We start from the raw sequence: 60,948 nt of genomic DNA on the forward strand, positions 1-60,948 counted from the left end.
ACCCTTTGCAGCGAAGTCCAGGTCGGTTACCACTTCTGGCCCAACTCGTCTGCTCTTTCTCCTTACTAGATGAAATCCAAGCCATCTATAGCCATTCTCAAAGGATAGTCGAGCCCACACTCAAAGCAAGAAATGTGCCTTACTACAATCAAGGGGAAAACTGAAGTTCAAATAAACCACAAAGTCAGCCACTCAATGACCATCTTCATAGGAAGAGACCAACTGAAGCAAGTCCAAGCCTTTACCACATGGGAGGAGTAATTACAGAGAATTCAACCAGTACCGAAGACATCAAACGGAGGATTGGACTGCCAATGGGAAGTTAAAAGAAATCAGCACTGTAAAAGATCATAGTGGTGGTGGGACGGGTGTGTTAGTTTTTCGTTGTTGAAAATGGGGAAAAAAAGATTGTCCAGTTATAAACAAGGACCATTAACCATGTGAATGTTTTTGTGGACTTGCCTTAAATATTTTCAATGGATGGTCTTAAACTTTTAACAGCTAGAATGTTTCTAATGGTGTATTCATGAAGGATGAGCAAGTGGTTCTTGTGAAGATTGAAGAAGATTGGAGATAATGCCTATTTATTTGAAGGACAGTAAAGATTTGAAAGACATTTAAAAAAGGACAGTTATAGGTGAACCAGGTGACCTTTGAACCAAAACAAATGACACATTAATGCGAATTGGTGGTTCTTATGGAACAAGTTTCTTAATCATAACAGCCCGCCATACCAGCTGATTTAAAGGAAAAGAACTATTTTTAAGGAATTTATAAAATGGCAGGTAGGCCCTATAGACGAGATTTTTTAAAAGATCGTACATGTACATTATGAGTTAAGTTTTAAAGGCCATCAGTGCTCCTTAAAATTGCCTCAAACTAAGAAATAACCGAGACATTATGTAAACCTGCTGAGTTAATAGCAGTATTCACTTATCACCATGGGGCATTGCTGTCTATTGTCCATAGTGTCGTAGCCACTCTTGTGATTGTTAACATGAGAACGACTTTACATACAGGGTGGGCCATTAAAAAGTTCACACTTTTTTGATGGCTTATTTCTCAAAAGTGCAAACACATATTGAAATTAATTGAACATATTTGTAAACCTCTATGTCTGGACTGTCATTGCTGAAAATGGCATTAACATCCATGGTCTAATTACAAAATGGCGGCCATTTGAAGCAAGGGGGTCAAAAACCACTTTGCACACACGTAAGTCAAATGGAGCGGATGATCACGCGATATATGGTGGTCGCTGGTTCACACCACAATGGATTAGGAACAAAGGAAGAAAAATAACAGTACGCATGAAAGTTTTGTCAATATTTCTCTTGTAAATTAACCATATTTAAATAAATATTTCTTTTTTAAACAGAATATGTAGCCTTCCAGTTGAACAGAATATGTAACAGTAGCTTTAAATAATCTGCGCAGTTAACGTTTGTTTGCAGTCGCATACTAGATAATGTGCATAATTTTATACCCGAGTCTTCATGATGGTTATTGCACTATAACATAAAACTTATATAGAGATATAACAAGATAAATTTATAAATAGGTGTCAGGAATGTCTCTCCTTCTCTTCGGAAATTATTTCTTCATATAGACACATGTAAACCGTAGCAGTGCTTCAATGGAAACGAGTTATTTGTCTCAAATTGTCATGAAATTAAAAATATTGCACTAGAAAAGTAAGAATACAAGTAAAATCATATTTGACTCTGATAAAAATAGTTCTGTTCTTCATTACTGCTTATCATGGTTCCATAAAGTCACGTATTTATGCATGCCACAGTGAAAATGCTTCTGTCTTTAAAGTGTTCTTATCGTCCTTCAACGTGGCCTCCTTGCTCGCGAATACAAATCATCGTACGATCGTACATATGGTGAACTGCTCTTGAAGTAACCCTGGTGCGTCGGATCCTTGTGAACGCATCTGTAATACGTCTCCTCAGCTCCCGCAAATTCCTTGGCGGACCTTCGGCATACACAGACGCCTTGACATCACCCCAAAGCCAGAAGTCCAAAGGTGTCAGATCAGGACTCCTCGGAGGCCACTCCACATGATGTCCAAGGCCGACAACACGATGCGGAAACAACTCCTGCAATCTGTCTCTAACAGCGATAAGACGGTGGGCTGGCGCTCCGTCTTGAAAGAACCACGCCCTGCGGATGGCCCCGTTCGCTTGCTGTCCAAATATCATTGATTATGTCGAGGTAAACGTTTCCATTTATGTTCTGGTCAACGAATATCGGTCCTATCAACCGGTTGTTTCCTGTGACGGCTGCGAGAACACTAACTTTGCGTTTGTCATGTGGAACGTTAAAAGCAAAGTCTCTCGGAGGATTGCCTTTCGGTGCATACATCCGTAGGTTTTGAGAAGAGACAGACCCGTCCATTTGAAAGTTTGCCTTGTCAACAACAACAGCGGTATCAAGAAAGCGACGTGCTCTGTTAACTAACCAGTTACAAAACTGAAGTCGCCGATTTGGATCTCCTGGTTGCAGTCCATGACGCTTAAGGATCTTGTAAGGGTGCCATTCGATATCATGAGTGATGATTCGTCTGAACGTTGTCCTTGGAATATGGGGACAATTGTTCCGTCGAGTACTCAATCTTGGGTTAGCTTGCAAATCCCTTCTAACATCGGCAATGTGATTGGCTGATCTTCCTGTTCGTGGTCTCCCACTGTTAGATTTGTTCCGATTGAGAACAGTTCCATGCAAGTGAAACTTTTGTTTAATATTATAGATGTGTCGGCGACTAGGAAGTCTGGTATTCGGAAACTGGTTCGGCAATGCATTCAGGACAGAGCGCATCCGGTTCTTGAAATTTCCTCCTCGATGAAAATTCGTTCCTCCTTTGTACATGTTGTAAACTGCCGCATTTTGAACAGCAAGAATCACCTCAAAGTACTTACACGGGTATCTCTAACATGAATGACAAGAACGCACGCAAGGCATTTTAAATTTGAAGTTCCCTCCAAAACTAGTGTATTTGTTATGTAAATGAGCATGTCCAATCAGCCTTTTGTGTCAATTTCACAGGTGAATGATTTTCAAACAGTAAACAACTCATACACGCATGAGTCCGATGACCCCGGCAATGACACTCAAGTAAATGCATATAGAGTCATCAAACTTTTTTAAAACTTGCTTAAGCCTAACAACTTAATATGCATGATCATTGTCTATAGTCTTACGTGTGTGCAAAGTGGTTTTTGACTTCTCTGCTTTAAATGGTCGCCATTTTGTAATTAGACCATGGATGTTAATGCCCTTTTCAGCAATGACAGTCCAGACATAGAGGTTTACAAATATGTTCAACTTATTTCAATATGTGTTTTCATTTCTGAGAAATAAGCCATCGAAAAAGTGTGAACTTTTTAATGGCCCACCCTGTATAGCTTATTTTTACTTGGTTCATTTACTTTATTCTCTTCCCATCATGCAACACCGTACGCACGGTCTACATTCACTATTCTCAATGAAGCCCATACACGTTCAATTTTATTGGGCAATATCAAAGACCCTAGACGTAACATTCTGATTTAATGGTTCAAGTCCAGATTCTCCCAAAAATTCAGATTCCCCCTAAAAAGCCCCACCCCCTGGCATAAATATTGAACGGTCCCGAAGATCTGCTCCTCCATGTAGTTCTAAGGTTCACTAGTCTGCATGTAGAGGAATGGTGACCATGTGGAAGATAAGACTGTCAATTACCATGATCCACACGATCAAATCTAAAACACTAAAATAAAATCTTTCAAAATGAGTTTTTACCCGAAAATATAATTCTGAAATCTTCAAAATGGAACACATCATAGAGGGATTTTATCGATAAAAAATAATTTTGAAAGATTTTATTTTAGTGTTTTAGATTTGATCATGGTGCACTAAAATGAAAGTAAAATATGTGATTTTAATGTTCTTTCGTCAATTAGCGCAACTCGGCACACAAAAACAACCTCTGAGTTCTCATTAATGGTCACACGTCCGTGATTTTACAGTTGTGGAAGGACAAGATGTTGGTTCAGCTATCAACTAGAACATTTTGAACAAATACCTCATAATTTTTAATGTAGTGACATTTTTCAAATTGTTTACATTTGCATAAGCACTTAATATCGTTCTTTGAAGAACCGAATTTCTAATTCAATGTAGTTACATAAATCGCTTTTATATAAAACAGTATTTTGACACAAAAATTGTTAAAATGCAAATATTTTTTTTCAAAAAAGGTTCCATGTGATCGATTGACAAATGGCAATCCTCATTTAAACTGAGACACACAAAAGCTAGCTGCGCGCCAGAACCCGGCCGGTCAGTGTAAAAGACAGAATGCAGAAACGACAGAAACAACAGAAAAGAGAAAAGACAGAATTCGAAAAACGTTGAAGAATTTAAGTGCGAGTTGATAAGAGTTATATGTATTGATTTTATACAAAAATTTTAAGTGATACATTGTGGAAATACGACAGATTCTAAGGCTTAATTAACCCACGTGTAAAACAGAACAACGTTGGTTTTAATTGCCTCGTGTAATTTAACGACCAAAGGAAGCATTGTTTAAAGTGCGCAGTGCAAACACATTTTAAAACCTATGTGTACACGTTGCAAAATCTTCTATTGAACAACCCATTTTTTTAATTTTTTGTGTGAAATAGAATCTCAATGAAAAGAAAAATCGATTGTTTCATTTATGCAATATTTTATATCATAATTACCTAATGATTAAGATAATTGATGACCACATTAATTCATTATTATGTTTTCAGAATCTTGCTTCTTATACCTCTCCACACAATTTAAAACGTCAAAAAAATAGCATATTGGATCCATTTTGCATCCAATTTTAGCGCCACCTGGAACCCAATCCCCCGTGATATTTAAAATCGCCGATTTTGCCGCCAATTTTAACGTATTGTAAATCGACCGATCGTATGTGATTAAGAGAGAACACAAATGCACTGTATGAGACTATTCATTCATGAACTCGATTTTGTTTATTTTGCTGTCAAACCGGGAGAAGTTGATTTTCTACGGACGCGGAAAGAGACGTTTAATTTCATGATTCTAGGCTTGAAAATCAACGCTGTGGTGTACTAAATGCATGTTTCAACTGCTAAGAAATGAAGAAATTAATGTGGTTTGTTGAAATATCCGTGGAAAGTACAAAAAACTAGTAAAAACCATTGCTAAACCGCTACGTAAAAGCTGCAGAATTCGGCAATCTCACACACTCCGGACATCAAAAATTATCAAATTTTCTGACCAAACCAGTAGTAAATAATTTTAGTGAAATGTATTTTACAATACGTTCTAAAGTTACGATGGATTTTGAGACTTGCGAAGCGCTACGAATCGTCATAAATTTTGATGAAATGTATCCCCATTGATGTAAAATGTTACGGAAACTTATAGATTTCCGGAAGTAGGGCCAAAAAAGTCCGGAAATAGGCCGAAATTTTATTTTTTTTTCAATATTTTTTTTGCTCTAGGCATGTAAGATCAGTCGATTTTGACAAAAAAAATTTGGAAAAAAAAAAAAAAAAAAAAAATCACGAAAAAAAATTTGAATTTTGTATTTTTAATAAAGATTCTGAAAACATAATAATGATAAAATTGGATGGTTTTTTTCACCCAATGCAAAATTTATTGGTCTCGCTATGAGTTTTAAAATATTGGACTCGGCTACGTCTCGTCCAATATTTTAAAACTCATAGCTCGACCAATAAATTTGTGCATTGGGTTCAAACCATCCAATTTTATATCAAAATTGCTCGGTTGTTATAAAGACAATTAACACATCTGGCTGATTTCAAAAGTGTAAGTCGGGACATGTTTAAAAATTGCAAATCCCTGCCAGAAAACAAACAAACAAACAACAACAACAACAAATACAGGCTTTTTTTATTATTATAATATCGTACACTTTGGCTTTAAGGAAAATACACGAGTTAAAGTCTAGCCAGTGATTAATGTAGTTTGAATCCTAATTTCAAGTTCAAGTTTAAAAAAAGGCCATGCCACTTAAAATTGCCTCAAACTAAGAAATAACCGAGGCATTATGTAAACCTGCTGAGTTAATAGCAGTATTCACTTACCGCCATGGGGCATTGCTGTCTATTGTCTGTAGTATCGTAACCAGTCTCGTGATTGTTAACATGAGAACGACTTTACATATAGCTTATTTTTACTTACTTCATATACTTTATTCTCTTCCCATCATGCAACACCGTCTGCACGGTCTGCATCCTCTAGCCGTAATGGACCATTCAATATTTATGCCAGGCAATATTTATGCCAATTGAGGGCACTATTTACAACTATTTAAAATTTAATTTAGCCCAATAATTATTCGTTTCATTTCATGATAAAAAGTAGCTTGAAAATTCCCTTTTGAAAATGCAAGTGTCTACCCCTTGTAAAAATGCAAACAACATTTTTATAATAATAGCGCCATCAGTGTTCAACGTTGCTTTAAAATAAATACAGTTCTACGTGCCATCAATCAACCTTCCTATATCCTTTATAAGCATAGACGGGCGACCATAATTAGGATATATCGCCTAATGCGTATGTTAATGTTTGAAAAGCACACAGGCGTTAGGCCTAAATTTTTTTTTGATTGTCGTAACCCGACCGACCCTAAAAATAGACCCGACCCTAGATTTTTTGCAAAAAAATAGAAAAAAAGTAAATAAAAAAATTGCCGACCGACCTACCCTAATTCTTTTTTTATGTTACGCTAATCAAACATTTTTTTCTAGGCCTTACTAGTACTTAATATACAATACGTGATATATAATTATAAATATATTCCAGATTTAGACTCACATTCACATTCCTTGTATTCAACCTGACATCTTCCCGTAACTCACAGTGCATTGTGGGATAAAATTTTTTTGCTTCTTCTCTGGTCTTTAACAGAACAAAAAGCGCTTATTCCTTTCTTTAAGGTGTAAATTTTCAAGCATTGCGATTTGTCTCATACAGTCTACTAAAGCATACAACACAATTAATAATTACTCTCTCGAGCTTGGGCTCAGTTGCAGTAATTGATGCATGAACCGATACATTAGCTTTTAAATTTGATTGGATTTTGATCTCCAGCAGTCTGATGACCACTAGTGGCCAAACATTATAATGAGTGGCAAAACCGTAGTTAACATTTTACGTCCGTACATTAGCTTCACAACGCGATGTTAGCTTTATATTATAAGGTGTAATGATGTCGTAGCTGCACTTCATGATGTAATGGCACCAGCAGTGGACCTCATAAATATATATAGAAAGTTGAATTTGAAAGTGTGTATTACCGTTACAGACTGTTTAATATCTTTCAATTTCAGTGGACTTGTCAATCGACCATAGAAAATGTGTGGAATGATATCATACACTGCCGTACTTATTATTTTATCAGCAACTTACATCAATTTGTGTGATGCTACAGTATCGAATGAAGGTAAGTGATTTCATGGCCATGGTTTGACAATTTAAGTCTGAGATGTAGTATTAATCAGAGATGATTGGCTGTGAACAAATGGTAGTTGAGGAAAGTATTTTAACCGGTGACTGGTATATGGGTATTGATATGGTTTTTCCTTAAGCTAAAATGTGCAAAACTGAAAAAGCTGGCTGTCACCCGGGCTGACACAAAGATTTATGTATTTGTTCACATTTATCAAGAGCCCGCAAATATGTTACTAATATCATAGATGGCAAAAAATAGACGATCTCTGCTACTGTATGCATTGCATACCTGTTGCAATTATCCAATTTGCTTGCCTGTGAGGTACCCAGAGAAAAAAACCCGGGACATTCTATCTCGTTACTTTTTAAAGTAACGAGATAGAATGTCCCGGTTTTTTTTAAAAACACTAATCGAAAAGTATGGACGCATTAATGTTAATTGGTTGTAATGACATATTCTACTCAGTCTGGAATCAGCTTCGCATTGTTAATTTCGTAGGGAGATACGAGGAGATATGCACATATTATTTTATGACATATAATGATACGTGTGCTTACAAAATCTCATGTTTATTTTACGATTGTACTTCATAGGAAAAGCACTGATAGGGAAAAGGCATTTGATAGTAACGACAGACCTCGGGTGACAAACGATTATGAATTTGTTAAAATCATGTGCTTTTTTTGTATTGTATTATATTTATTGACTCTATGTTTTGTACAGTTTTTGTTTTACTTAATATTGAAGACAATAGGCGCTGTTCAAGTATTTATCAATAAGCATTGTCGATGTCATTGTCATGAAATGAGCGTCATTCATTTCCGTATAGGTCAAAATCCCGAAGTCGAAATAGTCTTTATTATTGTGCACATTGGTGTAACCATTTCTTTTATACGAATACTACTACTCCATTACCTATTTCGGACACAATAGACGAGGTCCAATGCCCCTTAACCTTTCTCCAACGCTCCAATGTATTAGGTGAGCTAGTCTAATATTTAAATATAGAATCCCGCGTTGTATAGCTGCGTTTTCTTGAAAAGTTTATTAATCTCAGTGGGATGTGAATTCCTTTACATTTTCCATAGATTAGACAAAAACCCAGATCTGGTATACTGTAATATTTTCTTCACAATTCAATCACAAAGGCAGTGAGTTTATCACACTGTTTGTTACTATGATCTGTGTACCTTCATTCCTGTTTTTATGTACATTGTTTTCAAAACATTACCTATAAATATGATAAAGTTATAATTGTACAATGCTCGTCCTTTGAGAATCTAAGCGTGTTTCTACACAAATTAATACGGTATGCTCCGCAGGGGTGAGTTTGTACAGAATACTTAGACTCATGATAATATTTCTATAACATTAGCACCAGGGCATTAGTAATGTTTGTTCTCAGAAAACTGGAGCCAGTTAAAAGCAATTGTAAAATAATTATACGCGTAGAGGAGTGGTTGCCCTCCCCAGTACATTCAGAGATCCACAAATCCCAAAGTACACTATTCCCAACACATATCTTTTTTTGTTTTTTTCAGAATATTTACTTATGTTGTAACTAACCCCTACATTTAATTAGTCAGACACATGCCAAGAAAAATAAAAACACATCTTAATTCTATGATCTCCAGCCACTGGTAAGGAATTTAGTGAAATCTAATAGGAGAAGCGATCTAGACGGATAAGATGGACTTACATGTGTAAATCAGACATTCATTATAACTTTATCTAGTAAGATAAATAGAATTTATCTTTATATAATTTTCAAAAGTATGGAGTGCAATGTTTTACATGTTTTTCAGTGCCGATATTTATTAGTTTGTTTACAATAATATGTATAATAAGTGGAGTATATGGAAAACACAACATTTCACTTTCACTAACTAATATACGCCAAATTTAATTAATTAATTATTCATTAATTAGCTAGTTTTTGGCTACTTAGACTTAGCAAAGTAAAATAGAGTATAATTAAAATCGCATGTGCCAATTAAAAAAATCACCGTACCCTATTATGGAATGAAGCCAAAAATAGATGTTGTTTTTTCTTTGCTAGAAATGCAATGAGCTTTGCAAGCAAACCGGTTATTTATTGCAGCTATTGTGTTGTATCAGGTGTATTGTCAACACAATTTACGTATTTGTAGTTTGTTTTAAGTGTGTGTGAAAGGTATATACTATCAATACTACTTAGTCGGTAGCAATTGCGATCAAATGTAGCTTTGTACACGAGTCAAGTTCAGTGACCTATAGAAATTGATGATAATAGTTTTAATAGAAATGCAGTTTTTGTTAATATATATGGGAAAAGGTTCAGTTTGTACTGTAACCATGGTAACTCGTAGAGAAGTAGTTCATATGTCAGAATAAATACAGCAGGGAATTTAAAGGGATTTTCAGTGATACTAACAAGGTAAATAAATATTAAAACGGTGCATCTTTACTTACTATTTATGCTGGCTACAGTATCCTCATGCCTAATGTTTGGCGCTGAAATGTTGACCTATGACCCAGTTGGAGTGACGTCACAAGTGATACTGTACGCGAAGCCAGCATAAATACTAAAAGCAGATGAACAGTAACAATATTTTCACTTTGATGAATGTGCAAAATCGCTGAATAGGCCTTTATATAACAATGGGAAACGAAACAGCGATTTTATCTCTAAAATAATCTGGTCCCGGAAATCTGATATACCCCGGGGTAAAAGAATTGAACCGACCAAACTGAATTGGTCTTGCTGCTTTTACTAGGCCGAAACTAAGTTTCGCCACTGGTTTGAAAAATAAAAAAGCATTCGCTGGTCCGAAAGTTAAAGTTAGGGTTAGCTTTAGGCTTAAAGTTAGGGTACTAGCGAATAAGACTAGCGAATCGTAGTTATACCGTAGGACTAGCGGACCTTAATAAGGACTAGCGGTTGTCGACTAGCGAGATAGAGGGTGGAAATCCAGTAATATGAAAAAACTTTTCCGTTCACGATTTCTTAGACTTATGGTCACATTTTCCATAAACAATTAAAATTGTACCCCCTGCTCATAACTATTTCTCAGACCTATCGGTCTAATTTCTCGACGCTTGGCTAGTGGTCAGGCTCCATACGCCGGCAAGCTAGCCCTACCAATGTGGATCCATTTTCAAAGTGATATACGACGTGATATTGTAAGCACTGGTAAACAGGACTAATTGGGCTTAAGCAACGGCTTTAATATGAAGCATAATATATAACCACTAGCCATGCTTAAAGAAATTGGCCCTTAGAGAATAGCTTTACCTGAGTAACAACTGTTTTTGTAAGTTTAAGGTTATTAATTATTTAAAACTGTTGTGATTTGGTAGTTCACAGCATCTTACGAATGGTAGTGAGCTTTGGCAAAAACTGCATTGTTCAATTCATAGCGAGCGTGTAGAAGAATTAAAATATCACATATAATATACTTTTATAGGTGCTGCGGTTCTTGAGTTACGTTGTAAAGAGGGCTGAAACAACAACACTTTTGTAAAATGTACATAACTAATCAACAACAATAAATTAAGCAAGTTTGCAAAGTATACGATTTGTAGAATGAACTTTTGCAAAACATCAAGGTGTTAATTTTCAATAATATATTGATCTAGATAATGAAAATCGATTTTTAGGTTGCTTCGACCAACAATACCTCGTCTACCCTTAAGATTATTGAAATCACTTAGGTGGCTTACGAAGCATAACCACTAGCCATGCTTCAAGAAATCGGCCCTTATAGAATAGCGATCTATATTAACAGTACCTGAGTAACAACTGTAAGGTTTAAGTTATTGAATTCACGTACAGGACTTGTTCGATTAGAAGTTAGCAATTTATTTTGTTATTTATGTTATTTTTGATACCATAATTAATGTAAATAACACACAGTAGTCACCATAGTAACTGAAACAAAAGCAAGCTCATATTTGAGGTATTTGGGTGTGTGTGTTTGCTTGTTCGTTCGTTTGTTTGTTTGTTTATTGTTGTTGTTGTTGTTCTTTTACTACTCGCCTTTACAATGTATACCCAGGTCTTGCTCCATAAACAGTCATGAGTTAATTCATATTCATAAAAATGGTGAACACACCATTATATTTATGTGAACAGCAGTATTTCAACCATGCCTTGTCCGTTTTTCTTTAAACTCTTTTAAAATATAAGATGAGACATATTGAATTTTCTCCACATTATAATACATTAAAATTGAAAGATTGGCCAAACATTACTAAATATCAATATTGAACTTATCAATGCCTTAATATGCTCAGTTGAGTGACAGTAATATTAAGGTTAGCGGTTTGAAAGCTTTTTACCCAACCGTGCTTAAGAAGCATATTAACATTAAAGGAAGGGAGTAGTATATCTTTGGTTGTGAGGTTTGTAGATTCGCAGTGTTTCTTTTTTGGGGGAGGGGTAGGGGGTTGGGAGTGGTAGGGGAGGGGTCTTGACAGATGAGTTCAAACCCTCTCCCCTGAATTATATGCAAGAATGTTACTACTTATTGAAAGTAAGTCTACAGAGAAACAAAATTTCAAGTTGGATAATGCAGCTCAGTCCATATTGGATTTCTTGCTCTACAATACATACTATTTTTATCTATAAAGTTCAGTACCTTAATAATAATTTTATACGAAGACTACAGTGTGGTCCAAAACAAGTTTTCTCAATTTCAAAGGTTGATTTTTCACAGTTGAAAAAACATCTTTCTAAAAGAAAGTATATTTGGTGAGAACTTGACTGAGAAAGAATGTAAATTACAAATGTGGCGCCAGTTTTAAAGTAAAGGGTCAAAATAATGTTTGTCCACATGTAAGCTTTTTCATCTGTGGTACAATTTCGAACTTGAGTGAATAAAAATTGATACTCACAAACGCATCATACTCATCTTGCAAGAATCAAGAGAATCAACTTTTAAACTTACGTTTGGAATAGGGATGAATTTAGGGGAATATAATTTTAGAAGAGTCTTCGCGTCGCCAGAATCGATTCTCTGTCTCAGATCGATTCTCGCAAAAATATAAAATTAGTCCGATTGATGCCTTGATGTTATTGTTGGGATTACCAAGAGTTCAGCTTATCGGCATTAGGTCTGCATAAAATAACATGGTAAAATAAATCATGCCCAAAACCTAGGTCTTGTACATATTAACAACTTGCCGTGATGCGACAGTCATGTCAGAGGGAATGACGTGCGTGTGAGCCATCACGAAGTAGAGATTTCCATGGCGCGTAGATTTATCCATATTTTACCTCCCGTTCCGGAATTCCATCTGAAAATTGCAACGTGCCTGCGTGCCATCACGTCCGAGGGGGAAAATTAAACACTCGATGTATAATGTATTGTGACGCTGCAGCCATAGGCCTACGCGTGGATAAACTCAATTTTGACCCTTCGACTTAAAGCCATATTATAACATTTGCTGAGGAAGACGCCCTCACTGAATTTTTACACGATTAAATTGTACTTTATTAAACCAATATACCCTGCAAAAATCAAGACTCTAGGGGCTGTAGTTTTGTCAAAATCCGTGATTTTGAATAAAACGCCGGAATCCGCGCTTTATTATTACGATGGAATTATTAGTCGAACGCATACACGATGTTCATAACACACAGTACGTACACAGCGTGCAGGACGGTGATATACACAACAAAGGGTCGTACCACAACATGACCGAAGGAGTGGTACGTATTGGCGACATGTGCGCTGGTAGTAAATTCCAATGTTCTTTGCTTTGCCGTATTTGTTCGGCTCAAAAATAAAAGGGGATATACCTGACAGTAAAAGCTAACATTTTATGGCAAAGAAATGCTAATCTATTTTGTTTGAAAATGTTATAATATGGCTTTAATACTGCAGCCACATTTAAATTTAAATTCTTTTTCGTTCATATTTTCACCGAATACTCTTAGAAAGATGGTCGTTAAGAATTTGCAGCATGCGGGAAATGTATGAAAATTGCGGCAAAATTGTATGTAATTATGGCTTAAAATATTATAAAATGCTATGTAAATAGAAATTTAATCATTCATGTGATTTTTTTATAGAAGATCTCAACCTGAAATGAACAGAAAAAAATTAAATATTAATTTCTAATTCAAATGACGACCTCTCTCCCTCACATATTTGACCACACATTATAAATAAACTTCTTTCTTTTCCGCACAAAAAGAAAGTTGGTTTGATCAGCTGAATGTTTGTGCTCTACTACTATTTGGACCATTCCAAAAGACAGCACTCTCCATACTTTAATTACCGAGAAAATCTAAAATACACAGCAATATCTCATTTCAGACTGTTATTTCCCTTAAGAAAAACGACTCATTTTCAGCCAGTGACCATAAACCATTAAATTTTTACTAAAGCTGTTACGTAATCAAGTGTGTGACATCATTTTTGCATGTGTTGTTTGAAAGACAAAGGTAGGCCTACAGTGTTTATGTAATCACCATGAAATACCATGAAAATGATCCATATAATGGGGTTGGAAGTCAACTTTCATTACATACTGACCGACCCTCATAGTGGAAGAAGAAATATAGTGTTAAGACTTAGTTCCAATTAGTTTCTTTATAAAGAGTTTCTTAGAACTTATCTGCGATTTTGAAATTTTGAAAAGCGCCCTCAGCTGTGACCCTCTGGTACCTTCCTAATAATACTGTGACTTATTTATACTTACTGCCAACAATACTAATTCAAAATCTGGTAATTTATTGATCATTTTAAGCGTATGCATATGATTTTTGTTGGATTTTGGCGGCCATTTTGAAAAATGCCCTCAATTAATTGTGACACTGACTGATTAAAATTGGGTAATTGTAAGACAACTGTGAAGTCCGTTTTGGCAAAAACATCTACCAGCTTTATGTGCGGTTTTGCAGAATTTGTACTTTTCACGAGTGAAATCAAAGAAATTATGGTGTTTTTTAAACTAAAATCAACAAAAAAAAGGTAGGTCTGTTACCATGGCAACAGAGGGATGCTGATTTTTTTAAATATCTATTTTTGTATTGGGGCCCAATAGCTTCTATCTCCCAGACTTGGAGCAAAATCCTAGAGATGACGTGTCCAAGAGTTTGTCAACGTAGAAAAAATTAGGCCCCATGTCACATGGAAAAGCGCGGTAAATTGCCCCAAACCGACTATTGCTGGAAATTACTGTAAAATGCCGGAAATTATGCTAAATTATGACCGGTCACTATGAATCCTGTTAGATTTTGATAAATCACAGCAAATTCAGGTACATTTTACAAAATTGTTTCAAATTTTGGTCAAACGGCTAATATCGCTAAGAAAGCTTAAAATCTATATAGAAAATGCCATGAAATCACAGTAAATTGCTGAAAATCATTTTATGCTAAATTGTGCTAAATTTTGATCAAGCGAAAAATAGAAACAAAAAGCTTAAAATCCCAAAAATGGCGATAAATTTAGCAAAAATAATGTGCGATTTACCACGTTTTCTCATGTGACATGGGGGGGGGGAGGCTTTAATTTGTACGCTGTAGAATGTACAGCAATCACTATTAACTGTTATATTTAAAATGATATTGCAGTGGAAGAAGGAAATTTCCAGTTGCAGTTGGTTGATTATTTAATGGCTAAATATGGTACCGGCATTGTGAGACCTGTGTTCAACACATCAACAGTCACTACCGTCATCTTTAGACCTAAGATACATGAGGTCATTGAATTGGTGAGAAACAGTCATTCGTTACTCTTTGTTATTTAATTAAACAGATACATAATGTGATGCTATCAAGCAAAATCAATCGGAACTCGAAAAAAAAAGTTTGAGAAAGAACCAAACAAAGGAAATACCGTATTTCCTTTTGTTTCCTGTTGCTTTAAAAACTCTTTAAGGGGGTACTACACCCCTGTGGCAAATTTGTGACTATTTTTGCATTTTTCTCAAAAAAAATAACACAGTGGTAACAAAAGTAATGTATATTATTGGGGCAAGGAATCCAGTTACTACACTGAAATTTCAGTGACGCAAGACAAGCAGTTCAGTATATATGATAGGAAATGAGGTACATCCTAGCGGTACCTCTTTTCTTATCATAAATAACAAACCTCTTGTCTTGGGTCAAAGAAATTCCAGTATAGTAATTGGATTCCTTGCCCCTATAATATACATAACTTTTGTTACCACTGTGTTAATAGTTTATGAGAAAAATGCAAAAATAGACACAAATTTATCGAGGGGTGTAGTACCCCCTTAATTGCGAATGTAGTTCATCTTCAATGAGGGTTTCTGCAAAATGCAGCTTTTTACTATTCTATAAGAAACTGAAAATTTAATATTTCCGAGTTCGGACTAATTTTGCTTGATCGCATCACATACAGACTGTATCAAAATGATTGGTACCCATCAATTTTGATGTTGATTGAAAAGGATGCCTCTTTCTTTCTTTCTTTCTTTCTTTCTTTCTTTCTTTCTTCCTTTATTTATTTATTTTTTGTTTTCATTTTTCACTCTTCCTTTCTTTTTTCTTCCTCCATCTTTGTTTATTTACTCCTTTATTTTTTATATTATATGACTTTCATTGTTTCAAATGTTTTTGTTTCCTTCCTTCATTACCAGGATGCTCGAAATCAACGAATAACTGTTAGTGCTTTATTAAAGCAGGTAATTATTATTATTATTATTATTATTATTATTATTATCATTATTATTATTATTATTATTATTATTATTATTATTATTATTATTATTATTATTATTATTATTATTATTATTATTATTATTATTATTATTATTATTATCATCATCATTATTATTATTAATGAATTAGATTAGGACAAGATTGATAAATACTTTCGTTTTATTTTGTAAGCATAATTCATTCATCGAAAACGGTAGAAATCGCAATCGAAACTGGGGGTGCATGTGTTAATTTTGATTAGAGAGGTTGCGATTCCCATACGCTGTGGTCGTACGCCCCTGTGTCTATTCAAAATAACTATTGTGACGGAGCGAGGTCACTAGAATGAAGATTCTGCACATATAAAACGCACGATTGGACAACGTAGAGAATGCACATATTATTACAATATAAAAACGATTGCCAATGATATTGAACATACGAATAAAAGACTAACTATTATGATCCATGTTGTTTGTAAAGAAATCAATGTAATAAAGCAGCAGTGAGTTGTGTAAATTAGACTTCATGGAACCAAGACAAGCAGTGATCATACGCGCGTATGAACGCCCATATAAACGCACGGACGAATGGCACATCGCAATCTCTATATTGTTAATGCGTTAAACAGCCAATTTGGCTTAAACATAAAGGTGATAGTTTCCGATGCATTGGTCTTGTGCGATGTTAGTTCGAGCCACGGCGCAGTCTTTGTTTGTTCTCCAGTCAGCTAAATTAAAATTCCCTTGGGCAAGGAACTAGATATTTAATTGTCAGTAAATGTAGCACCTTAATAAGGTAATTTAATAAAGAATTTACCCCTAATTTTTTGGCTAGTAAAAATGCAACAAATGCACCCTTTTTGGACTCGCAATTTTCCAAAAATTTGAAAAGTTACCCTAAATAAGTAGTTCAGTTTCAGAAAACTACCCTTATTCTTGAAAATCAATGTCTTTTAGACCCTAAATGCGTCACGCGCGTAACTTGCCTTGCCTTTAAAAAACACCCCTTTTTATTTGTTGGTCACGCATGCGTACAGACCATTTATGTGATTGTTTTTAAAGTCTGTACATACCTAATAAAACAGTAATTGGAACCACAGATGAAATAGTATGGAAGTGGTTAATGTAGCGATAAAGAGAAGTATGATTTCAAATGATATTATGAAAAATGTGAACATGACCATAACGTTCATGTGTAAACAGTGTCTGCATTTACCTAGACAGCAAACATTAACAACCGCCCATTTTCATTAATAAATGTCACAATTTCTAATTACCTGCCAGTATTGATTAATATGCCAGACTTTGCTTAGCGTCAAGTCAAGAGATATTTTTGTTACGTACCTTTCATGAAAGGTAGAAGTGAAGTCAATAAAGTAAACATTAATAAAAGTGGTCTAATAACTCCTATAATAATGATTATTATTATTATTAGTGTTATTACCATTATTATCATCATCATCATCATCATCATCATCATCATCATCATCATCATCATCATCATCATCATCATCATCATCATTATTATTATTATTATTATTATTATTATTATTATTATTATTATTATTATTATTATTATTATTATTATTATTATTATTATTATTTTGATATTATTATTATTATCATTATTATTGTTATTATTTATCATTATTATTATTATTTATCATCGTTATTATTATATACCATCATTATTATTATCATTATTATTTTTATCATCATTATCATCATTATCGAAGGTCTGGCATGATGAGTTCCTACATTGGAATGTCAGTGAATATGGCGGCATCACCAAGATTCAACTCCCGTCGGACATGATTTGGGTTCCAGATATTACGCTTGGTAGAAAGTAAGTATTCTAAAGCTTATACTCCATCACTGAGCGACTAGTATATGTTGACACTCTATGTTTACAAACATGCTGAGGTCATGGGTGTGTCCTAAAAGTATACACCTACATGGAACCCTTGTTGTGAGGTTACATAATGTTGTCTGGAAAATTTTAATTAAAAAAAAGGACCACCCTCTGGGCACACCTGATATGAGGATGGTACAAGTATAGTCTACCATGTCATGTGTTATGTCTGGAGCAGGTCATCTCTTTGGGTGGGTCTGTTTACTTTTTGAAGTATATACTAGAGGGTGGGACAAGTAATCTCCCATGTGACTAGTTATGTCTGGAGTGGGACATGGGAGTGGTACATGGGTTTTGACTCCACTCTAGACAGAGTGGTACTAGGCAGTAAAATCACCAGGTATGGTACAAGGGATTGTTATTTGACTAACGCTTTTCCCAACGCAACAAAAAACGTTAGGATAATAATTCAGCTTATAACTGTCACACTCATACGCATTCCCCTCAATCACCATCTCCCCTAAAAACACACTTAGGTCCACGTATGGATGTAGGAAGTGATTTCTTTTTCAGGAGTAGTTTTCAATTTTTCGTTTTCTCCCTATATTGTTTCCTCCAACATGGCATAATTTCCTTAATTAATAGTCATTTATTCATAGCGTGGGGCTCCCCACTACCCCTCTTCTTGCAGGTTTAATATGACTGCAGATATATTACTAGAGGAGACATTGTATTTGAACCTGATTTATACCAATTGATTGATACGAAGAAAGTCTGAAGAACTAATGATATATTTTTGTTTACATACACGTGGCCTATATACGAAAATATAGCTGGCTGTTAGTAATATGAGTAGGAGCATGAAATTCCTCTGGTTTAATTATCTGTTCCCGCACTCCTCTGAAATCGTTTATGATATATATATGACATATGCAAACACCACCTGCTGCATGAACGAAGATTAGTTAAAGCCATATTATAACATTTCTTTAAAAATAGATTAGTATTTATTTTCCATAACATGGTAGCTTTTACTGTCAGATATGTTCCCTCTTAATTTTGAGCCGAACAAGTGAGGTAAAGCAAAGAAAATTGTAATTACTACTAGCGCCAATGAATGTTACTCCGGCGGTTGTAATATGGTACGATCATCTGGCATGTGTGTGTGTGTCACGCACGCCGTGTACGTAGTACTGTGTTGACATCGAATACGCGTTCGACTAATATTTCCATCGTAATAATAAAACGCTGATTCAGGCGGTTTATTCAAAATCTCGGATTTTGACAAAACTATAGCACCTGAAGTCTTGATTTTTGCAGAGAATCTTTGTTTACTAAAGTACATTACAATCGTGCAAAAACCTGAATTTAATTTTTTTTTGACGGCGTTCTCCTCCGCAAATGTTATAATATGGCTTTAACCTATTCGCGGAATAAGACACATGAAGTAGGTCACGTGCCATTTTCTAACAAATAATTTTTGAAGCCACCACTATTTTTGAGGACACCACTCGAATTAAGCAAGTAAGTAAGCAATTTTTGAACCATCCTATAATGTCAATGGAAAATGGTAATAAGAAACTATTCAAACATTAACCGTTTGCATCATTTACCGAAATTGTTTTAATTAGACTAATATTCGAAAATTGCTGATTTGTACACATTAAATATATCTTTTTGGAGGTAACGATAGGCTACAATTAAAGGCAAAATTATGTCAGTATACTCAACCGATGTCAAATTGTATAATCTATAGGCTTACATTTGAATATGTAGACAAGAAATTGTGGTGCATTTTAATAAAATCATGCTTTGTTACTTGTTTCACTTAGTTGACTAAGAAATACGCCGTGACCATTTTATGTACCTTGTAATTTTTGGATCCTGCGTATGCAAATAACACACAATAATTTGTTTTTCTTTTCATTTTACCAGCATTGACAGCGACTTTGAAAGGATCAAAAATACTAGGGCAGCCATACAGAGTGACGGCAGAGTCACGTGGTACGCGCCCGCCATTTTTACTGAGCTCATGTCGGATAAAGGTCCGATATTTCCCTTTGATACACAAATCTGCGTACTGCAATACTCTTCCTGGGCATACAATGGATTTGAAGTGGACTTATTTCCCGACAAAAGCAACGATTCCTCGCAGGATAGGTAAGTTTCACGGGAAATATCAAAGCTGCCCCATTGCTTATGAGCAACGAACATAAGATTAGAATATCTCATAATGCTTTGATAATAAAAATAGAAATATCAATACATTTGAGTAAATTGTATTTTATGTACTTAGCTAATTATGTTAACTGACAAATATCAATATTTATACAAAAATATTTTTACCAATTTTTTTTTATCCGATAATTTGTGTTGCTAAGCCTTATTCCGAAATTAACATTATGTCAACATTCTACTAGTCTAAAATTCTTGGAAACAAAATTTAGCACTGGATGTTAGCCACATGATGTAACATAACAACTATCACCATCTATCAAGAAAAAAATGTTTAAGCCCAAAATTGTGTTTAATTTTTTTCAAACTGGTACATTATACTATATACTGTATCCTGCTCACAGACGAGAATACACAATCGTGATTAATCAAAATGGTCAATTATCTTCCATATTCTTGCCCACATATTAGCTTATAATATGCTGAAAATCTTTACTTGTTGGACTTCCAAACCCTGAAATATGAATAGTTTTCGAGAAAAGATGATGTTTTCAAGAAGACAGAATAACAAGGTCTCCCATGTCCCGGATACCATGTGTATTACCATAGTGATACTATAATTATATGTTGTTCTCCCTTTATATGTAGCTTTTTTAGAAAACGGCGTTTGGGATCTTCTGGAGGTACACACAGAGAAGGTGGTCAACATGTACCCTTGTTGTCCAGAACCCTACCCAGAGCTAGAATACGCATTGATATTAAAACGAAGATCGACATACTATATATCGTACCTTATTCTACCATGTTTATTTCTGTCAGCGCTGTCACTCTTAGTGTTTTACCTCCCTGCGGAATGTGGTGAAAAGTTAACATTAGCTATTACAAATTTGTTAGCCCTGGTGGTGTTTCAGCAGTTGGTTGCAGAGTCTATGCCACCAAGTGGGGAAGACCCGCCTCTGATCGGTAAGTGGCAATTCTAGAATCACTTGTTCCAAATACTTATATTGATTCAAGCAATTTCTGACTATATATTTACAAATGTATGGCTTCCAATGAGGGATCTGCACGGTTGAAGGAATCAAAATCAAGTGGTTCTCAATTGGTTATGAAGGCTCCCGCGTTCTGTTTATTAAAATAACCAAGAAAATTTAAAATTTTCAACGGAAATGGAAAGCAAACAAATAAATATTTATATGTTAATATTTTCAGTAACTAACTGTTACCATCCTCAGGCAGTAATGAATGGCTGACTGTCTTCTTCACACTTAGATCATTTAGGTGTTTCTAGAAGACAGTAGTAAATTTTAGTGATCCCGGCCCCCATCTCATATTGCCTTGTTTCTCCTCTCTGATGGCCCTCAATTATTTATCTAAACATCCAGTAACCTAAACAATAAGTGTTAATGCTATACCCATTAAACACAAAACGTTTAAAACTTATAAATATCAGGGACGTATACAACTTTTTGATAACATTTAGAAAACTTGCTGCAAAAATATTTTATAACATATAATATATTTTGCCAAAATGTTTGCCAAAAACATTTTGCGATAACATTTTGACCAACATAATGTTTTTGTAGTGTTTTTTTTTCATATAAAACGTTTTAAAAATGTTTTCATGACCTTTATATAGCATGACATTCAAATGTTATTAAAACTTTTTGACCAAAACCACAACGAATTTATAACACGTTTATAACGTTTCAGACAAAGTAATTGTGTTTTCTGGATAAAGATCCGTGAACGTAGTAGTTGTATTTACTATACGCATGGACGTATAGCAAGCAAAATTCCTTGTTTATCCTTATTTATGCGAGTTCGAAGTACAGTGTTGGTTAATTTTCGAAAGGCATTTGAGATCCTTTTTATCCGCTAACATGCAGAAATCGTTATAATATTTATAATTTCTATAACATTTGTTGATGTTTTTTCTCAGGTGATTATTTCCTCGCTATGATAACGATGGTGTGCGTGTCTGTAGTCACCACAGTTTTTGTTCTCCACGTCAGCTCGAAAAGTGGATCCGTTCCCTATTGGGCACAACTATTATTCCTTCGATATCTCGCGAGATTTACGTGTATGTACCACGAAGAATACGACCATTCCTCATCAAAGTTGAAGCTCCGCGATTCCTCAACTGTGGAGATTTCTTTCAAACTTCTCAATGCGGATAATAAACCAGATGCTGAAGGAATCCCGGATAAAAATGACGTAAATCAAAATGGCTGCCAAATACCCACTGCAATGGCGGATGACTTGCATTTTATGCGAAACGATCTTGAGGATAAAATCATGGAAGAGAACACAACGTCGCAGTGGAAACACATTGGACGAATTGTGGATAGATGTTTGCTCGTTGTGTTTTTGGTCTATACCACAATGACATCACTTATTTTGATCATAAGGGCAATGGGACCAGCAGAACATGCGCACTAAAGCTGAGGAGCAATTACAGAATAGGGTGCAACTCTACTAGTCTTATTACAAGACTGCCGTACCCCAACTCTAACTCTTAACTCCGTAAACGAGGACTGGATTCAAGACTAGCAAGTTGCACCCTATTCGGTAATTGTACCAAAGCTGAATAATGATTTAAGATTTTGTAAACCGCTGCTTCTTATTAGAAGCTTATCACCAGCTGCAGCTGCATAAAATATCGGTAGGGGAGAGTGGGGTAAGTTGAGCCACTTTTTACATTTACTTTCCCTACGCTCAAGTAAATAAAGCAGCACCCAAATGCAGTGTTACAAATGAAACATATGTATGTTTACTTGGTTATGATACCACAAAATTGTAATCAATATTTTGCACTTTCTCACAGTGAGACTTCAAAAATCATTTGCAAATTGGCTCAACTTACCCCAACGGTGGGGTAAGTTGAGCCAGTCGCAGGGGCAAGTTGAGCCACCATAGAAATGCACAGTAAATGCCATAGCTGTGAAATTCAATTTGGCCCTTTTTTTTAATTGTTGTTTTCAGGTATTTATTTCGAAAAATAGTTTGATATAGAAGTAGTTTGATCTAAATATTGCATACAAGTAATTTCTGACAAGATTTTACTTTTATAAAAAAAAATTGGGGAAATTGGTTTTTCCTATGCTCAACTTGCCCCATGGCCTGTGGCTCAACTTACCCCATGTGGCCCTTTTTGTCAACAACCAAGCCTCCCGCCTGACTAAAACTTGTTACAGTTGTAAATAGTTTCCTAAAATAGTGTTCATATATCACATCCTCAATACCCAGAATGTTATCATTTTAGCCTTTTTCTTTCTGGGTGAAACATGGTTTTTGCCAAGTTCAACAAAAGTGCGAAAAATGAACTTTCTAATGCAGCTTTCTTACCCTACGAGCAAGTGATTCCATATTACACTTGAGAAGCCTCTGTTATGTCATATACAAACAAGTGGAACTGCAAAGTAAGATAAGTTTTTAATTTTCTTTCTAGAGGGGGTGGCTCAACTTACCCCTTGGCTCAACTTACCCCTATAAAATATCGCCATATAAAAATTATCATCGAAGACTATGGTCTTATGACAACCTCGTCCCACAATTTGGTATCAGTTGAAAGTGTCGTCCATTTTCCTCATTATCCCTGTGTACGTAGGACTGAAAATGTTTGGCCTGGATTATGTAGCCAAAATGTCCGGCCAAAGTGTGCCCGTACTATTTGCACGGTATTATATTGGTCTCTAAATTCACACTCTTGGTTCTCGTGCATAAATGTCTTTTCTTTTTCTTAGTTTTCTAAATTACCAGGATACAAAATAAGTTTAAAATATCTATTATTTCAGAAACAAAATCCACCAGTATTATTGGTCAGTCAAGGTTGACACCGCTCGAGAAACTTAACGTGGTACGTTTGCGTTGCCATGGTATAGCTCAGCGAGATTAAAAAAGATTATATACTTAATATATTTTTGTTCATTGATTGGTTATAAGTGGATCACATGACCAAATATAGTTCTACCATCAGTACTCAAATCCGTAAGCCGTGAATAGTTTTTTCAATGTGCCGGATGAGCCAATACCTCCAAGCCGTGAATAGTACTTTGACAATGTCTTCCGCGTGTTCGCATCTGATGCGACGGAACAGTTCTCGCTCGCGCAACTGCCACAGCGTGATTTTTTGCTATTGTATTGGTTAGCCCGATTTTTAAACCTGTTCGGTTGTTTGAAGGCCAAATAGGTTGTGCTCAAATTGGGTGTGGTATATGGTGTTCACTCAGGTTGGAAGCTGGAGAATACAAATGTCGAATAATTTTCCGTTAACCAATCAAAGAATAAAGAATATATTAATGAAAGATATAAACATTATATACTGCCTTTATCCGAGGTTCTGGTTAAAACTATGGTCTCTCGTAGAGATCAATTAATACTATTTTAAAATAGTACTATTGATCTCATCTCGGGCCCATAGTTTTAACCAGAATCTCTCATGGCAGTATATATTTGTGCACTATTGCACTCACACGAAGGGCAATAGTGTTGTTGCAGCTAACGCTAGAAATAGAAAAAATTTTTAGAATGTGTCGGGTTGTTCGATTCGATCTATCCGAACGCCCTCCTGAAAAAACGAGAATAATGCTAAAAAGCATGCGAAAAATGTGCTTCTACAAATGCAATCTCAGTAAGAATTGATTTATTCTGTACTTATTATTTGTAAACGCTAGACGTACATTTACATATACAAAAGTGATTTAATGTGAACAAAGGATAAATTCATATTGACGTGATATTAATATACTAGTTCGTTGTTATTTATATTATCAATAAGCATCACACATTTTATAATTAAAAACGAACGGTGTTGGAAAATATGAAGGAGCAGCTAAGTTTATATATAGGGACCAGTTTTAAAATAAAATGAAAATACGCATACAATTATTGCTATAGTGCGCACGCACGTGTTTCTAGGGCCGTGGGTGTGTGTGGAGGTGAGATGGGGGTGTTTGTAAACACCTGCAAATATGGACGTAAATCTGACGTATTACCGTCTAAATGGGGACGTCCACGACAGCGTGTAATTCGCAGTTTAAGCCAATGTCCACACTGTTAATTACTAACTGTAACACTTTTTAACACGTTAGGTGTTTAGCCAAATTGTTATTATTATCTACATGTACCTTTTCAGAAAAAAAAGTTTCCTATTTTGAAGAATATTCTCCGACACATCACAAATCCAAAATAAAATCAACACCGTCCTTTTGGTTTACAAGTTATCACACTTTCAATTTGTATCTAAACACAGTCTAAACGCCTAACGTGTTTAAAAAGTTTTACAGTTCCACCGTTTAGCTAATAATTACTAACTATAACTATTTCAATTTGTATCTAAATACAGTCTAAATGCCTAACGTGTTTAAAAAGTGTTTCAGTTCCACTGTTTAGCTAATAGTTATTATACATCAACCTGTATAATCTAAACACAAACTAAACACCATTGTTTAGCTTGCGTTTAGACTATATACAGGTTGATATTTGATCAATACAAGCTAAACATGGTGTTTAGGATGGGGTATAAGTGTTTAGGATGCGTGTAGATACAAATTCAAAAGTACGACAACCAAAAGGACGGCGCTGATTTTATTTTGGATTTGTGATGCTTATTAGTAGGGGATTCGTGAACAAATGGAAAACAATATTTTCAGTTATTCCTAAACACTTTTATGTGTTAAAAATTGTGTATATGTTTAAAAAGTGTTACAGCTGGACATTTAGATTTACAGTGCGCGATTGTTAGTGGATACCCTCTTACGTAAACAGTCTGGTGTGTCTTGTGGGGTCCCAGATTAGGCGGTTAATTTCGGTCTGTGGGAGTCAGTTAGTATGTGAACAGTCTGTGTGTAGGATGGGTGTTATCGGTTGAGTGCTTTTTGTCCGTATGGTTCCACGCATAGTTGTGTATTTTCTGGTCAAAATAACGGTCCACGCTTGCAGGCTTTACAAGTATGATTATGAATGCGTTTTTGAATAGAAACTTATCAAATTTGACAATGGAAACTGTTCGGAAGGATTACTCTGTGAATCGGATATTCTCCTCAAACTGACAAGACACTCATCAAATTTTATACGATTGCCTTGTGATTAAAAAAATCAATAGGTTCTTATCAAAAATGACCATAAACCGAAATTTGAATAATTTATCTTGTCAGAGGAGGACTTAACAGAATCTTGTCCAAATGAAATGGATAATCTTGTCAAATAATGAGTTGGAGATATTGTCAATTTGAATAGTTACTTGAAACTGTTCATTTTGATAAGATTGTCGGTTCAAAATCAGACTGAACAGTGTATCTCATCAAAACGAATAGTTATTCTATTCAAAAATGAATATTCCGAAATTTGAGTGTTTCTTCACATTTTTTCCAAACATGTACCATTTGATAATCATATTATAATACATAATATTTTTAAAGGTGATACACACCGTTTACACGTATTTTCAGAATTTATTACATTGTCAGAGTACCGCAAATTTGTCAACATTGCAACATTTATCATATCATGGAAAGTTATCAATTTATCAAGCATATCTGTACAATGGCTAATATTATACAATACCCATGATACAATATCCCCGCTCACTTTATGGAAACAACTAATCGAATCGTGTGATCAATTACTGTTAATGTTGGTATTCATTTTGCCAAACGTAATTGATGTCTTTAAAATGCTTTCATGAACCACAAACTATAATCATGGTTGTCATGTGTCCCTGACTCAGGAATATTCAGTAATTACGCTGTGGGCGGATAATGTTGAATTTAGGAATCTAGACGCGTCTACGTCTACATCCATTATAGCGTAATATAAAATTATATGGATATCTAAATAATATGTAAGAGTTCGCCATAACGTCATCATTTGATGCAGAGTACAAAAGATTGGTTTAGTGCAACAACCAGGATGCTTTATTGGATGGAGCGAACATGATTCTTGAATTGGTATGCCTACTGGTCTGTAAATTACATGTAGTAACAGCTTACTCGTCGTCTTCTTCATCAATTGTGATAAATAGTACCAATATTTCTTATACTGAACAAGGTATGTATTCCATTCCGATATTGTTTAGACGAAGTACAGTTTTATCATAATGATGTTTTATTGTGTATGCTAATACGTTTATTAACGTCATACATTACAAATTTATTAAAATATTTATCTCAATATTTCTACACACATCCTTATTACGGCTCCACTGGTGGAATTGTATGTCCTGCTCGCGATTTTTGATTTACTTACTATCGATTAAGCATCAGGGGAGCTCAAGTCCATCACGGTTGAGGGCTGGAGGGGGGGGTATTTCATTACCCTCCCACATCAAAAGGGATATTCTCCAATTCAAATTACATTATTCCAGTCAGATTGAAGGTGGAATGATGTTGTTGCATTTTCTATTTTGAAAACAAAGTCATTCATTTTTAGGAATTATAATTATATTATTTCGGATAATTTTCCTAATATTTATGCGCAATATTTAAGGGGTATGAGCGTTTGGGCAGTATTTTTGTGGAACATGAGAGCACACCAGACATCTAATCGCTTTATGAATACGACGAATGTCCTTCTGATATCAAATAATTTTGATTTTTTGAATTTTGTGAATTATACACATACTTTTGATATTTTGGATATTTAGCAGTTATCGAAGTAAACTTTGAAAATTAAGACCTTTTGTATTGACATGGGGTTTCCCCCCCCCCCCAAAATACCAATATTTTGGTGTTTTGGGAAAAAAGCTATGTCAATACGAAAGGTAAAATTTTTCAATTGATAGTCGGCTTTTCATCCCAGCTACATACACTTTAAGTAGACCTACATATCATTAGATATATATCTTCAATATGAAAGGCCACTTCGAGGACTATTATTAAAAATTAAAAACAAATATATCAAATTTTAATGATTTGTAATAAAATTTATATTGTATCGCGAATTTAAAAAAAATCTAAATTATTTGATATCAGAAGAACATTCTTCGTATTCAGAATACAATTCGATATGTCTGATGTGCTCTCATGTCCCACAAAAAAACTTTCCAAACGCTCACACCAAAGCCCTCAGGCTCAATATTTTTATAATGTCATTGCGATGTTTAATATGAAATTTTAACACTTGTATGTTTTTATATGCATGACTTTTAAATTTGCCGCTTTGATAAATTGTGTTTTCATGTGTGTCAACTTCACGTGCAATATAATAACTTTGGTTGTTGTATATCATAAATATTTTGATGTGTTTTTAGGTTGTAATTTTTCATGTACTCCAGCCTTAGGGTGCGATTTTAAATACATACACATTATTACTACTGCTAACACTACAAAGGGAAATTTCCTGCTTTTAGCATTCTCATTGTAGGGTACGGCTCAATAGATATCAACAAACCAACTTATTTTTCTCAAAAGATGAGAAATTGAGATGTTGCACCAAGCATTTAACCATAACATTCCCAGGCACAGCAAAATACTACTTGATATATGATGCGATGACGCAATCACTCTAAAAAGTCATATTTTACAAAAGGTTTTGTTGGCTGGGCCAGTGAGACACCGTGGCTACTGGTCGCCGACCTGGTGCGGGATGTACCAGGTTAAAATCACGATCAAAACAAACAACTTCTAGTGTTATTCTGTATACCCTTGCCCTTGGGCGCCACAATCCCTATCTACGCCACCGGGAGTTACAAGCCGTTACAATAGCGTTTGTTTATATATGTGACGTGTCATATCATGGGGGAGACACTTTGGGGCAGGTTATCATTTTTGTGGTGTTTACATATCTTAAATATAGAGATATTTTGCTCCACAACGCCGTTTTCCCCAATGAAATCGGACATTCCCAAGCGAAGATATTGAGTTCGTAAGTTATGGTATTATAAAATTGGAAATCGAGATATTGGCCTTTAAAAATATTATTGACAATGTTGAGAGTATGAATTACCTTGAAAAATGTCTCAAAAAATACAAGATGCCAGTTATTTTCCGGTCTGAAACTATTAGACAATATTTTAACATTAATAACATCACAAATTCGCAACAAACCCAAATTGTGAAAAAATCACCTTCGGGCAGATTTTTGGCTATTTCTCCATTTGCGATCCTGCCCAAAAGTGTCTCCTTTTGACATGACACGTCACATATTACCAAAGATTTTGACTAAATAATTGTAATTACTCTTCATTAAGTCATCAGTAACATAATGGGATGAATGACCGTGTGATGCGAAGTAATCGAGATTGAAAGCATATCAGGGACAATGAATGTGTAATTTATGCTCATGCCAATGAGCTTGACGAAGCGAATAAGCGAATAAAAGTATCGTTTAAGCTTTTAGTGTGGTTCATATTAGTTAGTCTAATATAACGCAAATGATATATACGCCAGCCACATTTGCACATTTTTTTCTATGATTTATTATCCTTTTCAGAATATTTTCAAAACCAGAATGTTAATTTTCAAGGTCAACTGCTCAATGATCTTCTATCAAGCTATGGTGCTTTATTCGCAAGGCCTGTCTTTAACACAGATACTGCTACCAACGTGACATACAGATTTCTTGTTCACGAGCTTATTGAATTGGTAGGTAATGGTTAAACTAAGAACAATAATGTTGTTGCACCTGCAGTAGTTTTGTGACCAACTATTGTTTGACAATCCCTCATTTCAAATATATAGTTTTGGTTTCTCTTTTGTTCAGAAACCAAAAATCAAGGGATTAAAAAGTAGAGCTGATCTGATCTGCAATCATAACACTATTATGCTGGGAGGACACAGTATAGGGTATATAACCAGAAGTATACAATAGCCTATTGTGCTAACATAATTATTATCATGATTGATATCGGAAATATATCCCGCGGACGACAGTTGATGCTCTCTGTCGAAGGTAGGTGGCATATTACACTCACGAGTTCTAGGCCTAGAAATCATATACATGCGCGTATACTGAAGGATGGGGTGGGGTGGGGGAATTTGTTTGTTTGTATGAAACATAAACGATGAATGGAGATGATTTGATTATGAATTAGTTTATTATCCCAACACAACCCATACCTCTTTAAGAGGGGGCTCCCCTCCCTATATAACCACCTCTTTCCTAAATTACCCCTTTCCCCTCCTCCTCCCCTACATTCGATATCTTCATCTCGAGCTCTCCTCCCCTTCTCTTTCACTTCCAATGCTCTCTCTCATATGTTTTCTCTCTCCCGGCCCATATCCCCTTGCCCTTCAACCCCATCCCCCCACACACCCCCCCCAATCTTCTCCCTCTATCTTCTACTTTTGCAGTAAAATTGCTTCAGTAAAAGTCATTAGGTTATTAGAGGTCATATAATGGCCTTCCATCGATTCTGGTACATGGGATTAAGGACATGAATCGATTTTGTTTATAGCACCTATACAATTACAGTAGTGGCCCTTTTGTAATGTCGAATGCAAATATTTCGATGGTCTATATATTTTCACAGTGAAATCAGCTTAGGCTATTTCGTAGTCTCAAGCCAATGCTTTCAAACTAAATCAATGCTTTCAAATGTAGACTGTTTTGTTCGACTTCTCTGCTCGTGAATATTGCACTGCGAAATTTAAACATTTCTTTTGTATACTTAGATCAGGTAACTCGAAAATCCTGTAATTTTATTCGTCACACCACTTATAAGAAACTGAAACCAAAACCGAAACTACCTGTCACAAATGTTTAGTTTTAAACAAAAGGTAGAAACAAAGAGATCGATATCTTGTGATTCAAGTGGTTAGGCAGGACAATAGGAAACCACGTGACCAAAACCAAAACCAAAACTAAAACTATATATTTGAAATGAGGCAATGTGATGAAAAACATTAGTAATAAGGAATTTATAAATATATACATCGTCGCTAGGCGGGAACACCTCATATGTGATTCCAAAGGTCAATTATGTAAAAAGTGGGCTCCAATTACAAAACCTCATAATGTGCAATTTTTCTCAGATTCAATTTTTCTGTGTCAACTTGAAGAAAATGTTATAGGTTACGGTTAGGGTGAATTAAGAATTAGGCTCAGGGAAAGGATAAGGATTTTTTTCGAACTATCGTCCATTTTAAACATGGATTAATACTAATAACGTTATGCTTTTTTTTCATATTTAATAATGCACAGAAACATCAGCATGTTAACATGCAAATTATCACACAATTGCATGTCCACACCGAGTATATCATTTTCTTTGATCTATTCTACAGGATGCCCGAAACCAGCAAATCACAGTAAGCGCACTTCTCAAGCAGGTATGATATACTATACAAATATTACATAAAATAATAAATTGAGAATAACTATAACTTTTAATGAATCTCAATTAAGGTTCACCGCTATGATATTATGACAGTTCGTCTAAATAATTTTCACATGGTCTAATAACATCGATAATAATACCAGTAAGGTTTATCACCATTGTCCAATGTCCATTTTAGCCTAATAAGTATTTGTTAGCAACTATTTTAAACTGTTGCGATTTGGTAGTTTACAGCATCTTGCGAATGGTAGTGAGCTTTGGGAAATATTGCATTGATCATTTCATAGCGAGTATGTAGAAGAATTCAAATATCAGACACACTTATGTAGTTATGTTGTAAGAGGCATGAAACAACAATACCTTTGTAAAACGTACATAACTCATTAACAGCAACAAATCAAGCAAGGTTTCAAAGTATATATGATTTGTAGAATGAACTTTTGCAAAACATCATAGTGTTATTTTTCGATAATAAATTGATTCAGATAATAAAAACCGATTTTTTTGGATGCTTGGACCAACAATATAGTCTATCGTAAATATTGCATTAAATTACTGCCCCGCTCACTGTGCTCAGTCAGTTTCATTTTCCCCGATCGGTAAAGTAACTTCGTGTTCAGTGGTGCTGACGTTGGTAGGCGGAGCCGCGTCCGGTATTAAAGGAGGAAATAAGGACCACCAGATTGAAATTGTAATCCAGCGAAAACCTTACCAAGGAATATCGCAGACAGGCTCACAGAATGACCGCACTAGTGAACAATGGAGAATTAGAGAATGTGATTTGGGACATGTAACACTGGGTGAAGGAAATCTAGGCAGGGAGTATCGGCGACATTAATGGGAATGGTAAATCTAGAGTGATCTATGCAGGAGGACAGGACGATCAAAGAACTGTACACACCTTTTTCTAACTAAAATCTTTAAAGCTGTTATTACATTATTCTGGTATCTGTCATGTTACAGGAGTGGAAAGATGAGTTCCTCCACTGGAACCACAGTGATTACGGTGGAATCAAAGTAATCCAACTTCCATCAGATAAGATATGGATACCCGATATAACACTACATCGGAAGTAAGTTGTGTTTTACTGTTTAGATTAAAACCATAGCATCGACATCTAGCGTACCAGTATTTTAAATGCGTCACTGTTTGATGCGGCAAAAGTTTGATTTGATGAAATGTTACAGACGAAATTGGCCAATATTGTGTTAAGATTAAAATGGCCTAAATGCTTCGAAAATCTTCAAAATAGCGCATCACATACAGACGGATTGCGTATCTTTTCTATCGGGAGAATTCAATCTGAAACCGGGTATTATGCATCACATACCAACATACCTATGGTGTACAAATGTTATTAATTTGTCAGTGCCGAAAACTATAATTCCTATTTTTACATAATTTAATTTGAAGACAAGCATTATTTTTTCAAAAAGACCTACGTTTTTGGGTGATTTTGGGAAAACGTCTATATTTAATACGAACGGTCAACATTTTTATGTGATGGACGACTTTTCATCCCAGCTACATACACTTTTTAAAAGTAGCAAAAGTACATATCATTCGATTGATACAATTTACTTCGAGGACTGTTATATTTCAAAAATATCAAGTTTTTATCATTTTGTCATTAATGTGTAATTTTTTATAACCTGTATATTTGTGTGAAAATTGAGGGCGCTATTTACATATATTTTAAAGTTAATTGAACCAAATAATATTAAAGCCTTAATGTACGATTTCCGTCAAATTTTGATTTTGTTATTCTTTATTCAAAATGGTGAAATAATATTAGTAAGAACTGACGGGAAGGGTTGCTCTCCATTAAGGTTGAAATAACAAGGTAAAGTGAAAGAAACCCGACTGGTTATTTTGGCCATTTAACACGCAGTTCTATGGGAGGACATATTATCATAATTTTTAAATTACATGCAATATGTCGAACTTTGGTCTGTTGACCTATAAAGACAAAAAATTTGGCCGATTCCATTTAGGTGCAAGTTGGGACATGTGTAAACATTATAAACATGCAAAAAAAGTCAGGTTTTAAAAAAATTGACCAATTTCATATTATAAAATCGTACATTATGGCTTTAAGTATTGATGATGTATGACACTTTTTTAAAACATTGCCATACTATTTCTCACTAATTTTTTTAAAATGTTTATGGGTTATATCAATCAACATACATCATGTTCTTATAATTAGCGCTACAAGTAGTGCAGTAATAATTTGTTAATCATGACACGAGAACAAATCAAGATATATATTTTATTCCCATTATGTAATTGCCTCTGAGAACATTTTGTGGATAAATTGTGCTGAGGCTGTAAAGTGTGTCTAGGCGATGTGTCTGTGCGTAGTGCGCTATAAATCACGACGTTTTTTTTAAATAAACTTTTAATTTTTCTGGAAACTTGGCTGAACATAACATAATTACCCGCATCCCATGTTATATACCATGCAGAGTGTGTGTTGCAATCCATTCTTTATTCTATAACTTTTATCTTAATTCATATCATCACCACGTAGCATTGACGGTAACTTTGAGCGCATCAAAAAAACCCGAGCATCTGTGGCTAGCGATGGTTCCATCACCTGGTTTGCTCCGGCCATATTTACCAGTTCATGTCGTATCCGTGTGCGACATTTCCCCTTCGATACACAGATATGTACGCTACGATTTGGATCCTGGGCTTATAATGGACTGGAAGTTGATCTGTACCCGGAAACTGGTGCTGATGCTAAGCAAGACAGGTATTCTTTACCATGTGTCAAATTTTATGTGGTGTGTATGTGTGCTTCCCTGAGGTGTGTCTCAATATCCTCCCTTTTTTTGATCTGAGATGCCATGCAGCCAAAAGTGCTCTATTTAACGGTTTCGTAGGAATATGTTTCAAATGCTCTATTTAACGGTTTCGTAGGAATATGTTTCAAACGGACAAATCATACATTAAAATGTTTACAAGATTCTGGAGAATCTTTTATGCTATGTTGTCAAATGTATAACCCTCGCGTTTTATTCTGTTTCTATGGCAACGGTCACGCTATTGAAGGATTCTCCTCATTCTGAAACCAAAATGTCACATTTTAACTAGATTTATCTTTGAAAGTAAATGGAGCACAAACTTCTTATATGGTGTGCTGAATACATGCACAATTGGAATCAGAATCAACTGAAGTTTTGGAAATTTCCTCGATATATTCAATCCAAGCTAAAAAAAAGGTGATGAAATCAAGATATACAACTTTATATATTTCTTTTGCGGTCTTCTTTTATTAAGCTGTCATCCTTGCTTTTGCGTTTCCACGTATTTCAATACCTTAATACACACGGTCTTACTGTATGCCACGTGGATTTAACATTTTATTTGTTCTTCGTTTCAGCTTCTTGGAAAACGGAGTGTGGGACCTACGAGAAGTACGAACAGAAGAGAAGTCCGGACATACACATGCTGTCCGGAGCCTTACCCTGAACTGATTTTCTCATTGATCCTGAAACGGCGATCAAGCTTTTATGTTTCTAATTTGATACTGCCATGTGTGTTCTTATCCGGATTGTCGTTATTGGTATTTTATCTTCCACCAGAATGTGGTGAAAAGCTTACTTTGTCTATTACCAATCTACTTGCATTAGTAGTACTCCAGCAACTTATAGCAGAATCGATGCCACCAAGTGGTGATGATCCGCCATTACTCGGTAAGCAAGTTTAACGATGCCACTATATACTTGGAAGGCAATAGAAACAAATTAGTTCGATCTTTCGATCGACCATCGATGCTTGATCGATGCTTATTATTTTTGAAATTAATCAATTATTCATTATTAAATCTGATAACATGTAAATTTTCGCCTGTACTGATACTGAAAAGTATAAATATGCTTTTAATTCTGTTGAATTAGTCGTTAGTTCATTAATAACAAGCATCGCGAAGCAGCATCGGAAGTCGATCCAAACAAATTTATAGTAAAGCTACAACATATGTGATGCTATCAAGCAAAATCAACCGGAAGTCGGAAAATTGATTTTAAGATATATCCAAACAAAGAAAATATTTCCTCTCGTTACCTATTGTTTTGAAAACTCTTTAATTACTCATATCTTTTGAGCTAGCTTTCCATGTTTTTCTACAAAATATAACTTGCTTGTCACAATCCATGAAGAAACTAGAAATTGCTTGAGTTTGCTTGATCACACGGTTCACACCACATCTATAGTAAAAAAAGTAAGTAATATGCCCCAGTGATGAATACAACCATTACGAGTCTCAGGCAAATACTTTATCAATTGACCAATGGAATGCCCCAAAGCGTAGGTACAATATATAGAGCAATGCGTAATTCTCTAAGGGGAGGGTGTTTTGTAGATTGTCTTGGAATTTGCTTTAAAGTGACACTTCGTGATCCTGCAACTTACTCCAAAGAGTTGAGATTTTTATGCCATCGGAAACAGAGGACTACAAAATGTGTGTGTGTATACACTTTCTTGCCGATTCGGTCATTTGACAAAGATATCGTCCAATTTGTATTTTCTGGCCTTCGACAGCCCGAAATTGCACGGTGGCCAATGGTGCGCTGTAATATATGGGGTGCAGCCCGTTAGAAGACTCGGTAGTTAGAAAACCCGCTATTCAGAAAACCCATTAATATTCAGAAGGCCCGCTAGTCAGAATTTTCTGAATAACGGGCCTTCTGAATAACAGGCTTTCTGAATAGTGGGCTTTTTGTTGAATTTTATGTAAAAGTCTCGCTAATCAGATTTTTTTCGGACTAGCGGTCTGTATCCAACCTTAACCCTAACCCCTAACCCTAACCCTGCAAACGGCCCGTTAATCAGAAGGCCCGCTACTCTGAAAATATTGTCGAAGTAGCGGGCCTTCTGATAACGGGTTTTCTGATTAGCGGATCTTCTGGTTAGCGGGTCACTTTAAATAAAAACAAGTTTGACGGGTTTTCTGAATAGTGGGCTTTCTGCGTAACGGGTCTTCTGAGTGACACGTAGTCGCAAATTAAACGTCCTCATCCAATGAATTTTGGAAGTAAGATTTTTTCGTGGATATTTATTGAACTGTACCTTAAAGAAATGATGCCAAAATTCCTAAATGTCCTTTTAATGTTTATTTTTCTTTTTCCACTTTCTCTAGGTGATTATTTCCTGGCCATGATAACTATGGTTTGTCTGTCTGTAGTGACTACTGTCTTCGTTATTCGTGTCAGCGCTAAAAGTGGTTCGGTCCCCACTTGGGTACAGTGGCTATTCCTACGATTACTTGCTCGCTTGACATGTATGCATCGTGAAGATATTGCCTACTCTCCGCCCGTAGAACAACTTCGAAGTTCTTCTACTTTAGAAAGCGCTCTTAAGCTTATGGCGCCTGAATCAAACAAGACACAAAATAGCTGTTTAGTATCGGATTCAGTAGCAGATGATTTGAGGTTCATACGACGGGATCTGGAAGAGAAAAATCATGAGGAGCTTCGTCTTTCTCAATGGAAGCATGTGGCGAGAGTAATTGACAGATGTTTGCTGTTAACATTCCTGGTTTATGCTATTGTAACATCTGCTGTTCTCATTTGGAGGGCGACTGGATTATCCTAGCATGTTCTTGAATAAGATAATTGCTATTGAGATCGAAAGTGATAACGTACATTATATCTAAAGAATGTCAAGCACTAATATTTGGTAGTTCAGTTTCAGTGTCTGTGGGATTTTTTTTTATTTCGTCACCGCATCGAATAGCGAGCGTGATGAAGTTAATTGCGCAGAGCGTACACGCATGTGTACAAGAGAGGTTTATCAACACACATGCAGCGCAATTGGGAAAAGCCATTGCTATACTTGATGTGAACCAAAGAAAAACAACGCGTACGACGTCGACGCGTAGCTCAATGACTCAACAACAGCAGATCGCATAAGCAACCAATCGGAGACAGGTACATTTAGCACAGTGAATACACGATGTACATAATAATACGCTCTCGTCAAAGATTTCAGCAATTTAATTATCTATACCAGTGGTTTAGTTCAATCGTTGTATTCGTGTGAGATTTTAACTTAATTGAAATTTACAAGTTGGCAGCTCTTTTCTGCATTTTGCATTAACATCTCAAGCACCAGGCAAGTAGGAACTTATTTACAATCATCTGGTAATTGTAACAATGTAAAATCAAAACATTATGAAGAATACAGTCATGTAGTACAACATTTTAGAAGTATCTAAAATATGCTCAAAACATTTGAAGAGTTTTAATTTTGATAAAATTGCGCAATTTTCGAAGAAGTTTTGAATTTAGCAAAATAGCGCAATTATCACTAGAGTGAAGAGGTAAAGTGAAAATGTCAAAATTGCGCAATTTAGTGCTAAATTGCACAATATTTGAAGAAGTTTTGAAAATAGTAAAATAGCGCAATTGTCACTAGAGTGAAGAGGTAAAGTGAAAATGACAAACTTGCGCTATTTAGCGCAAAATGAAGTCATTTTGTTCATACTTGCGCTAATTTCAAAATGTGGTTCATAATTGCGCTAATTTCAACAAGTTATTTTCATAATTGCGCTATTTTCATTGAGCATTTTCACAAAGTTTCATAATTGCAACATTTACTTCATAATTGCGCTAATTTCAAAATGTGGTTCATAATTGCGCTAATTTCAAAGCCACACATTGATAATTGCAGATTAGCAGTCACTGTTGCTATTCTTTGATATTATCGCTATTGTCAGTTCCAGCGCCTTCATGCGTTTGTTATATTAATATTGCTAGTATTCTTTTATATTTTAATGTTCATCATTTGTTTTTATCATACGATTTCAATAACATACACTAATACGTGCAATAGTAATTATGCACCTGGTCGACAAAAAAATTAATGCAGTGGAAAATAATGAAACTACGATAGGAGTATTTTTAGACCTATCTAAAGCTTTCGACACGATTGACCATAGCATTTTAAAGGGTAATTGAAACCAAATTTCTGTTATTCTCAAATGGAAAAATTATATCAGCGGAATCTTCAAAAACAATTTCAAGGAATATTGGCGTAATAAACATGCTCAAAAATTTTATGCCTAGATGTGTTTTGCACACGCTTTATTGTACGCTTGTTTTACCCTTTTTTATTTTTTATTATATATACATATCTTGAAAAAATACATTTACTTCAAGAATGGGCAATGAAGACCATATCAAATGGTCACTGTCGGAGCCATTCTGGACCATTGTTCCATAAACAAAATTTTCTTAACGACTTTGATGCATACACATTATAACTGGGTGCGCACATTAGTATAAATATTCTGTTAAACAACTACCATGCTCATTTGATTGATTTTGTTGTAAAACGATCTGATATTCGTAGCTATTACACAGAAACAGTAATAAGCAGGTAAATATTTATTTATTTACCTTCAGTTTCGGTTGATATTTTCTTGGTTAGTAATAAGTATAATTAAACACGAAATAAGAGAGCATTACTGATCATTCAATCAGGACTGCCGGCCCACTGGCATGGAAATCCCTTAACACTAACCGTAAAGTAGCAAATTCAAAAACACTTTCGAAATAAATATAAATTACAGCCAATCTTATTATATAACTAATTCTTGGAGCCGGTTTTTTGTTCGTGTAGTGATAGGTTCAATATACTTTTTTTTTTGGATATTCGGGTTTTGATCATCTCTCCTCCATAATTGCCCCAAACTCGCTATTACCAAGTATCTCATAAGCCTTTTTGAAATATAGCGGGCACAAAAGGAGAGGGCATACTTTGATTTGGGTAGTCTTTTGTCAGCTGAGAAGCATTCAAAAGATTACCCAAACCAAAGTACGTCATCTCCTTTTGTGCCCGCCATACTAGCCTTTTTTGTAAATATGGTGGACACAAAAGGAGAGGCGTACTTTGATTTAGGTAATCCTTTGTCAGCTGAGAAGCATACAAAAGAGTACCCGAAACAAAGTACGTCCTCTCCTTTTGTGCTCGCCATACTTTAAAATGGCTAGTAATTGCATAACATAATAACATTGACACAAAAATACACAAGGCAACTTGTAACATCACTGCAAGTTGTAAATAATCACAAAACATTCTATGTTTTGGTATAATTTATGTAACAACGCTATTTCATATGCTTTCTAAAATACTTCGGACCTATGCTTTATTGTTTATGCAAAATACAGGCATATGATAATATAACCCAGAGACAAACCTTCCTTTTTGGCCTTACCCAGAAAAAACAAAACGTTTTCCGGAAAACGTTGAAATGTAACTATAGGTAAACTAATAACATTCAGAAAACATTCTCTTGTAAACTTGAGGCAAAATATTTTAAAGGAGGATTTCGTGATCCTAGCATCCTCTTTTATGACATTTTTCAGTACATATCCACGAAAAAGCCTATTCCCAAAATTTCAGTTGATTCCGATTTTGCGTTTGCGAGTTATGCATGATTATGTGTATTACACTGTTCCATAGACAATGCGTTGTAATTTTCACGATATCTTTGCAAAACGAATTAATCTGCAAGAAATATTTTGTACATAAATATTATGTAGCCAGAGGTTTCCAGTGATATAAAAATCTCAACTTTTTTTGAGAAATGTGGGGGGATGAGGCTGTGGATCACGAAATGCCCCTTTAAGACAATTAAATATAATTTGCAAAAGTTTTGGGTACAAATCCAAAATGTGTTGGGTATATTGAATGATATTATAACATACATCAATGACGCTTCGTACTATATCGCGGTACTTGCTCAAATTGAAAGACCATTCTGTCACTCCTCTTGATGTTGGAACTACTGTTGGTGGCGCTATTTTTGAGTTGAGTAACTGATTATAGATGTGCCGTATAAATCGATTACCCTCATCTCGGTTAAGTGTGTTGGGCCCTTTCTCCGAATCAAATTCAAATACGAATTACTGTGTCTCATATTTCTGTTTTGCTCTCCTTCTCTGTTTTTTGCGTTCTCTCAATGTTTTTATCAATGGTATTCCTCCGCTACAAGGTCTACATCTACATTATCTACGCTGATACTCGGCAAAGTAAACTTCTGGATGTGAAGCTGGTGTGAAATGCTAGGTGGATGTGAGCTGATAAAGGTCAGGCGCTATTTTACAAGTGCGAATAAAACTACCTCCGCGGACTTATCAAGCAGACGTCCAATGATGGCGCTATGATGACGTCTGTAGGGAGAACAGACCAAAGCCCTACTGCTGTGGGTATATTTTATCTATATAAATTATGATAAAAATATTTGACATGGTGTTGCAAAAGAAAGACAAACATGCTTTAGTAATGTCTGAATTCACGATGGGTGCAAATTTACCAAGACTGTCGCCAAAAATGTAAACCTCTTTACATGAACTCTTTTAAAAAAAATATAGTTTATGTATTAAGTGGAAAGAAAATGGCAGCCAATTTGAAATTGAAGGTGGGTTCTTTGACCATGAAAACGTGGGTTTAGCCACTGAAATCAAGCTCTCACGTGTTTCAGCAAACTGAAATGACGGGGCAGGGGGTGGGGGGTGGGGTATCCGTCATAAAAACCCACGCGTTTACGCCCAAATGACCTAAGCTAATCGTACATGCATCCTTTGCGCTCATGTTGGTAATAACATTTTTACCCCAGTACTTTACCCGGGGTAGGACCGGCCATCAAAGATGACTATAGAGGGGGGAGGGTGAGGCCCCAATGATTTTCATTTCGCTCTTGTGAAATTATTATATGAGCTACTGACTTTTTACTGTTAGTTAGGCGAAAATGGTCATTTTCTTTCATATTCAGGAAACAATTTTGGTGAAAATCGCATTTTTTTAGCCAAAAATCAATTTTGCCTATATTTTAGTACATAGCCAGAATTTCCCCAAATTGCATGGGCGCCCCCACATTATGATGTCCTAGCGACATTATGTGGGGAATGTTTGTACTTATTTTGGTATTACTACATAGAGGAGACCCATAGCTATACTTACTTACTTTACTTTAATCCACCACTTTTGCCTTTCATAGCGTCGTGGGGAAATGTAACTTTCTTTCCTGGGCAAGTCGGGTAGCCTCACTCATGGTAATCCCATGACTTGAGAGTACTTCCTTTACTCCATCTGCCCACCTCTTCCTTGGTGGGCAGATGGATTTCCTGTTGTTTTGCTGTTATATGTTTTTGCTGCAGGTTGGCTAGGGGTCATTCGCATAAGGTGACCGAACCATCTAACTTGTTGTTTTGCAACATATTCTGTGATGGTGTGGTGCCCGCCATCTTTCTGATATCCTCATTCCTGATTTTATCCCTCCTTGACTTATTAGCTGCTCTTCTTAGGCATCCCATTTCACAGGTAATGAACTTTTGGGTTGTTCTTTTCTTGAGTGAGAGTCCATGTTTGGCACTGGTAGCAGAGAGTTGGGAAAAATATGGCATTGATGAGTTTTGCTTTTGTATACATCGGTATTGCAGGATGTGTAAGAAGCGGGCCTAGTTGTTAGATAATATTGTTGGCCTTTTGACATCGTGTCTCTATTTCTCTGGTGATACTTCCATCCTCAGAAAAGATACTTCCCAAGTACTTAAACTCCTTTGTCTGTTTTAGCTTGCTGTTGTTAATGGTGATGTCAGTATCCTTGGGTAATCTACTAACCACCATGGTCTCTGTTTTGGCTGTAACATTAGATTATAATTGAAAATAAAGGGGTGGGGTCGCAACAACTACCCTCTTCGTAGTTCGTGTTACAAAATATGACTCCGTAGTTCATATACATTATTAATATACTACTTTATCATTCAGTAGACATGCATTATAGACATTTCATTAGTTAATAGCCAAATAATATAACTTTTTATTGTTCACGCTTCATAAAATTATCGTATAATATATAGCCGTGTTAATAAGCTCTTAATTTGTATCGGCAATCAGCGTATCTGCACAGGGTTTTATTGTGGTGATGACAATTACGTATTCTGTGCACTGGATGTATCCGCAAAATTAATTAAATAGTTAATTCATTCATTCATTCATTCATTCATTCATTCACTCACTCATTCATTCATTCATTCATTCATTCATTCATTCACTCATTCATTCATTCATTCATTCATTCATTCATTCATTCATTCATTCATTCATTCATTCATTCATTCATTAATAAATAAATTATTAATTAATTTATTTATTTATTCATATTAATTAATTCACATTTAAACCGTGGACCACTTTACAATGGAGGACCGTCCTTGGTTCAAGAAGATCGATACACACAACAATACATAAACCGAATGTCGGAAAACGTCCTCGGTATGTTGATTGTTGGCATAGTCCTAAAAGACTTGTAAGGGCGATTGCACGGGGAGGGGGAGGGATATGGCGGGTGGGGTGGTGGCGGTGAAGGAAACGATAAAATAGCACTTTTGTGTAGTATCTTTTGTTTTGTTTAGTGATTCTTCTCGTTTTAGTGATCGCTCCCGTTTTATTTTCTTGCATTGATGAGCACTTTGAATGATTTTAACTTGATTCGTTTGTGGAATAATATCTCGGATGGGAAGTAATAGTATTTATTGGTAAATCCCCCCTAAGGACACATTTCAAATTCAGTTTAAAAATATGAGCTAAATACAATTGATGAAAATGCTCAATGGGGTTCACATCCATCAAGTCTCTATAGACACAGCATCAATCTATAGTCAGTTGACCAAAGTTGGTTACCATTTGGTCCCTATATACAACTGTATAGAGTGGAGTAATCCGTTGAGTATAATAGTTTTAAGAGCCCACCCTTACTATGAGTATTAACATTTCTTTTGTCTTATGTATTTATATTACACCAAAATGAACACAACCACAAACCACCCTCATGTAATTATCATCATCACTCAGCATCATATTTTAATACGCTGTATAAAACTCTACCGTTTTTTAATATTTATTATCTTGATACTGTGACGATCCCATTTATACAATATTGTACAATTATGCTCATTTATGTCATACAAATTGCTTTACGCATGCGTGTGTTGGTAGCAACGGATAGTCGCGTTGAAATTTCATTTTTAGTTCTGCTTTTCGTAGAACATCAACAATAAGTTCGCATCCATCTCCATAACCAACCTATTTAAATGGAATAACTTATGAGGAAAGAGTAAGTATTTTTGATGTTGTAGTCGAAATATGAACAAATTGATTGCTTTATTTATTATCTTGATTGATCAAGTTGTGAAGTTCCTTCCTCTTTCTTTCTTTCTTTCTTTCTTTCTTTCTTTCTTTCTTTCTTTCTTTCTTTCTTTCTTTCTTTCTTTTTCTTTCTTTCTTTCTTTCTTTCTTTCTTTCTTTCTTTCTTTCTTTCTTTCTTTCTTTCTTTCTTTCTTTCTTTCTTTCTTTCTTTCTTTCTTTCTTTCTTTCTTTTTTTCTTTCTTTCTTTCTTGCTTGCTTGCTTTCTTTCTCTCTTTTGTTTCTTTCTTTCGTTCTTTCTTGTTAAAGACCTATGCAGTAATCCTAGTGAAGGTGTAAAAAATTACATTGTCTATTAAATAAGGATTAGTCATTAAAATTGTATTTTGGTATTTTGTAAAAGGTATTTTTTGTTTAGAAATACTTGGCGAAACTATAGAAATTACAGATTCATATCAAATGTCTCATTTTGTCTGAATACACGGCTTTTGGCTTAACCAGATCCCGGGGATGGGAATTTTTCATATATTTTCATATGGGGATGGTTCATACAAACCCCTCCACCTCCCCATGTTGACGCCTGTATGTGAGTTTCTGACTAAATTTACCTCATATTTTGACCATTTTAACCTAAAAGTGTCATTTTTTACGGGCTTCGTGCGAACTTATATCACTTTGGTACCATATTTCACCAGTTTAGCTTCAATATGGCAATGTTTTTCTCGCACTTCATGCGCAGTTGGACGATAAACTTAATTTGTTTCCAATAGGTGTTGTTGTTGTAGTTCAACTGCTGTTGTAGATCATGATATGGCAGGAAGCACAACACCACTCTTTATTCCCCGCCGAGTGTTAATGTATATAATACGATTATCACTATGTCAACTGTATCACGCTTTGAGTCCTCACAATTTTTATGATCGCCACACAAAGTCTACTGCACATTATATTAGCGTCAATCTATCTTGAAATGGGGGGGTGGCGTGGATTCGGCCTGAATTGTCAAAAAGTGGCTGGAAGAACAAATATTGGATAATTTTGCAAAAATATGTGGGGGAGGGAGGGGTCACGCCCTCTTTCCCCCAGGATTGACGCCAATGACTGCAATACTACAATAAGTTTGCGTGAATCACTTATCATAATCACGTGGCTGGTATACAGTATTGATTGTGAGTCATTAACAAGAATCATGTGTATTACTTTCAGCTCTTAAATCATGTGGTTGTCGCACGTGGTGAACCGGTACAACGTTGTACTGATGTTACAACTTCTCAGTGTTCTGCCAGGTAAGATCTTTACACTCTAAACCCATCCACCCGCATCCATCATCTATTCACACACCCCACACGTCTTCACCATATCAATTCGTAAGCGCTCTTTAGCAAAGTCATAGTTCATTGAATTTACAAACGTATAACAAAACAGGCGAAATCAATAATCTTTTCACAATATTTGCAATTTAAAGAGAAGCTAAATTAAAATGAAGCTAATGTAATACATGGACAATATAAGTGTGCTCTTTCATTTAATGACATACAATTTGAAAATATTGTAAAAAATGCATGAGGTTTTGACTTTTACAACCTACATTTTGGTCAAAAAATGTGCTTGGATAGGTAGTTTTCAACAGATTTACCTTGCTATAACATTGAATTGCGTTATCTGTTGACCTACTGTAAAAAAAGTGTTCTTAGGGGGAAATGTTAGCTTTCGTTCGATATAAAAAAATTCTGATTGGAAAAAACCAATCACAGATGTCTATTTTCCACTAGATCTCACACAGCACTTATGATGCTATGCATTCAACCGTGTAGAATAAAACTGAATGCGTAGAGGCTAGACTCGCTGTATTTGGAGATATCTGTGTTCTTGGGTGTATCGAGGTGGAAACTGTGCGTAGATGTATTTATAAGAGAATCGTTTTTGTAGTTAAACCTTTTCATATGAAACAAACATACACACCCGCATTAACGACGGGTACACATATATAGATAAACTTAAAATAGTGAAATATTTCGGAACATACTTTGGTTTACATGAAAAGTGGCTTAGAACGCTACAGGATGTCCCTGAAAGAACTAAATCGTCGGAAACTTAATTGTTCGGGTATTTTAACGCCACAACTAAATATAACTAAATAACTGATGTGATTGAGAAATCAAGCAGCTACAACATACTTTTTGAATGTTGACAATTGACCACACCTTTCTTGATTATATAAGCATTTAACGAAACTCTCTCAGTTTCAAACCTTTTCACGGATTCAAATATCAACCGATGATCTGCATTTGGAGTGCTAATCACTGTGTATGAGACGTCGAATGTCATTGATAAATATTTGACTCCGTGGAACGGATTGAAAATGAGGTAGTTTTGTAAAATTCTTTTATTTCAAAAACGGAGCGTTCAATTGTCAAAATTCAAAAAGTATGTGACATATGATATATTCCTCAACCCCATCGGTTTATAAATAAATAAATAAATAAATAAATAAATAAATAAATAAATAAATAAATAAATAAATAAATAAATAAATAAATAAATATATATATTATTATTAGTGAAATATATAAATAAATAAATAAATAAATAAATAATTTTATGGTATGCCATATTTGGGGATGTTCAACATTTTGTTCATAACATCTAATCGGAATATACTTGGTTCTAAAATTTCATTGGGACAAATATAAGCTTCCGTAGTGATAAGAAATAGTGGGTGATGAGGTTATCGATCAGGTCACCCATCTTTAAAGCAGAAGCTTGAAGCAGTAAAGGCGAATGATCTGTTCAAAAACCTCATATCCACCTTTTCGCCATCAAAATTGAGGTATTGGTTTTAGTGGAAATGCCATATTTTTATTTAATTTGACACTGTGAAATGTTAGGGCCGAAATAATGTTTTTGTGAATCAAAAGATCCACACGGAATGCAATTTTGATCCTAAATAAGTTTCCTATGCATAAGCACATAGCATCCAAGTACGTATTAAAATGTAATATGATTGGAGTCTATAATTGCCAGTAATATTACTGTTTTTTATCATTTCATTTTCAACAATGTGGGGACTGCGGTATAAAATTCCTTGACATACCATAGGGACATACATACCATAGGAATTCTATATAATATCGACAAAATATGATTCTGACTCAATTACACTGCAATGTCCGTATTTTCACACTATTATGTCCATAATAATGCTTCTTCACTGTTTCATTCTCAACAGTGCACGGTTAATGATTAGCAGTTATGGACTCCAGTTATAATCTATTAAAAAATTAGGGAGTTTGAGGAAAATTTAAAGCTAAAAAACTTGTATTGTACTGTCTACATTTATTTATTTCGGGAAACATGTTTTTGAGATGCAAAGAAATGGGTCGTCCGCGCCCCGATGAAACGTGTTTTTGTTTACGAAAGTCAAATTAAGTGAGTTAATTTTAAAAGCACTGAAAGCACCACGCGGGCTCATTCACCTCCAATAAGGTTGCAATATACAAATATTGACTGCTTAATTCGGGGCACAGTTTAAAATTATAGGCCCTCGGTGATGTCAAAACCATGACTATGCCCGCGAAGCTGAGGGCATAGTCATGGTTTTGACATCACCGAGGGCCTATAATTTTAAACTGTGCCCCGAATTAAGCAGTCAATATTTGTTTTATATACCGAATAATATAGATTCTTCTCATTTGATTGGTTAAAAGATCCTGACTGACAAGGCCTGCAAGCTTTTAACTGCATAGGCCTAAGTAGGCTTAAATGCACACAGTGCATGCAAGAGCAAGGGTGCAGAATTTGGACCGATATCTACCGATTTCATATCTAAAACAACCCTACCGTTTCTGTGCTAACATCACACACTGCCGAGTCTCCAGGTCGTAGTAATTTGTCTAAAAAGTGACATTTGGCAGGTATAAATCCTTGACATGTAACAGATTGTAAACAATCACTGCACTCACGGCGGCCGGTGAAAGATCGTCGTCAAGTAGAGGTCAAATTCATTGCGAACTGTGACCGCGATAGTCTCAACACTCGTAATCAACGCCGGCCGTATAGTGGGTGCGCAATGTATACGAGCGATCTCTGTATTCGGGGTTGCGAATATCCAATTATTTTCCGGGCATAGAATCAACTGTGCCCGGGGCACAGTTGTTGTATGACGTCATCTTGATAGAAAAAGGGGCACAGCTATTTTAATGACTCCACTTTTAACCAATCAGATGAGAGGAATCTATATATGAGGTATATAATATGTTTTAACTCGCAGGTCATTTTTGTTCTCTTTACACAGGATCAGTCATTCAATTTTATGGTGATGGTTGGCCAAACATCTTGAGCCTATTATAATGACCATTATAAATAATAATAATAATAATAATAATAATAATAATAATAATAATAATAATAATAATAATAATAATAATAATAATAATAATAAAATAAATGTTGGTATTTATACAACGCCTTTCACATGTGCACATGCACCAAAGCGCTTTACATTTATCCCCCTGTCATTAGAATATGTCAGCTATCATACAATGCCCAAGGCATGCTCATACCTTTGGGCGTCGCTCAATGGATAATATTCATAACAGCTCCCCATTCACCACTGAGTAGAGAGAGGCAAGTAAGCGGCTTGCCCAAGAGCACAACACGATGGCACCACCGGTGCTCGAACTGCAATCCACCGATTACCAGGCAGAGCCCGTACCGTTGCGCCAACGTGCCCATTTATTTTATTTACATGTTTACAATTTACTAACAATCAAGACCAAACTCTATGCGTTTACGAACCACGATAGACAGGTGATCTATAGTACAATAAAATTATAGACATTTCTAACAGTGCACAGTTAGAAATATACGTAATTTTACGGTATTTTAACTGGAGTCCACAATTGCCAGTCATAATGTTCGCAAAAGATTAGAAAATGTTACCAGAAAACGAATGTCTAGTTATATAAAGGATATACAACGTTTTCATAATATTCAAAAACAGTTTTTGAACACTTACAGCAAAAAATATTCTAACATAATGAAAGTGTTGTCAATATATTTGGCAATAAATGTTTGCAAAATATATTTTACAATAACCTTTTGACAACATTTGTAAAATGTTGTTGTAACGTGTTTTCAAACAAAGCGTTTTGAAAACGTTTTCATGACCTTTATGTAACCCGACACATAATGTTATTAAAACATTTTTACCAAACCAAAACCAAAAATATAAAACATTTTGTGTTTGCTGCATCTCCAGTCATAATACCGGAATATCACGGACATCTCTAACAGTCCATGTGTTTCTTTTTCTTCGCATTGATTACCACGGAAGTAACTTAATGACTTTATATAATTAATTTATAATTTATAATTTTATTTTATATGAGAGTATTTAATCATAAATACGATACTCTTGGCAGCAGATTATGACAAGGACACTCAAGTCATGAAGACTTATGGTGGTTTCATACTACCATGCCGCTTGCCGCTGAGCGGCATGGCGCACGTGCATTGCAGACAAACGGACAAAATCAAGGCTTGTCATTGGTTGATACGTCATGCCGCTTGCCGCAGCGGCAAGCGGCAGGAAAGTCTGACGGGGCATTAGCGTATTATATCGCTATGCTCATATTTTATTCATATCTTTTATTTTATATCAAAGACCGGATGTGCTTCTAATTGCATTTAATCTAGCTTCAGTTTATTAATTGTTATCTGACATAAAATGAGATACGCAAGCAGCGTATCGGTCTTTGACTTTGTTGGGTAAGGAGAATATAAGATTCAATCGTACGTATCAAGTTTGCACTGATTAAGGTTTTAACTACTAACTACTTTAAACTGTTGCGATTTGGTAGTTCACAGCATCTTGTGAACGGTAGTGAGCTTTGGCAAAAATTGCATTGATCATTTCATAGCGAGTGTGTAGAATAATTCAATTATCACAGATATTGTTTTGAAGGTCCTGTGGTTCTTGAGTTATGTTGTAAAGGGGGCTGAAACAACAAGACTTTTGTAAAATGTATAATGATGAAAATCGATCTTTTGGCCGCTTCGACCAACAATACATCGTGTACCCTTAATGGCTATATTCAAGGTCGTATTGCCCCTTTGGCAATGATCAACAGTATTAGCTATTATTTTGAGGAAATTAGTATACAAAATTAATATTGAATGCCTGAACTTGCAAGTGTACACACTATAGCACTGTGTCAAATATTACACTTTCCTATTTCAAGAGGCGAAGCCGAGTCCAAATTTGACAGATTGATATATTTATACCCACAGTGATTTATACCATTGTAAAAACAGGCAGGGGCTATTTGTTTTATTTAACGATACGAAACAAATTCTTATCCAGCCGTTACAAATACTACATGGTTAGAGGGGAAATAGCGCAAACTAATCAATGCCTGAGATATTTGACCTAATTTACTCTATTACTCCTGAACTAAGCACCCTTGCAATATGACAAATGACTTTTTTTTTTATTCGTAGCAATGAGAGGAACAATTTGAGGTATATTACAACATGATATAACACATTTTCCATTTTGGCCCCCATTATGACCTTTGACCCCTCCTGGGACCAATTCTAGTTGTATCATTTGAGGTGTAAGGATACCAAAAATCATTGGTTCCAATAATGTAGCAAGACAAAATCCTAACTCAAATATCACCACATAGCGCCCTGTACTATGTAGGTGATGAGTGAAGCCTACTTATAGTGCAGGCCATTACATTCAAAAACTGTTTTCATCTATCGCTATGGTAATTAATACTGTAAATTCTATGGCGAATTTCCCCGATATAAACCATGCAGTATTTGTTTTATTACACCGAACTTCAACACGGGAGTACATAACATCTCGTATTGACTCATGCAACAGCTTACTTTCTGGACTACCCATGAAACAATTGCATCGCCTTCAACGACTCCAGAATGCCACTGCCAGACTTGTTTCTCGTACTAAGAGGTGCCAAGCGCATCACCTCGGTTCTCCTTGAACTACCCTAGCTGCCAGTCTGTAAACGAGTTCAGTACAAGGTCTTACTTCTGACTTTTAAGTGCCTCCACGATTTTGCCCCATCATACTTGAAGGAACTGATCAATCGGTACGAGCCCCCGCGTGCTCGTCACTCAGCATCTCAGAACCTTCTGAAGCAACGATCTCGAATGCCACTTCTTATCAACCTTGGACTGTGTTGGTTATTATCAACATGTAGTGGGCCCCACACATATACACGGTGGTACCATAGACCAGCATAGACTTAATTTTCTCTCGCTTAGATGACAATCTTGTCACAAATTGTCAAACTGGCCCTCGTCTCTCAGATCATAACATTATTCAGTGCAACATAAATCAACAGAAACCAAAACTCCAGAAAGTGACAATCTCTTCACGTAAACTTCATAATGTGAATCAAGTATCATTTCAAGATGATATTGTGATGTGCCCTGAGTAATTTAATTTGATGATTTATCTTTGTTTACAAAGTTACATGAGTGATGACACTTTAGGGGAATTCCCCTCTCAAATTGAGCAAAACAAGCTGAATCATATCTAATTTGGAATATTTGGAAACCCCCTGAAAATGATGTAATGGGATTTCCCCTCAGGAAGTGATGTAATGGGATTTCCCCTCACGAAGTGATGTCATGTGAAAGGTTAATGTTATAATTAAGACTTTGGAATTCCCCAGATTGAGCATAATGTGAAGGCAGTAAATGGCCCAGAATAGAATGGGGTTTTTCCCAAGCTTGGTATATAATAAGAAAATGTAAACAATGATTCACAGTTGATAGTGTTGATCTGGGCTATGCTTACAGTCCAATTCCTTGAAAGAAAGGAAATTACAAACCAGAAATATTTTACGTAGTCAAAGTACTACTATTTACCAGTGTTGTCGGAGAAGATCTAGAATACGTCAAAGAACGTTATTCTTCCAAGAAAGGAAATATATTCTTCTGTCGACTTGCTGAAGTCTGGTATTTTGATTCAACGCAACTGTCAAAATAAGTGGGGACAACTGCATCGCAGTCCTGCTTCCTGAAGATATTGTGTGACAGGTGGAAATAGCACCAAGTTTGGAGAAAGCAGCGCAAGGAGTTAAATTTGGAGAACTGCGCAAGGAGTTTAGCATAGGAGAACGGCGCAAGGAGTTTAGCATAGGAAGACGGCGCAAGGAGTTTAGTATAGGAGAATTGCGCAAGGAGTTGTAAACGTGTTTGGAGAACACCATTTTCGTGTAAGGATTTTATACGCAAGGAGTTATCAATGCAAGTGTACAAAGGACTTCGCTGATTGTCGCAGGACAAGTGAATAGGGATATATTACATCAGTCGTCCAGAACATTACAAGAACTTTATGATCACCAAGAAGAAGAATGCTGGCTAAGTACAAAATAGATAAAGAGTGATTATATTTGATTAATGTATATGTGCATTTGTAGTCATTATATTGTACCAAACGAAACTTGCTTTCAATTAAAGACTTAGATTTTGTTAGCTTAAACGAACAGTGTATTTGTGTTGTGCATTCGTGTGAGTTCGGGTAAAAGGTGATTTTGGCCTTGAGTCAAGTACGACTCGTAACAAAATTGGGGGCTCGTCCGGGAATTACACTGTAAAAAAGTTGACATTATTATACTGAGTCTTGAAAGTGAAAGTACAGTATGGAAGAGTTCAAAGCAGAAGAGTTTCTTGAAACTATAGATTGGGAGAAGTTTGATAAGTTGAAGAAACCTGATTTAGTAGCATTTGCAAAATACTATGAATTGGATGTAAAGCAAGCCAACAGAAAACAAATAATCAAAAATGCCTTAATTGATGTTTTGGTTGATGAAGAGTATTTTGTAGAATCCATTTTGGAGAAGAGAAAAGAGGTCAAAACTGAAATCGGGGATGCAGTAAAGTTGAAAGAACTAGAAGTTCAGGTGGAAATGGAAAAAATGAAAATGCAATTGCAGTTGGACATGCAAAAGCTAGATATGCAAAATAAAGAAAAACAAGAAAGATTAGACATGGAAAACAAGAAATTAGAAATGGAAGAAAAAGCACGCTAAGAAAAGATGGCGCTTGAGCACCACAAATTAGAAACAGAAGAAAAGGAAAAGGTAGCAAAATTGGAACTTGAAAAACAAAAGTTGGAAATGGAAGAAAATTTGAAACAAAAAGAAATTGAAGAAAAGTACAAGTTTGAACAAGAGAAGTTGGCAAAGCTAGGTGACAAATACTCATCAAGTTTCTCCTCAAAGTCAGGGTTTGATGTTACAAAGTATGTAAAGCTTGTGCCTAAATTCAAAGAGAAAGATGTTGACGAGTATTTCCAACATTTTGAGAAGGTAGCTACAAATTTGAAATGGCCTCCAGAGCATTGGACCCTACTGTTACAAAGTAGTTTTGTGGGGAAGGCCAGGGAAACTTACTCAGCTCTACCAATAGAGAAGTGTAACAATTATGAAGAAGTCAAACAGGCAGTCCTTAAGGCCTATGAACTGGTGCCTGAAGCATACAGACAAAAGTTCAGAGATTCAAGAAAGCAAGCAGATCAAACCCATGTAGAATTTGCTAGAGTAAAAGAACACATGTTTGACAGGTGGCTTGGTTCAAAAGAAGTCAAAGATGATTTCGGCCAACTTAAGCAATTGGTTCTTATAGAAGAGTTCAAAAAATGTGTCCACGCTGACATTAAAACCCACTTGGATGAAAGCGCTAGCAAAATTAAAACGCTAAGTGACGCGGCGACAATGGCAGACGACTATGGCTTAACTCACAAATTGAATGCGAGTAGTCATAACAGAAGTTATTCAAACAGGTTCAGCCATAACCAACCTAGAGCAAATCAGGGTGGTACACAGGAAGGGAGATCTCAGTCTAATCACAGATCCTGGTCTAATTCACAGCATAGTGCTGGTGGTAGAGGGACCCCATGGAGTTCAGGTACCAGACCAACAGGTGGGACTGAATTTAAATCCCAATTATTTTGCAATTTCTGTAAGAAACCAGGACATACAGTGACCATGTGTCGGAGCTTAAAAGCCAAACAAGATGCACAAAAACAGCAGCAAACTGCTAGTAATACTGTAGGATGTGCAGTGTCACTTGAGTCAAAGAAACAAGTCAGTCAAATCAAAAAACAAGAATTCCCACAAAAGGGAGGTGAGACAGACAAGGTGTGTGAAGAATTTGAACCATTTGTGTTAGAGGGAGTAGTATCACTTGGTGATAATGGTAGTCCAAAGCCCATTAAGATTGTGCGAGATACGTGTTGTGCACGGTCTATGATTCTGGAAGGAACTTTGCCCTTTAATGAGGATAGTTCAGCTGGTAATGCTTTGATCCAGGGTATTGGGATGGAAATACTTAATGTACCTCTCCACAAAATTAACTTGACATCTGACTTGGTTTCTGGTCCTGTAACCATAGGAGTTAGACATGAATTGCCAGTCAAGGGAGTGTCCATGTTGCTAGGAAATGATTTGGCAGGGGGGAAGGTTTTTCCTGACCCAATAGTCACAGATAAGCCCTGTTTACAGGATGATAGTAGTGAGGAAAAGGAGATATTTCCTGCATGTGCAGTGACACGGGCAATGAGTAAGAGAGCCTCATTAGAAACAATTGAGGACAACCAAATTGATGACCTAGGCTACAGTTTGGAAGACACATTTGTGTCAAAGTTGAATGAGAAAGAAGATAAACTTCCTTCTCCAGGGGATAAAAAGACCCCTCAAAATGACACAGCCTCTGAGCATGAACAAATTGGGGAAACATTGAGAGACCCATTAAGTCATGACAAGCTAATTCTGGAGCAACAAAATGACCCAGAACTCAAAGAGATCAATCAAAGGGCATTGACCCTAGAAGAAGCAGACCAAAATTCTGTCTGTTTTTACAAACAAGATGATGTGCTAATGAGAAAGTGGCGCCCGCCTGATGCACCTGCCGATGAAGAGTGGAAGGTAGTGCACCAAATTGTGGTACCAAAAGTCTACCACACTGAAGTTATTAACATAGCACATGATAGTCCCATGGCAGGGCATTTGGGTGTTAAGAAAACTCATGAAAGAATTCTGAGACATTTCTGGTGGCCCACTCTCAGAAAAGATGTTTCTGAATATTGCAAAACATGTCACATATGCCAAGTAGTAGGGAAGCCAAATCAGAAAATACCTCCTGCTCCATTAAAGCCAATTCCAGTCTTTGATGAACCATTTAGTAGGGTTATTATTGATTGTGTAGGCCCCCTACCAAAGACTAAGTTAGGTAATCAGTACCTCCTGACAATTATGTGCGCGTCAACACGCTTTCCTGAAGCCATACCCTTGAGAAATATTAAAGCAGTGACTATAGTGAAAGCTTTAACTAAGTTCTTCACATTTGTGGGGCTCCCCAAGTCCATACAGTCAGATCAAGGATCAAACTTTACTTCTGGAGTATTCCAGCAGGTCATGTATCAATTAGGTATAGAACAGTATACCTCAAGTGCATACCATCCAGAATCACAAGGTGCACTAGAAAGGTTCCACCAAACATTGAAAAACATGATCAGGACATACTGTTTGGAATTTCAGAGGGACTGGGATGAGGGAGTACACTTGTTGTTGTTTGCTGCAAGGGAAGCTGTTCAGGAAACTTTAGGATTTAGTCCTTTTGAGTTAGTGTTTGGACGCACAGTGCGCGGGCCCTTAAAGTTGTTGAAAGAAAAGTGGCTCAATGAGAAATCAGATATCAATTTATTGGATTATGTCTCCAATTTTAAGCATAGGCTTAACAGAGCAACTGATATCGCCAAAGACAACTTGAAACAGGGTCAGGCCAAAATGAAACAATGGTATGATCAACATGCCAAAGAGAGAGTGTTCAAACCAGGTGACAAAGTTCTAGTACTGTTTCCAATTCCAGGACACCCATTACAAGCCAGATATCATGGCCCATGTGAGGTAGAGTCAAAAGTGGGTGAAGTAGATTATATTATCAAGACTCCTGGTAGACGCAAGAGCAGGCAGTTATGCCACATAAATATGCTCAAAGAGTATGTTGAAAGAAGTGACAGTGGCATTCCAAAACCTGTGTGTACAGTAAAGCATACTGATAATGTAGACAAACATGCCGATGTAGACAAAATCGCCAATGTAGACAAGAGTAAAGATGACAATTCTGATGTCACATTTGACCAGGATAAAGAGCTGGAGCACAAAGAGTATAATGTAAAATTGAACAATTCTGATGTGCTCACTAATTTGGACTCAAAGTTAGGTCATCTTTCTCAAGATCAACAAAGTCAAATTGCAAATTTGATTCACAAATTTGACAATATATTTCCTGATACGCCAAGCAGAACAAATGCTGCATTTCATGATGTAGATGTTGGTGATACAAAACCAATCAAGCAGCATCCTTACAGAGTCAATCCATTGAAAATGGAACATCTCAAAAATGAGATAAATTATATGCTAGACAATGATATCATAGAACCAAGTAGTAGTGAGTGGAGTTCACCGTGTATACTTGTTCCCAAGCCTGATGGTTCATACCGATTGGTCGCAGACATGAGAGCTGCAAATGTTCATTCAAAGACAGACTCATACCCAATTCCAAGAATTGATGATTGCATTGACAAAATTGGGAATGCAAAATTTGTTAGCAAATTTGATCTTTTGAAAGGGTACTGGCAGGTTCCACTCACAGACCGTGCCAAAGAGATTTCTGCTTTTTGTACACCATTTGGTCTTTACCAATACAAAGTTATGCCATTCGGGTTGAAAAACGCACCTGCAACATTTCAGAGAATGGTAAATCAAATTGTGGCAGACATAGAGGGATGTGAAGCGTATGTAGATGATTTGATTGTTTACAGTCAAACTTGGGAACAACACATGGAACAACTCCATCAATTGTTTAAGAAGCTGTCTGAAGTACAGTTAACAGTCAATCTGGTAAAAAGTGAGTTTTGCCATGCCACAGTCACATACTTGGGATATGTTGTAGGTCAAGGTCAGGTGAAACCTATCAAAGCCAAAGTTGAAGCAATTGAGCAATACCCACACCTGTAAACAAGAAGGCACTCATGAGATTTCTAGGAATGGTTGGCTATTATAGAAAGTTCTGTCCAAACTTTTCAGAGATAGCAAGTCCTTTGACTGACTTGTTGAAGAAGGATGCAAAATTCATTTGGTCAGAACAGTGTGAAAATGCTTTTCACAAAGTCAAATCAATACTCATGAGTTCACCAGTACTTACTGCACCTGATTTTCACAAGCAGTTCAAGTTGACTGTTGATGCCAGTGACATAGGCTGTGGAGGTGTTGTGATGCAAGAGGGTGAAGATCAAATTGACCACCCTATATGTTACTTTTCAAGGAAATTCAACAAGCACCAGAGAAATTACTCCACAATTGAGAAGGAGTGTCTAGCTTTGCTATTAGCACTGCTACATTTTGATGTGTATTTGGGTACCACAGTATACCCTGTGCTTGTTTTCACAGATCACAATCCCCTCACCTTCATCAACAGGATGAAGAACAAAAACCAAAGACTGGTGAGGTGGAGTTTGACCTTGCAAGAGTACAATCTGGACATCAAACATATTAAGGGAAAATACAATGTAATGGCTGATGCCTTGTCCAGAATTGCATAAAAACTGACAAACAAAAATTCCTTTTAAAAAGGAACTTGTGTGACAAGTAGTCACTGTGTATGTTGAGTTAAGCACTCAATGTTAACATTATGTTGAAGTTGATGTAAAAGAAGAAAACATTTAAGAAAGTTTTCATTACATTCAAACTTTCTTCTTTTAAGGGGGAGGGTGTGATGTGCCCTGAGTAATTTAATTTGATGATTTATCTTTGTTTACAAAGTTACATGAGTGATGACACTTTAGGGGAATTCCCCTCTCAAATTGAGCAAAACAAGCTGAATCATATCTAATTTGGAATATTTGGAAACCCCCTGAAAATGATGTAATGGGATTTCCCCTCAGGAAGTGATGTAATGGGATTTCCCCTCACGAAGTGATGTCATGTGAAAGGTTAATGTTATAATTAAGACTTTGGAATTCCCCAGATTGAGCATAATGTGAAGGCAGTAAATGGCCCAGAATAGAATGGGGTTTTCCCAAGCTTGGTATATAATAAGAAAATGTAAACAATGATTCACAGTTGATAGTGTTGATCTGGGCTATGCTTACAGTCCAATTCCTTGAAAGAAAGGAAATTACAAACCAGAAATATTTTACGTAGTCAAAGTACTACTATTTACCAGTGTTGTCGGAGAAGATCTAGAATACGTCAAAGAACGTTATTCTTCCAAGAAAGGAAATATATTCTTCTGTCGACTTGCTGAAGTCTGGTATTTTGATTCAACGCAACTGTCAAAATAAGTGGGGACAACTGCATCGCAGTCCTGCTTCCTGAAGATATTGTGTGACAGGTGGAAATAGCACCAAGTTTGGAGAAAGCAGCGCAAGGAGTTAAATTTGGAGAACTGCGCAAGGAGTTTAGCATAGGAGAACGGCGCAAGGAGTTTAGCATAGGAGGACGGCGCAAGGAGTTTAGTATAGGAGAATTGCGCAAGGAGTTGTAAACGTGTTTGGAGAACACCATTTTCGTGTAAGGATTTTATACGCAAGGAGTTATCAATGCAAGTGTACAAAGGACTTCGCTGATTGTCGCAGGACAAGTGAATAGGGATATATTACATCAGTCGTCCAGAACATTACAAGAACTTTATGATCACCAAGAAGAAGAATGCTGGCTAAGTACAAAATAGATAAAGAGTGATTATATTTGATTACTGTATATGTGCATTTGTAGTCATTATATTGTACCAAACGAAACTTGCTTTCAATTAAAGACTTAGATTTTGTTAGCTTAAACGAACAGTGTATTTGTGTTGTGCATTCGTGTGAGTTCGGGTAAAAGGTGATTTTGGCCTTGAGTCAAGTACGACTCGTAACAATATGACTGTAGCTTTTGAACCTTTATCCAAATGTGACAATGTAAATGATGTTGTTAATATGTATGATAAGGTTATTCAATGTACTTTGGACAAACATGCTCCAGTTAAGGTATCAATGCGTAAGGTTCGACCACGACAACCGTGGTATAACAATGATATTCACTCTGCCCGCCGTATTCGTCGTAAGCACGAGCGAAAGTGGCGCAAAACAAGGCTTGAAACTGACCATGAGGTGTACAGCCTGTCTCAAAAACAATTGTGCAAGTGAAAAGCGCCCTCTGTGACAATTAGAAAATACCGTTGTGACATAATGCTTACATCAACGTCAAGGGCATAGTATTAGCTCTCAAATGCCGTTCAGTTTGTTCAATTTGCTTGTTTTAATCTTGAGATATGCTTACTTAACAACGAAAGGGTAAAATCACAATTGTGCCACTTTTACTAGGGAAGAGGGCTGTACATGTAAATCAATGATAGCATCAAGTTTATCAAGAGTTCCTTCGTGAAATCAAAAGAATGCATCAATTACACAACAATACATATTGTTTTTAATGTTTTATCATGATAAAGGTATAATGGTTCTCTTTTTCCACTTACGACAAATTAAACGATAAATAAATATTTCACATTCTGCTGTAAAATTAAATACATCTGCATGTCAATGATTTTACCATGGTATGCTGTTCTCATTTGTCATTCAAGACATGTTAAAAGACAAACAAATATTGCACACTTATAGGTTAATGAACTTTGACAAGTTCATGAAATTAAACAAATTAATGAAATTAGATAAAATAATGCACGCGCGCTGGTGTTGATGCGTCTAATGCGAAGGGGGAGTGCATTAGACGCATCAACATCAGCTATCATTGATTTACATGTACCAGCCCTAGTCCCTAGTAAAAGTGGCACAATTGTGATTTTACCCTTTCGTTGTTAACTAAACATATCTCGAGATTTAAAAGAGCATATTGAACAGAACAAACGGTATTTGACAGCTAAGACTGTGCCCTTGACGTTGATGTAAGCATTATGTCACAACGGTATTTTCTAATTGCCAAAGAGGGCGCTTTTCACTTGCACAATTTTTTTTTGAGACAGGCTTTATGTTGAACAAAGAAAGGTTGTCAATGATATGATAGAAAAATCAAAACAAGAGTATTACAGAAACGAATTTCAATCCGCTGACACTAAAGGTGTTTTCAAAATGGTAAATGTCCTGTTTAACAGGAATACTAAGGTTCTACCTCCTCATGAATCACCAAAGAAATTGGGCGATGGTTTTGCTGGTTTTTTCAATGATAAGGTCACAGAGATCTACCAGAGTCTTGAAAATAAACAAGAGAGTGTTGGTAGGGAAAGTAAAACTCATAAAACATCCCAGTGTACCCTCACTGAGTTTGATCTTGTTAGTGAGGAAGAGATCCTCAAGTACGTTACTAAGTCACCTGTTAAGTCTTGTCTCCTGGACCCTGTTCCAACGTGGTTCATAAAGCAAAATGTTTCATGTGTTCATACCTGTAATTACTGATATTGTCAATAAGTCATTAAGTACTGGTACCTTTCCTGACCCATTGAAACATGCAATTATTTCACCCATAATTAAGAAACTGTCTCTCAAAGCTAATGAATTAAAGAACTATAGACCTGTCTCTAACATCCCATATATCTCAAAGGTTGTTGAAAAGTGTGCCATTAATAACATCAACAGGCACATTGAAAATAATGGTCTTGGTGAGGTTTCACAGTCGGCCTATAAACCAATTCACAGTACGGAGACAGCTTTGTACAAAGTGAAAGATGACATCATGAAATGTATATGTCAACATCAGGGCGTTTGTCTGGTTCTGCTGGATCTCAGCAGTGCCTTTGATACGGTTAACCATAAAGTGTTGCTTAAGAGACTGGCTGACGAAATTGGGGTTCGAGGTAGAGTATTAAGATGGATCCAGTCATATTTGTCCTGTAGAACAACTAGGGTGTGCATAAATGTGGTGCTATCTGACCCTCATGACATTGAGTTTGGTTTACCTCAGGGGTCCATTGTAGGACCTTCAATGTTCACAATTTATACTCTTCCTATAGGTAGTATTGCAAGACAGTTTGGTGTATTGTATCATATGTATGCTGATGACATACAACTTTATGTTGGCTTTAACCCAAAAGATTATGTTTCCACAGCTTCTTCACTTCATCGGCTCTCTGAATGCATCACATCCATAAAGAACTGGATGAATAACAACAAGCTCAAGCTAAACGATGACAAGACAGAGTTTATGGTTATAACATCACCACACCTCAAACACCACATGTCTCCTATTTCTTTGCTCGTTGAGGACGTTACAATATCTCCTAGTGACAGTGTTCGTAATCTTGGTGTCATCTTTGAC

At 35.9% G+C, this 60,948-nt stretch overlaps 3 protein-coding genes across 3 annotated transcripts; all 3 read left to right on the forward strand.

The window, feature by feature from the left end:
• The first annotated feature begins 6,991 nt into the window (after nucleotides 1-6,991).
• Nucleotides 6,992-23,093, forward strand: LOC140143009 (neuronal acetylcholine receptor subunit alpha-9-like). The gene is made up of 8 exons (XM_072165040.1): nucleotides 6,992-7,471; nucleotides 15,045-15,184; nucleotides 16,076-16,120; nucleotides 17,875-17,984; nucleotides 19,926-20,150; nucleotides 20,570-20,601; nucleotides 20,814-21,128; nucleotides 22,105-23,093. The coding sequence occupies exons 1-8, from the start codon at nucleotides 7,384-7,386 to the stop codon at nucleotides 22,602-22,604; spliced, it is 1,455 nt and encodes a 484-aa protein (XP_072021141.1). The 5' UTR covers nucleotides 6,992-7,383; the 3' UTR covers nucleotides 22,605-23,093.
• Nucleotides 23,094-26,865: 3,772 nt separating this feature from the next.
• LOC140146614 (neuronal acetylcholine receptor subunit alpha-5-like) lies at nucleotides 26,866-39,055 on the forward strand. The gene is made up of 7 exons (XM_072168482.1): nucleotides 26,866-27,212; nucleotides 29,595-29,746; nucleotides 31,388-31,432; nucleotides 32,404-32,513; nucleotides 33,975-34,199; nucleotides 34,830-35,142; nucleotides 36,588-39,055. Exons 1-6 carry the CDS (start codon nucleotides 27,098-27,100, stop codon nucleotides 34,921-34,923), a joined length of 741 nt encoding a protein of 246 aa, XP_072024583.1. The 5' UTR covers nucleotides 26,866-27,097; the 3' UTR covers nucleotides 34,924-35,142; nucleotides 36,588-39,055.
• Nucleotides 35,109-37,042, forward strand: LOC140143014 (neuronal acetylcholine receptor subunit beta-3-like). Its single transcript, XM_072165050.1, has 2 exons — nucleotides 35,109-35,142; nucleotides 36,588-37,042. Exons 1-2 carry the CDS (start codon nucleotides 35,109-35,111, stop codon nucleotides 37,040-37,042), a joined length of 489 nt encoding a protein of 162 aa, XP_072021151.1.
• Nucleotides 39,056-60,948: the final 21,893 nt, after the last annotated feature.

The sequence above is a fragment of the Amphiura filiformis genome, chromosome 2, assembly GCF_039555335.1.
Source record: "Amphiura filiformis chromosome 2, Afil_fr2py, whole genome shotgun sequence".
Lineage (NCBI taxonomy): Eukaryota > Metazoa > Echinodermata > Ophiuroidea > Amphilepidida > Amphiuridae > Amphiura > Amphiura filiformis.

What these genes read in the sequence shown, in the direction of transcription:
- LOC140143009 (XM_072165040.1), top strand. Translation starts at nt 7,384, where the DNA reads ATGTGTGGAATGATATCATACACTGCCGTACTTATTATTTTATCAGCA. An exon ending in AACGATTCCTCGCAGGATAG is followed by an intron (nt 20,151 to 20,569) that starts GTAAGTTTCACG and finishes TCCTGCTCACAG; the next exon opens with ACGAGAATACACAATCGTGA. An exon ending in GGAAGACCCGCCTCTGATCG is followed by an intron (nt 21,129 to 22,104) that starts GTAAGTGGCAAT and finishes GTTTTTTCTCAG; the next exon opens with GTGATTATTTCCTCGCTATG.
- LOC140146614 (XM_072168482.1), top strand. Translation starts at nt 27,098, where the DNA reads ATGATTCTTGAATTGGTATGCCTACTGGTCTGTAAATTACATGTAGTA. An exon ending in TATTTCTTATACTGAACAAG is followed by an intron (nt 27,213 to 29,594) that starts GTATGTATTCCA and finishes TATCCTTTTCAG; the next exon opens with AATATTTTCAAAACCAGAAT. An exon ending in TTCACGAGCTTATTGAATTG is followed by an intron (nt 29,747 to 31,387) that starts GTAGGTAATGGT and finishes TCTATTCTACAG; the next exon opens with GATGCCCGAAACCAGCAAAT.
- LOC140143014 (XM_072165050.1), top strand. Translation starts at nt 35,109, where the DNA reads ATGCCACCAAGTGGTGATGATCCGCCATTACTCG. An exon ending in TGATGATCCGCCATTACTCG is followed by an intron (nt 35,143 to 36,587) that starts GTAAGCAAGTTT and finishes CACTTTCTCTAG; the next exon opens with GTGATTATTTCCTGGCCATG.